General features: G+C 33.7%; 8 protein-coding genes across 8 annotated transcripts; all 8 read left to right on the forward strand.

Moving 5' to 3' along the window:
- The first annotated feature begins 9,051 nt into the window (after positions 1 to 9,051).
- On the forward strand, positions 9,052 to 10,002 carry LOC126497796 (olfactory receptor 10AG1-like). Its single transcript, XM_050135967.1, has one exon. The coding sequence runs from the start codon at positions 9,052 to 9,054 to the stop codon at positions 10,000 to 10,002; it is 951 nt and encodes a 316-aa protein (XP_049991924.1).
- Positions 10,003 to 14,857: 4,855 nt separating this feature from the next.
- LOC126497797 (olfactory receptor 10AG1-like) lies at positions 14,858 to 15,802 on the forward strand. The gene has a single exon (XM_050135968.1). It carries the CDS (start codon positions 14,858 to 14,860, stop codon positions 15,800 to 15,802), a length of 945 nt encoding a protein of 314 aa, XP_049991925.1.
- Positions 15,803 to 26,155: 10,353 nt separating this feature from the next.
- LOC126497688 (olfactory receptor 10AG1-like) lies at positions 26,156 to 27,136 on the forward strand. Its single transcript, XM_050135866.1, has one exon. The coding sequence runs from the start codon at positions 26,156 to 26,158 to the stop codon at positions 27,134 to 27,136; it is 981 nt and encodes a 326-aa protein (XP_049991823.1).
- A 2,835-nt stretch (positions 27,137 to 29,971) lies between these two features.
- LOC126497798 (olfactory receptor 10AG1-like) lies at positions 29,972 to 33,708 on the forward strand. Its single transcript, XM_050135970.1, has 2 exons — positions 29,972 to 30,002; positions 32,666 to 33,708. The coding sequence occupies exons 1-2, from the start codon at positions 29,972 to 29,974 to the stop codon at positions 33,706 to 33,708; spliced, it is 1,074 nt and encodes a 357-aa protein (XP_049991927.1).
- A 7,298-nt stretch (positions 33,709 to 41,006) lies between these two features.
- LOC126497622 (olfactory receptor 10AG1-like) lies at positions 41,007 to 41,963 on the forward strand. The gene has a single exon (XM_050135759.1). It carries the CDS (start codon positions 41,007 to 41,009, stop codon positions 41,961 to 41,963), a length of 957 nt encoding a protein of 318 aa, XP_049991716.1.
- Positions 41,964 to 48,419: 6,456 nt separating this feature from the next.
- Positions 48,420 to 49,364, forward strand: LOC126497623 (olfactory receptor 10AG1-like). Its single transcript, XM_050135760.1, has one exon. The coding sequence runs from the start codon at positions 48,420 to 48,422 to the stop codon at positions 49,362 to 49,364; it is 945 nt and encodes a 314-aa protein (XP_049991717.1).
- Positions 49,365 to 54,829: 5,465 nt separating this feature from the next.
- LOC126497685 (olfactory receptor 10AG1-like) lies at positions 54,830 to 55,774 on the forward strand. The gene has a single exon (XM_050135863.1). The coding sequence runs from the start codon at positions 54,830 to 54,832 to the stop codon at positions 55,772 to 55,774; it is 945 nt and encodes a 314-aa protein (XP_049991820.1).
- Positions 55,775 to 64,585: 8,811 nt separating this feature from the next.
- Positions 64,586 to 65,566, forward strand: LOC126497799 (olfactory receptor 10AG1-like). The gene has a single exon (XM_050135971.1). It carries the CDS (start codon positions 64,586 to 64,588, stop codon positions 65,564 to 65,566), a length of 981 nt encoding a protein of 326 aa, XP_049991928.1.
- Positions 65,567 to 72,089: the final 6,523 nt, after the last annotated feature.

Raw genomic sequence — 72,089 nt, forward strand, 5'->3', positions numbered from 1 at the left:
GAAGCTTTGTATATAGAAGGAATAACACCAAAGAGCATTTCTCTTTATCTTTAAGAAACAAATAGGTGGATTGAATCTTAGAGGGGTTAGAAAGAGGGTAAAATGATCCAAATTGATTGTAAGGAAAATATTTTAAAAGTATTATTAAATATACAGATAAATACAACCTTTTTCAAAACCTATGGGATATGATAAACACAGTTCTAAGAAAACATATAATTAAGTGCCTAAAATAAATTAATAAAGTCAAAATGGGAGATCTGATAATAATGGCACAATTAAATGATATAGAAGCAAAAAAAATAATAACCACTTGAAGAAGTAGTTTGCTATACATTTTCAACACAGTACTGAAAATGATAATATAGAAAAACACATACATACATTATATATATGTGTGTGTGTGTACATATTCATACATATTTTTCAATGAAAACAAGTTGGTTCTTTAAAAAAATCAATAAGAGACAAATTAACTAAATTATGGTAAATATGCAAATTAATTAAAATAGAGATAAAAAAGGAAACAGAAATTTGGGAAACAAATTTTGGGAACAAAAACTGGGAAAACCAGAGAAATATATGGGTATACTTTAAAAATCAGTTCTTTGGACGGGTGGTGGTGGCACATGCCTTTAATCCCAGCACTTGGGAGGCAGAGGCAGGCGGATCTCTGTGAGTTCAAGAGCAGCCTGGTCTACAAGAGGTAGTTCCAGGACAGGCTTCAAAACCACAGAGAAACCCTGTCTCAAAAAAAAATCAGTTCTCTGTCCTACATAAAGAATAAAAAAAAATACACATTTTTTGATACATATGGCCAAACAAAGCTAAATCCATATATGAGGTGAACGATTTCAGCACACTCAAAACTATTAGTGTAGAAACACTAACTGCCCCCTGACCCTCATATTCACCACCCAGAAAACATGATAAAATTATTTAAGTTTAAAATGCTTTTTTTCCAGTGTGCATTTGTGGGTTCTTTATCAAAAATCATGTATGCATTTTTGTGAGGGTTTATACCTAGGTCTTCATAAGGAAGAAAAATATCAACAATTCTCAAAATATGCTGCAGTCAGAAACAGAGGGAGAATTGCCTAATTCTTTTAGCAAGGCCACAATTATTCTGATATCTTACCACACAAAGGTCTAATAAAGAAAGAATTGAAGGCCAATTTCCCTTCTGAAAACAGATGTGAAAATTAACCAGTAAAGTATTTACTAACTGAATCTAACAGCCTATCAAATAGATTATCCAACATTATTGTGAAAGCTTCATCCCAGAGATGAAGTGATAACTTAAGACACATACTCAGTATATGTAATCCACCATATAAGCAGCCTGAAAAACACAATACATGATCATCTCATTAGATGTAGAAAAGGGCATTTCTACAGCACCCATCAAGATAAAAGTTCTGGAGACATAAAGATGCAAGGGATGTACCTTAGCATAATAAGTGCAGTTGACAGAAAACCCATAGCCAACATCAACTTAAATGGAGAGAAACTCAAAGTAATTCCAATGAAATCAGGAGAAAGGCAAGATTTAGCTAATGGGCTTTGAAGAAATGAAATGTTTATTACCTATCTTCAATTATATTCATACACTTTATAAATAGAGACTGTTTTCCAGCCACCCAGACAGGAATAATCATACAGGAACTATATTAATTGCAACACTGCTTATCCATTGGTCTATGTACATTTCTAGCTAGCTCTTATATCTTAAATTTACCCATTTTAATTAATCTGTGTATCACCAGGAGGCTTTGGACTACAGGTAAAATTCCAGCAGTATCTTTTTCTTTCCGCAGCTACATGGTGTCTCCCTGACTCTGCCTACTTTCTATATGTATGAATTCAAGCCTGGATATGTGTTTCACTGCCATAGACTAAAGGAGCTTTATTCATTAACCAAGAAAAGTTGCACACATAGAGAGGAACATCCCGCATCATCTCCCATTTTCTGCCTAAATTAAATGGAGGTTTTAACATAGTAAAATTATATATACAAAGTAGTTATCAAGCAAGAATTACCATTTCAATATTTCTTTATGAGTCTAAAGTTTCATATATAATTTATCTTTTATCCTAAATAAGGAAAACTATAACTATTATTCAACTCCATCAAAAACCCCAGAAGGATATAATATTACCTAAGTAAATAAGAAGTACAGTGTAAGAAAGTTCCTAAACTCTAGAATTGACAGAGACATCTCCCTGCCAGGACAGTCACCCAAAGTTCTTCTGACACATGGGGATATCCATCTTCAGCCTAGTGGCCCACAGTATCATGAAGAAGAAAAGTTGAAAAATTGTTTCATGTATATTGGCAGTTTGTCAGTCACTTTCTTTTTTGTCCTGGGGAATGTCTGGCAGACTCTTTCATGGAGCAGGAACCCTGAAGGACTGTCTCACCTTCTTTAGACAAGTGCGGCAGTCATTGTTTGTGGGTCTTGCATGTCCAATTCATAAAACATACCATTAAGTAGTTGAGGCAAGAGCAGTTTATTACACAAATGGCTAACCAACTCCTTAAGGAGCCTTTTCAGTGCCCATCATCTCTTGAAGTAGGTAGGTGCTGCCAGAAGTAGACATGTGTCACTGTTGAGACAAGTCTACGTTAAGACATTTTAAATGCCATATTCTGTAGTCTTTGAAGTATTGAAGACTATCTAACTAAAATACATTTTTGTATATCTAGAAAATGTAACTAACATTGTTGGGAGCTGTGAACCCCCAGATCCTGAATTTCTTGTAAACAACTTCTTTCCCCCTGATCTGAGTTCCTACAGCTACTCTGAGCATGAGACACTCAGGAGTTTCTGATGGCAGGGGAATGGTTTATCCTTGCGGGAGGTTCTATAGTTGCTGAGATACCAGCACATTGGGGCGTGGTCTCTCTCCCTTTAAAAAAGCTGCCACTTCCCTTCTTGCTCTCTCTTACTTCCTGCTCTGCTTCCAGCAACTAGCTCCTCCTTCCTGGTTACATAGAGGGCTGTTGTCTGGGACGGTGATCTGTAAGTTTTTTTCCCCTTTAAATAAATAACCATTCTATTAATCATAATTCTAAACTGGTGTGGGATTGTTTTTGATTGTTTTGAAGGCCTTTGCCTTCAGTTTATGGTACTTTTGGCATGGCTATCCCTGTATAAGCTTCCCCTGAACACAATAAAGGGGGTATTCTTGGGGCATTCCTGTTTCAAGGATGACCCATGTCTCTATCTCTGTGTTTTTGTGTGTTTCAATATACAGTCCCTTGCCTGGTTCACGAACTGCATGGTTGTTGTGAGGAGCTGCAGGCCGCTTCCCTGCCGCCCCAGCTCCCGGCCGCCAGCTAGCTCTAGCTTATTCCCCGAAATAATTACACAGAAACTGTATTCTTTTAAACACTATCTGGCCCATTAGTTCCATTTTCTTATCGGCTAGCTCTTACATATCGATCTAACCCATTTCTAATAATCTGTGTAGCTCCACAAGCTGGCTTACCAGGAAAGATCTTAACCTGCGTCTGTCTGGAGTGGGAGAATCATGGCGACTCCCTGACTCAGCTTCTTTCTCCCAGAATTCTGTTCTGTTTATTCCACCCACCTAAGGGTTGGCCTATCAAATGGGCCTAGGCAGTTTCTTTATTAATAAGAAATCACTCCCACATCATATGGTGGCACATAGAACACAAAGTAAAAGGAGTACAGAAAGAATAAAAGAAAAAGAGTAAGTTTAAAAGAGAAAAGAGCATGTATTTTCATCCTCAGAGATGCTCTGAGGGACACCCTCCAGATAAAGGGAGGCAGGAGGGTGAACTGAAGGCCTCCAAAAGACAGAATTATACCGCTCAAAAAGATAAAATGTGTTTGTTGATTGTGTTGTCTTTTGTGTTCTGGACTGAAAAAGACATTTGACTCTGAGAACTTCAAAGCATTTGATGTGAAATGTTGGCGTAATATAAGGATTTGACACCCCCTGAAATGTTGATGCAAAAATATGGATGTAAGGATTTAAAATATCCCCCAGAATGCAGTGTGCCCACTTAGCACAAAGAAGCCAGACAGGTTGGTGAAGTCCAAATTCCCTAAATGTGGAGCCCATTAAGTGGTTCCCTCGAGAAGTAGCTGCTGCGGAAGTCCTCCTAGCCTACCTGCTGCCTGGGCCTGTTGTGGTGGGCTGATATGATTTGCTGAAGGAGACAGAGGCAGGAGGATCTCTCAAGCCATCCTAGAGACTTTGGGATCACCACAGGTACGCTATGGTCACTGCTGCAGCCTCCTTCATGGCAGGTGAAATTGTCATCAGTCAGATAGCCGGCTGCTTTGACTCTCTTGTAGCTGGCTCCAGCATTTAATATCATTCATGTTGACTGTTGAATGAGCATGTTCGCTAGGGCATTTTCCAGCTTATAAGAGCAGTTGGATTTCTTGAGGGATTTGCCTGTGGTTAGCTGCTCTACTTTTTTCTAACCCCCAGATCCTGAATTTCTTGTAAACAACTTCTTTTCCCCAGATCTGAGTGCCTACAGCTGCTCTGAGCACGAGACCCTCAGGAGTTCCTGATGGCAGGGGAATGGTGGTGCGTTTGGCTGGGGCATGGCTATCCCTATATAAGCTGCCCCTGGACACAATAGAGGGGGCATTATTGAGGCTTTCCTGTTTCAAGGTTGACCTGTGTCCCTATCTCTGTGTGTTTCTGTGTTTCAATCACCAGCCCCTTGCCTGGTTCATAAACTGTATGGTGGCGCATAGAGCTCAGACGGGTTCAATGCACGGCAAACATGATAAAGTTTGACAATTATAAATTACTATCTACTAGTCCATAATTTTTAATTATACATGACATTTTAAAATGAGTTTTATAAACATAATACCTTAAACAAGAGTAGAAATGTGTATATAACAAAATTGACCTTAAGTTTGTATCAATAAACCAAAACCCATACGAAAATAAAGTATTCATCTCTATATATTATATTCCCGTTATATTTTTTTAGAAACTATGACCATTAATTACTTATAAAAACTTTTGGGATCTGCAGGGTTTGTGTTAACTGAGCCCTAAAAGATTACAAAATTCACCATAAGTAAATCTGAAATTTAAATTAAAATGTTGAAACTTAAAATTCCCAAACATCTGGGAACCCATTCAATATATTGAACGTATTGTTGACACCGCTAGCTGACCAAAGCTAGTTTGGGTGATTTACTCTAGCAGGTCAGAATGAATACAAGGCTTCTCTGTGATTGATGTTACTAGAAGACAAAAGCAATTGAACTAGTTTATATCCACAAAAACTAGTGTGAAGGCTATGTGCAGGCCCCATAAGGTAGAGCTGAATGTTCAGGAAAGATAGGAGTTAGTATGGTCATTATTACAAGATCAAATTATTTTAACCCACCTTGGTTCCAGAGAAAAGAAAGCAGAATTCTGGTAAAGTTATTAGTGCTAAGAGAAAACTCACTTCTATGAAGTAGTTGACTTCCAATTTTGTCTTAAGGTGAATATATGTCTGAGCACAAGATTTTTACCCTTGAAACTTATTTGAAAGTTCAAAGAAACATTTTAATAACATTAAAGATGATAATAAGGTATTGTAATAAAATATGATTTGTTCAGAATTATGAGACAGAAAATATTGAATAAAAAAGACATTTTCATGAATAAAAAATCATTTACAAGACTTTTCAGGAGTACATATGAAATATTAACTCATTAATATTAATTTCAGAAGATAACAAAATGTTAGAAAATAATAGAAAATACCAATGGTAATAACGAGTAATTGAAAGAAAATTAAGAATTTATTACTTGGAAATTTTAGATACAAATTTAAGGGGGAAAAGTTAAGATTATGATCTGGAACACATATTAAAGCTTTGTGAAGACTGAAAAATATAAAATTTGCTTAAACATATATATTAGGTTTGCTAATGTTTACTAAAATAATAAATAGAAAAAGACATGTCAAAGATGCTTAATACCAATTAGGTAGTGGCATAAATGTAAGGAAAAACAAAGTGAATTACACTTATACCAGTATGCTATTAATGTCTAAGATTTAACAACATTAAAGCAAATTGCATTCTTTAAAATCGGCAAATTAATACATTGGGAAGGATGTCAGCATGTGACTGGATGATAATGCATAGTTTTTAATCATAGTTTCTCCAATCACAATCCTAACCTTTTTGTAAACTAATGATTGAGTCTCAGTTATTTAATATTACTTCCATTTATTTTGTGAATATGAGTTCATGTGTGTTTAAATGGGGTCTTTTGTGTTTTGATCCAAACTTTCCTTATGAATGTGGAATCAAAAAGGGCAATCATTGATGGGGAGCTCAATCAATGACTAGGTGAACCTCTGGGTGTGACATCTAAATGCAATTGCTGTCAAGACTTGAGAATACTAGCCCACCAATGGTAGTCCAGCTAGACAATTCATTTGGAAGTTGTAGATTTGTAGCTAGTTTTGATGTGATATTGTTACTTGGAATTCTACATATGTCCTCGTTTCAAATAGTTCATGACAGAACATTGGTAACTGTATTTATTGATTTATTATTGGTTGGCTTGTTTCTTTATTTTTGTCAGATGAGATCAAATGTGTATATTCTCAGCAGTATGCTTTTGAATGAAAGACATATTGAAGATGTCAAAGTATCATTAAATTTGCTGTGTCAAAAATACATTTTAATCTATTCTAAGATAGTACAGACTTTCAGTCATGGTAAAATGTCTTGCTTATATAAAATGCAGATACACTTATGGATGTATCAGATCCCACTGATTTCTTCAGTACTACAAAACTATAGTTACCAACTTCTTTCCTTTTGCAACTCTAGTATTTTTTAATAATAACAAAAACAAATACTGACTATATATGTATTTAGGGTAACCCTAACAGAAATAAATACTGAATAAATATGTATATATAGTCAATGTATTTATAATCAGTAAATATATATATATATATATTTATTTAGTCAGTATTTTTTTCAGATACTGTTAAGAAATATATGTGTGTGTATGTGTTAATTTAATTTGTGGTTCTTCTAATGCTAAATTCATGACAGGTAGGGCAAAAGGGTCCTTTACGTTTAGAAACTAACACGGAAAAGTTTTCCCTTGGTAGCAAACAATCCTTGTTAACTAGAATAGTTCGTTATGACAGGGGAATATATTTTGGGAGGTGTTGTAACTCTGTTTCAAATAAAAGAAAACTCTTGATCTTAGAAAAAGAAACTTCCTCAACATTTTATTATTGTATGTCAATAAATCAAGGTAAGACTTATAACTTATCTAATTCCTAAGAGCATAGACTGGATTTGACTAACAAGTTTGACTTCTTTTATTTTTTACATTTTTATATCAGCATTTGGATAAAATTACACAAAGTAATTTAAAAAATTAATTATTTATTTGGTTTAAGTTTCAAACACTATTTGTGTTTGGCTTTACACTGTTTCCGACAAATGATGATATATGATGACTATGATCCTTAATTCATCACGATTTGATTTGATATGAAGGAATGATGAATTAAGGATCATAGTCACCAAAATCAACATGGAATTGGTAAGATGTATTCAATTATTATTCTCTGTCAGGCATGTATTTAAATGTTTCAGTGATATGACATCTCGGGAACATATATCATAAAACTCCACCTATCTACGATAAAGGATGAAATGTCTAGTGAAGATTGCTGATGTGGCCTTGACACCTACAAATAATCGTAACTGGTTCTAGTGGCAGAGTGTCAATATCTATCACAAGTGAATCTGAAAATGTTATAATTATTGCATATTTTCATTTGGCTCCACAGAATCTTTTATAAAAATACTCTTCAAAAAACAAGGCAATTATATATGTAAAAGACCATAAATGAGACCATAAAGACAAAACTCACAAGCTCATCTCAATAATATTTTTTAAAAGTCTATATCTTCTTTTGTTTGCATATTAATTTCATTTTCTAAAGTTCATTAGTAAAATACAATACAGCGTATATTAATGGTTTTAATTAATGACACACTATCTAAATGAATGAAAATCACTGCTTCAAATGTGAGAACAGCTAATATTTATAAAGATTTTAAATTAAACAAAATGCCAGTAGTTACTTGAAATTTCTGCTGAATTTATTTCATAGCATGAAAATGAGAATCTAAAGATTTATAGATGACACACCTCACACCTGCAGATATGAGATAGAGAGGTAGAGACAGAGCGGGAAGGTGAATGATTTGAGAAAGTTTGTTTTAGTAATGTGTGTTTATAACTTGCCTACAGGAGCTGAGAAAATATCTTGGAGGTAGACAGGGCTTCTAGGATTCATAAGGCTGTGGTTTGGACTGCTGCGCCAGAAACAAATGAAACTAGAGAGTAAGTACCATTTGTCAAAAATGCGGTAATTACTATATCTTTTGATTTGTCTATGGTGTCAAAGAATTCCACAGATGTAAAAATGTAAATTCTGAATGCATAGATATTACAACTAACTTACAAAATTTAATTGTAAAATAGAATCTTATCAAATATGGTCTTCAGTTTATCATGAATTTTTCAATGAAAGAGCATTTATAGAGGAATATCAGAATAAATTGAGCTTTAAAAAACCGTACTAGAACACTGAATACATTTTTCATTAGATAATAAATATGTGAATAGAGAATTTTTATCATAATAAAAGAAAACAATTTTGGTATTAAAAAGCCAACTGAAAATTAAATAATTCTGAAATTGTCACATTGGTTACTTAGATAAACATTTAAAATATTATGTGTCATCATGCCATTAACAAGAATATTTATTAATCACTCAGTAGAAAGATGTTAAAACAATAGCATTTATTTCAAATATATAATTAGTGCCAAAGAGTATATGTTAGGACAATTTATAATTTCATCAGTATATGTGTATATTTTTATGAATATATATACAAATATTTGTAAGCAGAAATTAAAAATCTGTGAATATGACAATATCAATTTCTGTATGATAAAATAATACTGAGTAAAAGGAAGTGCAATTCTGGTTGAATCATCCCCACAGATGAAACACGCAGACATCAAGGCAGAGGAAAATACTTCCACAGTGACACAGTTTCTCCTCCTGGGATTCTCTGACCTTCCAAACCTCCAGGACTTTCTATTTGGTATGTTCTCCATAATGTATGTGACTATCATAATTGGAAACAGCTTCATTATTGTGATAACCAGAATTGATCCTACACTACACAAACCCATGTATTTTTTCTTGACTAATTTCTCTTTTCTGGAAATCTGTTATGTATCAGTCACTCTGCCTAGGATTCTGTACAGCATTTGGACCCAGGACAGAAGCATTTCTCTTCTGGCCTGTGCCACACAAATGTGTTTCTTTCTAATTCTGGCAACTACAGACAGTATACTCCTGGCTGTGATGTCCTATGATCGTTATGTAGCTATCTGCCACCCTCTGCACTATCCTCTGGTCATGAACCAGACAAAATGCACACAGCTGGCAGTGGGCTCCTGGCTCAGTGGATTGCCTTTCCAGCTAGGGCAAACTTGTCAGATATTCTCTCTACATTTCTGCAACGCTAACCGGATAGATCACTTCTTCTGTGACATACCCCCTGTAATTAAGCTGGCCTGTGGAGATACTTCTCTTAATGAGCTGTTTGTCTTTTTAGTGACTGTCTTGCTTGCTGCAGTCCCTTTTTTATTAATATTGACCTCATATAGCAAAATCATTGCCACCATTCTGAGACTGCCCACTGCTCAAGGACGGGCAAAAGCCTTCTCCACATGTTCTTCCCATCTGGTGGTGGTGCTTTTGTTTTATGTCTCTGCATCTATTACCTACTTAATGCCAAAGTCAACACATTCTGCAGTAAGTGACAAACTCCTTTCTCTTTTTTATACCATTGTGACTCCCATGTTCAATCCCATGATATACAGCCTTAGGAACAAGGATGTAATTGCAGCTCTGAGAAGATTATTAATTAGAACAGTACAATAGACTTATGTTAAGTGATTAAATTGCAACCATAGTTCTCACATAGACCGTTACATATGCATTTCCCCTTTGAAATGTTACTGACTGTTATGACCCTCTTTGCTACTTTTGAAAGTTAGTGTAGCATGACTTTTCATAGAAATCACTAACCAAATTGCTTTATTGTCAATGTTGTATGTCTAATAAAACATTTTAATTAAAACTTTCTTTGACATTTTTCTACATGTGTGTAATACATTCTCTATTCTTATTAAAACTCAATTCCTCTATCAAAATTCTTCCCCACATATAGGTGTTTTTGCTTTGTTTCATGACCCATTGAACATAACTTTGGCCCTCTGTGTGATCACAGGTTTGAATGTATTACGCATAATCAACCTTAGGCATGGATCCCTATTCATTCTCATTGAATCTGTTAGTAGATAAGATTTATTTAGGCAGAATAAGCTTTCTCATCATTTTCTTAACTTATTTTTGATACTGTTATTTGTAGACATATGTATTTCCCAAATACATATTGCTCAGTCTGTTTAATGTTACTTGTTTGCATACTTTTAGGGATGATCATTTGGTTTTGAATAACCAATTTGCCTGCTCTTATCCTGGAAAGACAAAAGAATATTTGTTCTTCTGTTAGTTCTATTGTTATTCTATTGTTGCCTTTAGTTGTTTGGTACAGGTCAAGCTTTCTTGACTTTCCTCACTCCAGCTTAGCCTGTCTATTGCTGTTATCCTTGTTTAGTCAAATTTTAGTTAGTCACATTGGTGAGATTTTGTGTGTTCACACACATAGAAATGATACAAAACTTTGCAAAGTACTTTCAGTAATTGAATATAGCATTTATGTTCACTTAAAATAACGAAAGTGAATTTCTAGCCAGACAGGGTTGGCACACTCCTTTAATCCCATCACTCAGAAGCCAAGGTGGCTCTCTTTGAGTTTGAGGACAGCCTGACCTACAAGAGCTAGTTCCAGGACAGGCTCCAAAACTACAGAGAATCCCTCTATTGAAAAATTAAAAAAAAAAAGAAAGGAAAAGAAAATGAATTTCTAAAGTCAATGTCTGATTTGTGTTTATCTTTGTACAAAATGTTCAATAGAATAGAATCAAAGTTTTACTAAGCGACTAAATGGGAAAAAAGCATGTAAAAGATGCTTAATACCAATTATGTAGTTGTCAGAGACCAACTTGACAAAAGGTTAGGGCCATGGAGATTTAAAAATATAGTAAAGAAAATGAAGACATGAAAATAATAAGACAGAAAGTCATAGAATAGTATTGGGAGGGGGTTTCAGTGAATACTGAAATACCCTGCGTTTAATTTCCAATTGCTTACAATACCCCAAAAGGTAGGAGAAAGACAACAAAAAGGGCATTAACATGATACAGGGAAATGAACAGACCAGTTGAAGTTTGTGAGCTTTATCCATAGTTAAACATTTTGCGACTAGATCAAAACAAGGCAAGTGCACACTGTAGACCAAAATATTCTGTAAACAAACAACTCCCTGGATGGAATTCAAAGTTATCTCCTTAAAAGAATTGGAAGAGTCAGTTGGATCCTTAGACTTTTGTTTGAGGTAGAAACATATCTACTTCTCTATTCCTGAAATACAAGGTCTCATTATTAGCCACACCTGCTGACAATAACCTTGATAGAGCAGAATGCACTGATTTAAATCTAGGTGGGAGTTTTGTTTGAGGTAGAAGCATAATACCTTCGAAGGAATAGAGGTTAGTCCCAGCTCTCTGACCTTTGGTCAGCATGGCAATAGGATCATCATATTTTTGGCTTCCACTTGTAGTGACATAAAAGTAAGTGAAAACAAAGTGATTTATGGTTACAGCAGTGAGCTATTAATATATAGGATTTAACCACATTAAAGTCAATTACATCATCCAAAATTGACACATTAATACATAGTCTTCCATCATTGGGAAGGATGTCAACATATAGACTGGATGATAGTGTGTAATTATTAATCGTAGTTTTTTAAATCACAATCTTAACATTTCTGTAAATTAATGAAAGAGTCTCAGTCATTTAATATTATCTTCCATTTATTTTGGGAATGTGAGTTCATGTATGTTTATATGGGGTTTCGGGGGTTTTATCAAAATTCTCCTATTGAATTTGAAATCAAGAAGGACAACTATTCATTGGTAACTCATTCAATGATTTGATGGACCTCTGAATGGTACTTCTAAGTGCAAATGGTGTCAATAGTTGAGAATACTAGCCCATCAGTGGTAGTCCATCTAGGTAATACATTTAGAAATCTCTCCTCCCAGGTACTGTAGATTTGTAACTAGATTTGATGAGCAATTTTTATTGGAAATTCTACGTAACTTTCCTGGTTCAAATTGTTCAGATGGAACATGGACAGGTTTTATTTATTTATTTATTATTTGTTTGTTACTTTATTTTTTTTTTGTCAGTTGAAATAAAATGTGTCCCTTCTTGGCAATATATTTGTGAATGAAAGACATATTGAAGTTGTTAAAATGTTATTAGATTTGTGGTGTCAAAAAGTACATTTTAAACCACTCTAAGACATTACACACTTTTAGTCATAGTAAAATGTCTTACATATATAAAATGCAGATACACTTTAGGAATGTGTCACAAACCACTGACATCTGCACTATGAATACATAGACAGGTGGATCACAGCAAGTTTTGACATCTAGTGGTCCCATAGCTCAATAAATAACAGTGCTGAAAAAGTGTTTCAGTTACTGTTTCTTTTTCACTGGGAAGCCTTAGTTTCAACCTTCAGTGCTATAAAATGTGTAGTCACCAATTACTCATATTTTCTGTTCCAGTACTTCTTAAAAGTAACATAAACAAATACTGACTACACATATGCATATATTGTATGTATCATTAATTTGTGTTTCTTGTTTTGCTAATTCATGACTGACACAAGGAAGAGTTCTTAACAATTAGACACTAACACGGAAAAGGCGTTGTCCCCAGGGTAGAGAATGCTCCTTGTTAAGTACAATAGTGCGTTATGACAGGAGAATATATTTTGGAAGGTGTTTGACTTCTGTTTCAAATAAGAGAAGCTCTTGATCTTATAAAAAAAATTCCTCATCATTTTACTCCTGAATGTCATTAAGTCAAGGTAAAGATTATAATTTACCTAATTCCAAAGAGCACAGACTACATTTGATTGATCACAGATTTGTGTTCTTTTATTTTTAATATCAGCATTTGGATAAAACTACAAAAAGAAATTTTAACAATATTACATTATTTACCTTTGGCTAAGTTTCAAACACTTTTTCTGATAGGCTTTGCACTATTTTTCTGTTAATTATTTATATATGATACAGAGAAAACAGGTTATGTAATAAGTTTTCATGTGAAGGAATAATACATTAAGGATCACTGTCATCAACATCAACATAGAATTGCTAAGGTGCATTGTATCATAACAATTCACCTATCTACAATAGGGAATGAAAATGTTGAGTGAAGATCACTGACTTGGGTTTGACACCTACAATGATTGAAACTGCTCCTAGTGGCAGAGTATTAAGGTCTTTCACAAGAGAATCTGAAAATGTTACAGAATTATTTATTATTTCATTTTCAACTGGTTTGACACAATCTTTTCCAGGAAAACTCTTTAAAAATGATGCAATTATATATGTCTTTAACATAAGTATATAAATAAACTTAAAGACAAAAATCACAAGCTCATCTCTATAATTTCAGAAGATTCTACACCTATTTTATTTTCATATTAATTTAAATTTCCAAGTATATTACATATTTTAATTAATACCATTATGTCGACTTCAAATAAATCATTGTTTCAAAAGTACTAACAGTTAACTTTTATGAAGTATTTAAATAAAAAGTGACAGTGGTTACTTGAAATTTGTACTGAATTTCTTTCTTAGCATAAAAAGTGAGAATCTGGAGAGTTACAGCTGACACACCTGCACACACAGACATGGTATAGGGAGAAAGAGGGACAGAGAGAGGAATGTTAAATGATTTGAGTTTGTTTTTGCAATTTGTGTACATAACTTGCTTACAGGAGCTGAGCAAATACCTTGAGTTTAGACTGCTTGACAAGCCTTCAGAAGGCTGTGGCTTAGACCATTGCACCAGAAACAAATGACTCTGCACAGTAAGTACTATTTGTAAAAAAAGAAAGAATAAAGAAATCAGTAATTATTATACATTTTGGTGTTAATGAATTCCAAATATGTAAAAAATATATCTTGTGATTGCATAGCTTATACACCAAACTCCCCAAATTTTAAATGTAAAACAGAATCTCATCAAATCTGATTTTAAGTTTATTTATCATGAATTTTGCAATGAAATTGCATATGTATAGGACTACTGGGTTAAAAGGGTTTTAAAAAGCCACATTAAATCATTGAATAAAGTTTTCTCTAGATATTTTTTAAGCAAATAGAGGTATTTTATCAACATAAAAGGAAACAATTTGGAATATAATTAAAGAGCCAACTGAAAATGAAGTCATTAACCAGATTTTGTCGCTTTGGATATATACATAATCATTTAAAATATTATGTTTCATTGTGCCATTAAGAAGAAAATATATTATACACCCTATATAAAGGTGAAAAAACAGTATCATTTGCCTCAAAGGTATATTTATGAACAAAGAGTATATGTCATGCCAAATATTGCTTTCACCCAGATATAAATGTATCTGTATATCTTGGTCAGTATATATAGTGTGTGTGTGGGTTGTGTGGCGTGTGTGTGGTGGGTGTGTATTTATAAGCAAAATCAAAACTATGCAAATAGTTTTCTGAATGATATAACAAATCTAAGAATAAGGAAATGTGAATCATCCCCACAGATGAAACACACAAACATCAAGGCAGAGGAGAATACTTCCACAGTGACACATTTTCTCCTCCTGGGATTCTCTGACCTTCCAAACCTCCAGGGCTTTCTATTTGGTATGTTCTTTATAATGTACATGATTATCCTAATTGGAAATAGCTTCATAATTTTGATAACCAGAATTGATACTGCACTACACAAACCCATGTATTTTTTCTTGACTAATTTTTCTTTTCTGGAAATCTGTTATGTATCAGTCACTCTCCCTCGGATTCTGTACAGCATTTGGACCCAGGACAAAAGCATTTCTCTTCTGGCCTGTGCCACACAAATGTGTTTCTTTCTAATTTTGGCAACTACAGACAGTATACTCCTGGCTGTGATGTCCTATGACCGTTATGTAGCTATCTGCAACCCTCTGCAGTATCCTCTCATCATGAAACAGACAAAATGCACACAGCTGGCAGTGGTCTCCTGGTTTAGTGGCATACCTTTCCACGTAGGGCAAACTTGTCAGATATTCTCTCTACATTTCTGCAACTCTAACCTGATAGATCACTTCTTCTGTGACATATCCCCTGTACTTAAGCTGGCCTGTGGAGATACTTCTGGTAATGAGCTGTATGTCTACGTAGTGACTATTTTGCTTGCTGCAATCCCTTTTTCATTAATAATAACATCATACAGCAAAATAATTGCCACCATTTTGAGGTTGCCAACTGCTCATGGACGGTCAAAAGCCTTCTCCACATGTTCCTCACATCTGGTGGTGGTGATTTTGTTTTATGTTTCTGCATCTATTACCTATTTAATGCCAAAGTCTATACATTCTTCAGTAAGTGACAAACTCCTCTCTCTTTTTTACACCGTTGTGACTCCCATGTTCAACCCCATGATATACAGCCTTAGGAACAAAGAAGTGATTGCAGCTCTGAGAAGATTATTGCATAGAGCATAGTGCAATGGACATATGTACAGTGATTGAATGCAACCACAGTTCTCACATAGAGTATAACATCTGATTTGTCTTTTGAAATACTAATTACTGCTGTGACCTTTCTTTATTTTAAAAGTTAGTATAACATTACTTTACATGGAAATACACTAACCGGATTGTTATAATGTCAATCTTGTATGTCTAATGAAACATTTTAATTAAATTTTTTCTTTGACATTTTTCTACATGTATGTAATGCATTCCCTATTCCTCTTAAAACTCATTTCCTCCCTCCAAATCCTCCCCACATATATGTCTTTTTGCTTTGTTTCATGACCCATCAATCTTAACTGAGGTCCTTGTATGACCACAGGTTTGAAAGTACTATGCATAATCAAACGTGGGCATGGACTCCTACTCTCAATGAACTTGTTAGTAGGTAGGTAGGTAGTAAGTTTCCTCCTCATTTTTTTAATTTATTCCTGACAGTGCCAATTACATTCAGGTCCAGTAAAAGCAAGAACTGCAATTGTGACTTCAAAATCTCTTTGACCTTTGTTAAACTCAATTGCTGATATTTTGTAACCATTCTCCTCATCCTGTTTTTCTCTGTTCCTTCAGTGATTCATTTTTAATATTGTTAGAAGTTTTAATGGTATACAGATCTCTTCTACAGGACTGAGAATTCAATTCTTATTTGTTGTCAATGGTTTAAGCAGTCACATCCATGTGCATTCACCAGGAATGAAATGCATTGTGTATCACAATCTCCATATAAAAACAATAAGCTTAATCCGTCTGTTTCCACGTGACATATTTATAAATCTAAATTACATTGTCCCTAATCTTGACATCTATATTTCCTGCTATATTTTCTTTAGTACCATAATATACTTAATAATTATATTGGCATATCAAATATTTTTAAAGAATAGATTAACACAATTGATAGAGTAATGAAACTTAAAGTATTCTGTCAGAATTTTGGTGAGCTTAGATTTATAAAACAATCATTGAAAACAACATTGGACCTACGAATTATCTGAACAAGATTACTGCACTCATATAAACATGTAAGCTTCTTTGAACTTAATTTCAAAACCTATAGTAACTTGTAATATATTCATTTAGTACTACATTCATAACATAAGTCATTGGAAATATTATAAAATTTGGTTTATAATTGTACTGACCATCTGCATTTCTTTCCTTCCATGCACACACACATAATGGTATATATTACTTGCACATACTACAAATTTATAGAAGATACTCTCATGCAAACCCACCAATACTTTCAGTAGACTTCTGACTAATGTTGTACCTCTCCTATCTTCTTATTATTTCTCTCTATATCTCTCTTTCTCACATATTATCTCTCTCTATCTCTTTCTCACACACACTAATACATGCTCTAAATATTCATATATGAGTTCAATATATTGATATATATAAAATATAGAATCTACAAATGATAGGAAACAAAAAAAATCAGACTTTCGTAAAGTAAAGAAATAAAATCATATTACCAAGAAAGAATTACTTATTATGAGTCTTTTCAATTTGTATACATTTTCCTCTAAAGAACATATTTTTTTTCTTCATGGTTGCCATAACAGCTACCGTGTGTTCATATGCCACATTTTCTTTAGCGATTCCTTTTTCAAATAATGTTAGGATTGCTATCTAAACACACCTATTATTAACAGTGCTGCAATTAAAATGGATGTGACAGTACTTTTGTCATCTGTTGATTTAGAAACAATTGATGCTTCTTGCCATAAAGTTTAGACTGGTTTGTAGTCTACAAAAGTATAAAATTATTCTTATTTTTTTGTTCTCATTTGTTTTGAGTATTTCTTTTCATTATTGTGATCTTCTATTTCAGTGAATTTGTGTATACATGTGTGAATTTAAGTCTATCACAGGAGGACATGGACCATGGAAAATCAGAAAGGGGTGTTAGATCTTTTGAACTTAACTTTTTCTTAATTGCTAAGCTACCATTCCTGTTCTATTATTTTCTTCTTAATGTCTAAAATTCGCAATGGATCAAGATACAATTTAGTGTAGTTTTGATCCGTTTTTCCTTGAAGGTCAAAGGGGCAGGACATCTTACTATGTGTAGTGGATATCTATTTATCATCTTTTGTCAACTGTTTGTTTCAATAGCCATTTATATTATGGATAATCTAAAATGTTTTCTCTTTAATTTTTTATGTTTTTATATTTTAGATGTTAATACTAATCCTGATGTATCCTAAAAAGTGATATCTTGTATTCTGCATATATCTTTTTAGTTGATTGTTCCTATGGATACTTGTATTTAGTGAAATCGTTATTTTTGTTCATTTTTAATAGGGTGCTGGCGAAGAATTTATATCACCTTCTTGGTCTGGTATATCTTATAAGTTATTGGGTATCATTCTTAGGCATGGTTTTCTGAGAATTTTAGTACCCCTTGTGTCAAATTATCTCAGTTTACCCCAATAAATTCATAAGGTGGCTGTCATTTATATAAACACTCAGATTCACAATCAACCTGTATCCTAAGTGGAGACAAACATGACGATAAAATGGAATCCCTAAGGGCAAAGAAAATTCTGACAAATCCACTCTTTACACAAAATGAAGTAATAGTCTAAGGAACAGAATTATATCAACACATATATTTCTGTCATATATTAATGATAATGTTGAAAAACAAGTAAAATTAAAGAGATAAATAGTAAATTTATATAAAGAAAACTGTTGACAATAAATAAAAATTGAAGTCTCATCTTATAGAAGACATCTGTATAACATCTGAACTTCTAGGAATATTAAAAATGAGTCACCAAAGGAATAGAGAACAACAGGATGAAGAGAATGGTTATAAAATGTCAGAAACACATAAACATTGTGACTTACAAAGTTGGGTAAGTAAAGAAAAATCTTATATATGAAGTCACAACATTACAGAGGTTAGCTTTAGAGAGAAGAAGGAATAAATCTGGTAAAATGCTTTTTAAACATTTAAAATTATATTTCATTTTAAGTTTTCTCACAATGTAATAGGATGTTTTCCTTCTACAGTACTTGACTGTGTGTACTTTAATGTTGACTTGCCAAATAATATATGCCCAGAGTGAAATATTTGCTTGACTCCTATGAGGAGAACAACTGACTAATAATTAGATGTCAGGCCTGCTTCACAGGAGGAAAATCATGTCTGTTACTATAAACCTAGTCAAAATCCCAAAGATAGGGAAATCATAGGCTCTAGTTAGGGACCTTCTTGATGTTGCTAAGTGGTCATAATGTTACCTGCCTTCTAAATGCTATATCTGTGTTGCTCACAGGCGTACTCAAAGTAACTTATCTTTTACAGATTGTGATGATTATGCAGAGATTTATCAATGGTTAAATGCTAAAAATCAGTGACTAAATGTTCAATTATAGATGGTAGAACTCATCCTCCATTACCTCAGTGTTCAGGGAACATCTTGAAAGACTGGGTATAAGTATGTAAAAGCCGTAAAATGGGGAAGAGAAGTGTCATAGATTGAATTTACTTGTCCCCCATAATCTCATAGGGAGTGGCACTATTTTGGGGGAAGGCTCTGTTGAAGTGGGAATGGCCCTTTTGGAAGAATTGTATCACTTGTGTGGAAAGCCTTTGAGGTTTTCTTTGCTCAAGATATACCCCAACGTCTCAGTCAAATTTCTGTTGCCTGCATGATGTAGGACTCTCAGCTGTTCCTACAGCACCCCATCTGCCTGCATACTACCATGTTACTCACCGTGATAGCAATGGATTGAACCACCGAATCAGTAAACTGCTACCTCAATTAAATGTTTTCCTTTTTAAGTGTTGTCCTAGTTATGGTGTCATTTTACAACAATAAAAACTCAAAATAAGACAGAAGCTGGTACTCAGGGACTTGGGTACTCGTGTTTTAGGTCTGACTGTATTATGTTTGGGATAGAATGTCCGGGCAATTGAGCGAGGAAATCAGTGGGTGCCTTAAGCACTGTTTCACAAACAACCCTACCAAAACATGGAAGACAGTGAGGCTGAATTTGAATTTATGAATTATGGGGTTTAAGAGTTTTCAGAGGAGAAGAATGAAAGTATGTTGTCTAGAGACTGGTATTGCAATATTTTGGTGAAGAAAGTGGTCGTTTTTGCCCTGGTCTCAAGAATGTATCTATAGCTAAAGTGAAGAGTGTTGAATTAGCATTGATGGAAGAGGAAATCTCAAAACAGCATAGAATACACTCTTCAGTGTGGTTATTAGTGGTAAAAGTAATAAAGGTTAATAATAAAAGGTACCAAGCTTACTAGAAGAAATTATAAAATATAAATTTTAAGGAGATAAAAAGCACCAGAAAGTAGAAAGTTGCTAAGATCTGTGTTCAAGAAGATAAACAGTTTAAGAAATAGAATATAGGAAGTAGTAACAAAAGAAAGACCCAGCCAGCTAATTTTCCAACTTTTGTAAAGGAACTAAAGAAAATCTTCCTGATAGATATGGTGGGGAATACCTTTTATCCCAGTTCTAGGAAGAGTATCTCTGAATTCAAGGGCAGCCTGGTCCACAGAGCACGTTTCAAGGTAGTCAATCATAGGCAGTGAAGGACAGAAGACACATGAAAATGTAATGGAATGAGGGGACCATGTTCCAGCCCCAGTATGCATCAGAACTTACCAGGTTTGGCTATCTGGTTCTGGTTTTAGAAGTAAAGATAGAAGAAATAGGCTATGGGATTTTTCTTCATGCCTAAAAAAGGCACTGAGGCAAACATGTGTCAGGGGTGTCCCTGAATGCAGTCCTAGTAGAGAGGCCTTCGTGTGAAACTTTGAAGTTGATGCCCCGAGTGATATTTCATTTGTATTTTAATAAATAAAGCTTGCTTGAAGATCAGAGAATAAAAAAGCCCCAATAGTCAGTCTTACAGACCAAGCAGTGGTGAGACACCTTTAAACCCAGAAGCCAAACTAGTTTGTCATAGAAAGCAGGTGGTAGTGGTACACAGTTTTAATACCAGCCCAATAGAGGAATATAAGATGTAAGAGGACAGCTCTCAGACACAGTCTCATTTTGAGTTTCCTGAAGGTGGGATTGCTGTTTCAGAGTGAAGTAGAAGTAAGAGCCAATGGCTGGCTGTTTTGCTTTCCTGGTCTTCAGACTAAACTTCAATATCTGTGTCTATATTTTTATTAATTATGCTACCAATGGCACCCAACATTCAGCAACTACATCCACATAAAACCATAGAGAGCTTGGAAAGGAATTCTAAACACCAAAGAAGTGAGTTATCCACATTTTTCATCAGAACAGCCATATATGGGCTGCATGTGAATGCTCCAGCATTGCCAGTGCACACATTTCATTTCATTCATTTTTCTTGGTAGCATCACCTTCTATAGTAGGTTCTGTTTGCTGGTGGCAAGCAGAGGCACGGATCCTTTAAGAGAGACTACTTGACTCAGTATTAGTGGTAAAAGCCTTGCAACTCTTTTAAAGGTCCTGGCATGAAACATTAAATGGTGTTTTGTTTTTGTTTTTTAAATGGTGTTTGTGAGCAACTGGCAGGATGCTTCTTTGTGTTGGCATGGGCCTAGAAACTCCACAGAGTTGTATCAGTAAATTTTACTGACCATTTATCTGCAGAGTCTAGCTTCTACATGTTAAAACAATAAAATGATGAATAATTGAAAATGAATAATTCTAACTAATGATGGGATTAGTAAGATATAGATAAAATAGAACTGAAATGAAAGTACTGGTTTCAAAAAGATAATGAAAAAAATCACTGTTCTGTATAGAAAGTTGTTTTCCTCTAACAATACCATGATCATCACATGAAGTCTTTGAATACAGAAAATATAGCTTGTTCACCATTGCAACTAATGGAACAGAAAAACTGATACATTGTTAGGAGTTTAGGGAGTAATAAAGGAACTATTAACCTTTCTAGAAGGATGGATCAGAAGGTCATAAGAATCTCAAGAGGGATTTAAGTATTTCTTCCTACTGCCTTCTTACAGATTGCTAGAATGTATAGGAAATAGAAGTTGAGTGAAGGGGACTATTTGATTAAACGCCCTTGATGTCATCCTCCAAGATGTGGTGGGATTTCAAAGTAGTGCAGCTATTTTGAAATATAAATCCCATGTTATTCTTATGTCCTGTGAGCAAAGCCTACAACAGGGTCATTGGTTTGCAAATCAGTTTCTAATGTAAATTTTTAAAGTAGTCTGTCTTTCTTCCCTTATCTGAATATAATCCAATTTCAACCAATAAAGCTGAAATAGAATTACACATTTGACCATATCACATTTTTTACTGTTTTACAATGTTTGAGACTGAACTCATCAAATCATCTGTAAGTGAAAAATAACAACATCATCAACTCATTAACAGATACATCCAGAAGCAATTTGGTATAGGAATGAATAATAGTTAAGTATTTGGGTGGGTTTTGCGGGGGTTGCTGTATTTTCTTTTGTTTTTCTTTGCTTTATTAGAGGATTTCTTTGTGTCAAAGCCCTCATTTCCCTAGAAATTATGTGTAGATCACATTGGCCTCAAGCACACAGATCCACTAGCCTCTGCCTAATGAGTACCTGGATTAAAGTCAAGTGCAACCACTCTTGACTATATAAGTACGTATCAGAACATGAACAGAAGATGAGAAAGTTTGGAAAATTATTAAAAGTTGATGTGTGCATGAGCATATATAAAATACATAGTCAAAAATACTTAAGAAGAAAGTGTTGGGTAGTGCATGAAGACTATTTGTAATTTGTAGATCCAAATAGCGATTGATACCTCAAAAACCTATAGAAAATAACATAAAAGTGTCTAGATGATTTGATAATAGAGGAACACAAATTTGATTAATTTGAGTTTCTCAGAAGCTCATTATAAATAATCCCCTGAAATTAAGTTGATGCACAAGAGAAATATTCCTCAGAGGTTTGACAGTCTTTATTTAATAACAATCCCTATCTGAAACTGAAATAATTAATGTGGGTCAGTGTAGCTCTTTGAGGAAAGCAAGACCATATAAAAAACAAAAGATAAATTTCCATTTGCTTTCATTGATGATTTCAAGTGGAATTTTAGAGGTAAGCTTGAGTTCTTTTCTTACACCATTTACCAAAGACAGCTCTGACCTGCAGGCTCAAGGTGCTCTAAAAATACCACAGATGTGTCCATGATTTTACTCTGTACGTGATCTCCCCATTAAGCAGATCTCATTTACTTCCATTCCCTTATTAAGACAAGTTAGATATTTGTCAAATTGTAGTAACAATGCTGTTGGTAAAAAGAATTGATTGCATATGTACTGAAAGTGAGCAGAGAGAATTTAAAAAGCACAGGTGCATGTGATCATATTTATACGTCAATCAATACCTTATTTTAACTTTTATTATGTTTGGAAAGGATATTTTGCAGATAGTTCTCTGTAGCACATGCATGTCTGGTGTCCTTCAAGTACAAATGAGGATACAAGATCTCCTGTAATTAGCATCACAGTGTTAGTGATCTGCCTTCTGAGTGCTGAGAATGGAACCCAGGTCATCTGGAAGAGCAGGCCCTGCTCTTAATGCTGACTCAGAAAACCAGGCACCCAATGTGGTAATTTAGATGCATCACTGAATGAATCTAGAAGACAAATGGTATACAAGGATAGGAAATAACTAAAGACTTATCATGTGCTATTAGAGAACAATTATTGAGGAAGTATCATGAGATTTCTTGATTTCTTTCAATTATGCAGCAGAACAGATAATTAATGTGAGAATTTTGCTTTATTTTGTCGTTACTCTTCTTACATCCATGTATGTTGCATAGTAGCCAAGAGAGTTGATGAACTGGGTATGGTGAGAGATCTGGTTTTACCACAAATAGTAATAAAAAGAAACTAGACCAAACATACATGTGTTACAAATAAATAAACTAACAGAAAAATCTGGCATTAAAAAGGTACTATGAAAGTAGTTCTTTTTTTTCTTTTTTTTTTTTTTTTTTTTTTTTTTTTTTTTTTTTTGTTTTTCGAGACAGGGTTTCTCTGTGGTTTTGGAGCCTGTTCTGGAACTAGCTCTTGTAGACCAGGCTGTCCTCGAACTCACAGAGATCCGCCTGCCTCTGCCTCCTGAGTGCAGGGATTAAAGGCGTGCGCCACCACCGCCCGGCTGAAAGTAGTCTTAAGTTGAAATATTAGAGAAGAACTATCTTGTGTTCATGTTTATCATAATTATATCAGTGATAGATTATGCAGACAATATAATAACACATCTCTTATTTCTTATTAGAAATGTTTTGCTTTAAGAAAATTGACTGTTGGATTTTATTTTTCATTTCTCATCTTTAATGTATTTGGCTTTTTTTTTTTGGCTTTTTTGTTTTTGTTTTAGTTGCTTGTTTTTCCCCATATCTCTGGTAGTGCAGACTTGTAGAGGTCAGGTTTTGATGTAAGAAATACTTCCCAGTTTTTCTTCTACTTAAAGAGCTGAATTATGTTCTCAGGAACAATCCTAGCACTCAGTGAGATGTCTAGGCTAGATATCAGCTTGCTGTAGATTCCATCTTTGTCTTTAATATTTTTGTAATTTTTAAATTTTATATTTTTTAAAAAGTATCTTTTCTCATTTTAATGCTAATCCCTGTTCCCACAGCCCCCACTCTTCCTTTTCCCTCCACTTTCCCCCTTTGCACACCCATCCACTCCTCAGAGAGGGCAAAGCTTCCCATGTGGAGTAAACAAGGTCTAGCATATTATTTTGAGGATGGACCAAGTTCCTCCCTACTGTATCTAGGCTGATTAAGGTATCCCTCCAAAGAGAATGGGTTCCAAGATCTAGTACTGATGTGGAAAGTCCTTTTATACATGTGTTGCTTTTATTGGTTAATGAGTAAAGAAGATGCTTAGGCCAATGACAGGGCTGAATAGAGCTAGGTGGGAAAACTAAACTGAATGCTGGGTGAAAGAAGGCAGAATTGGGAAGAAACCATGTAGCCGCTGGAGGAGACAGATATTGGAACCTTGCTGGTAGGCCACAGCTTGTGGTGATACACGGATTAATAGAGATGGGTTAATTTAAGATATAAGAGTTAGCCAGGAATATTCCTAAACTATTGGTCAAGCAGTATTTTAATTTACAGAGTACCTGTATAATTATTTTGGGTCTGGGTGGTTGGGAACGAAAGAGTGGTCTCAGCCATCTCAGTCCAAGCAGTAAGAATAAATCCTGGTCCCACAGCCAGTGGCCCCACAGTCTGCCCCAGTCATACAACTGTCACCCACATTCAGAGGGCCTAGGTTTGTCGTATGCTGGTTTGCTTGCTGAGTTGGTGGGCTCTCATTAGCTCAGGTAAGCTATTTCAGTGGGTATTCCCATCATGGTCTGGCTGCGACTGAACGTAGCCGACCAAGACGTGAGTGATCAGGTACCCATTGATTTCCTGTACTGTACGACTCTGCTTTGTCATTTTGCCTGGAGGCAAGGAGAACATCCTAATGAGAGGGAAGGCCCCCAGCTGAACACCCCAGTCTCTAGGCCCTTGAAACCAGGGCAAATCCCTGCACCCCTCCCCCACCTGCCAAAGCTTTTCTAGCCAGCCAACAGGAAAGCTTCTTGCAGGTAGGCTACTCCAAAACACCCACCTTATAGATCAGACCATGCAAGCTACAAATCTCAATCAGCCTTTAAGCCCTCTTATTTAAAAGGACCTCAGGGGAACTCTCAAGCCCAGGCCGGGACTGCACATAGCAGACCCACCCAGCGGGACACCCCACTCTCTGGTAGAATCACACTCTGGCTTGCACAAACACGAAGAATTACCTTGGGTTTCTGGAGATGTGAACAAGCAGAAAGTTGAAAGCTGAAAGCATATATCCATGACTCCATCTCTCTTCCCACACAGCATGACAACATAATTTCACAATAAAAGGCTTAATACTTCTTTAGAATAAGAATTCAGGAAAAAACTTCAAATAAAATCTATGGATTTAAAGACTTTGTACTGAAAAAAAATGAAGGAAAGGCAATATGCAAACACAAAAACAGAAAAAGGTTTGCAGTAATATCTCATTTTTAAGAATAAAGTACAAAGATATAATTTCTGTACAGTGTGACAATATTTGTAATGTTTGCATCTCAAAACATGCTGAAAAAGCTGAATATAATAAAATAAATTGATGCCATGGGTTTATTTTAACCATTTACCAGTTCTTTTATGATATTAAAAATCGCATGCTGTAGTTAATAAACAAAATGGTGGTAAATGTCTGTGTAAAAGAACATATAAGAATATTTATTTATCTCATTCAGCCAACATAAGAAACTTGTGGACTTGAAAAAGCAAATGCTTGGAACATATGGAAATTGTTTTATCTGCAGACGAAGAGCAAAGTAAAACAGAAATTTCAAATATTACAATTACTGAGTTTATTCTCTTAGGATTTTCAGATGTTCCCCATCTCCAGAGGATGCTCTTTGGGATATTTTTGCTCATGTATCTGACTATTCTGATGTGCAATTGCACTATAATGCTAATAACAAGAACTGACCCTGCTCTGCAGACCCCTATGTACTTTTTTCTTAGCAACTTTTCTTTTGTGGAAATCTGCTACGTAACAGTAACCATCCAGAGGATGCTCATGGATCTTTGTACACAGAAAGGCACTATTCCATTGTTTTCCTGTGCTTTACAACTCTGTCTTGTCATCATGTTTGGAGGGATGGAGTTCCTCCTGCTGACCGTCATGGCCTATGACCGTTATGTGGCCATTTGCAATCCTCTGCACTACCCCTTGGTCATGAACAATAAAGTCTGTGTGCAGCTTGTAGCCACTTGCTGGATCAGTATCATTCCAGTTGTGACTGGGCAAACTTATCAAATTTTCTCTTTGCCTTATTGTGGATCTAACAAAATTAATCACTATTTTTGTGACATCCCCCCTATACTTAAGCTTGCTTGTGGAGACACATTTGTGAATAATTTAGCAATCTATGTTGCTTCAGTGGTGTTTATCATGGTTCCATTTCTCTTGATCCTTGTCTCCTATGGCAAGATTATCTGCAATGTTCTAAAGCTTTCTTCAGCTGGAGGAAGGTCTAAAGCCTTCTCCACCTGCTCATCTCATCTTGTAGTTGTGGTTTTATTCTATGGAACAGCTACGATAACATATGCGCAACCAAAATCAAGTCAATCAGAAAGCATGGGGAAGCTGCTGTCTCTGTTTTATACCATTTTGATTCCACTGTTGAATCCCATCATATATACATTGAGAAATAAGGATATCATGGTAGCACTGAAAAAACTACAAACTAAGTTATCAACATATGGGAACTCTTAAAATTACAGAAATGGTTTCTTTATATGGTTTGCACCACAGTAGACATATTTACTTTATTTCTGCCATATGTAATTATAATAGTTAAGGCTGCATCTCATGTGTAGTGAACTTTTTTGGTGAACTTTAATTAAGGGGGCCCACAGAAATCCACAAATTAAAACAATCAAAATACATTGTAGAAAATTCTCAAATATTTATGTAAAATGATTTTCATGTATACATTTGTGCTGTGCATTTTACTCAGTTGTAATTTACTTCTCAAATTATTATGTAATAAAAATAGCCAATAAAAGAGAATGCTGTCATGAAAGAAATTAAAATTGGTAAATTTATTGTGGTGAGAATCACCATGTTATATAAAATACAAAGTTTTAAACCAAGGAGTAGAGTTATAATACAACCGTGACATATATCAAGTGCCCAATGTGGAAACACCTAGTTCTTTGCACACTTAAAAAAATAATAATTCCAAAATAGTATAAAAGCGTTTTTCTTCTAATAAAACCTCCCTTTTGGTAGACTATTCTTTTTAATTTGGATAAACTTGTCAAAAAAAGGTGTAACATGATGATACATATATAGTATATCTATAGAATAGTATGGGCAATGTTACCACTTCATCTCCAAGAAAATTAAGACAGAAGGATCAAAAAGTCAAGAACAGGCTTGAAACTACATTGTGAGTTGGTGGCCAGTCTGATATAAAGGAAATATTGTCTCAAAAGTTAAATAAATAAAAGATAGATATATAAGTCCACTATAATTTAGCAGCTCTCCTTGAACCCAAATATTCTTGCTTTATACATATTATTGAAACAGAATTTCTAAAGATCATGTGCTAACACAGAAGAAATGTTGACTCAAAGCTTATTATAGTATGTCCGGATGTTTTATTTGATTCTATTGTGTATAATCATATATTATGGAAGTGCATATAAGAGTATTAGAAAGGATTCAGAAATATCTAAATGTATACAGTGCATTGCTTCAACATACCATAAGGAATATCTTCAACATACCATAAGGAAACACTACTTGCATAATTAGATCAGAGGGACGTAAAATAAATTACACTTTCTAATATAGTGACAATACATTATGGAAGTGGAACAAAAATTAGTTAATGCATATTTGAATCAGAAAGTGTTTAGTATAGAAATATTTTGAACTATAGCCTTAGAAAACCAAAAGAAGGTTATTTTGCTTCTCTTCTGTGTAGCCCTAGCCATATCCTTTCTTCTCTGGACTCTTCCAGATGCCTCAGAATTTTCTAGCTCAGCTATAATACCCCCTCCTCCCATGAAAAATGCCTAAAACAAAACCTGAGTCCTAACAATTTAGTAATTGAAATTCTGTTTCAAACTGAAAAACATGTAAACAAATGTGGTTATATAAACAGAGTTTGTGAGGTTAGTATGAATACATTGAAATGAGTGTGGAAGAGTGGCAGGCAGAGAGGCAGACACAGTGGTTGTGATAACACACCCAGAACCTGGCAAGACCAAACCAGACAAAATACAAACAAGGAAAACACAGAAAATGTAAGTTACGTTAGCTTCTGGGAAAGGAAGAGTCATTTTTCTCCTATAGTGTAGGCCCTGGTAAGTCAACAAAGTTTTGGTGGAAGATCAGACTCCCAGACTTTTTACTCTAACACAAAAGAATATACATTCTTACCTGCATGCCACTGAACTTTCTCTGAAATTAAGCCCATACTTGAACACAGAATAAGTCTGAACAATTATATCCAAATTGAAATAGCATTCTAACAGACAACCATGAACAAGAGAAAACTTATAGACTCATTGAAACTGAACTCTGTAACAAATGAAAAATCTGGTCTGTAAACTTTCCAGAATTTAATGAAAATGAATACAGTACACACCCAAAAATATAGGTCATATGATAATCGTTCTAGGAGGAAAGTTCATAAAATGAACCATCATTATTAAATAGTTGAAGAGAAGTCATACTAGCAATTTAATAGCACTTCTGGAAGCTTTAGAAGAAAAAGAAGAAACCACACTCAAAATGAGTAGAGGGCAAGAGATAACAAAATTCAGAACTATGATCAATTAATAAGAAACAAAGTGAACATTAAGAAACAATGAAATAAAGAGTTTGTTATTTGATAAAATCAACAGTATAGACAAGCCCTTATCCAAATTATCATAAGACAAAAAACAATATTCAAATTAATAAAATCAGAAATGAAAAGATAGATATAATAACAGACACCAAATAATTCCAGAGAATCATAAGGTTATATTTTAAATATTTGTATTTCTTCAAATTAGAATATCTAAAATAAATGGATAATTGTCTCAATACTTAACACTTATTTAACTTAAATCAAGATCAGGTATGCAATTTAAACAACAGATAATAAGATAGTATACATCAGTGTCCCTAAAATTTCCACTGGGGAAGACATCCAGAAGATGAACACTTTTATTTAGCAAAGGAGCTGAATAAAAAATTAACTCACAAAAATTTGTAGCCCTCCTATATATAATGACAAATGGACACAGAGAGAAACCAGGGAAACAATAATTTTCACAATCGCCTTAAGTAAAATAAAAAAATTATCTTGTGGTAACTCTAACCAAGCAAGTGTAAGAATTGTATGATAAATTTTACTATGTTAAAGTTAAAAACTGTTTTATTTAAACAGAAAAGAGGAAGCAATGTGGGAGTCCCCTCTGTATGTTGTGATTACCATTAATGAATAAAGAAACCACTTTGGACTTATACCAGGGCAGAACTTAGGTAGGCAGGGGAAGAAACTGAATGTTGTTGGAAAGAAGGACAGGGTCAGAAAGAAGCCATGTAGCCATGCTGGAGATGGATGCCGAAACTTTATCCGGTAAATCCCAGCCATGTGGTGATGCACAGATTAATAGAAATGGGTTAAATTAATATGTAAGAGTCGGCCAATAAAAAGCTAGAGCTAATGGGCCAAGAAGTGATTTAATTAATACAGTTTCTGAGTGATTATTTTGGGGGTCTGGGCAACTGGGAAACGAACAAGCAGCCAAGCGGCCTCCTTTAACAGTCAAAGTTATTTTCTCCTGGGTAGTGGAAGTGGTAAAAGAAGTTCGTAACTTTGTTTTTGAATTTGTGATATGGTCTTTCCTGTTGGCTTTAACTGAAACATATCAATATGTTTGTTTTCAGGAATTTTTCTTAAACGGAGTATTGTATGGTAGTAACATAAAACAGAAAGCTCACATAAACTTGAATATGGAAGTAAGATAACACACAGGTGCGCAATATGATTGTTATATTTGTTATTTTATATATTTATTTGGACTTTTAGTATATGTTACTCATTACTACACATGTGCAAATAAATCTGACATATAATGTGACTGTTCAAAATATTAGTAAATAAATAATATCAAGGGAGAATGTAAGGATTCACTTTTCCAAATACACTGTAACTGAGAGTAAGAAGCAAACAACATATTTAAGCATGAACCCTATAGGAGGACATAGAACTGTGTGGGAGGCTTCTCTTGTATGAACGGGACAGGAAAGAGTTAGAAGGGAGAGTATATGAGTAGATATCATAAAAAATAATTGTATTTAGGAGTATATTTTCAAATAAATAAATAAACATAATTGTTATACAACAAAAACAAAAAAAGAAGATATAGTTTCTCTAGATTCATTATGGGTTTCCCTAAATAGTCTAAACAGTGACTTTTCAAGCATAGATGGGAATATATACGTTTTTCTGCTTTCTCTCTCTCACACACACAAGCAAACATGTTTATATGTGGGCACGGATTGGTGTACACTTATACCCGCAAACATCACACACAAACACATATACACATACACACACACACACAAACATTCTATCACACATAAATCGACACAGGCTGCATAGTATTCTTTCTCTCCTCTGTCTCTGTCTGTCTGTCAATCCCCCGTCTGTCTCTCTCTAAAACGCACAAATACACACACACACACACACACACACACACACAACCCTATGAATGGGCTAAATTAATGATGACCAGTGTGGACGATAGGGACTTGTCTATGCATAGAAAAAAAGCTGTGAAAAGCAAACAGAGTTTTTGCCTAATGAAAGGTTTATTGATGGTAAACTGGTACTCAGGGAAAGCTTATCCCCAGGGCAAATGTCAGTATTCCTATTTAAGAAGCATTGGTGTTCAAAGTAAGCAAACTACACCTTGAAAAATTGGTGTGACTTCCTGAAATAAAACTGTTTAAGGGGTTATAAATCACCTAAAGGTACTTGGGCACTTCATGCAAATATCCAAAGGTAAGTTGCAATATTGTTGTTTGTTGATAACTTTCGGATAGCTATAAATTAATAAAAGAGAAAAATAAATAGTTGTGTGCACTTTAGTTAAAATACATGACTTATTTTTACTAATCACCGACTTTTCAGCTGTATTACTTATAATATCGATATGTAATAGATGTTTAAAGTAATGAATACTTACATCATAAATGGAAATGAGACAAATTTGAAAACTTGTACTAATGGATTACAAAATGGGAGAGACAGTATGAAGCCAAATACACTAATCTCATAATCAAAAACTTCACTATATTGATCTGGGAGCTATGAACTCTAGATAGTTATGAAAAGATAAAGAACAGCCTTGTTGATGAAACAGGAAATAAACAAAAAGAAAGTATAAATGGATCATAAAACTGTTGACTTCTTTGCATTAGACGATGGTAATATGACTTAACATAAGAATTTCTGTTTACTTTTGCTTTTAAGGCTTCTTTTCAGGTTTGGTCACTTGAAGACTCTTAGCACATACTACATTTGCTCTTTTACAAAGCTCTTATAATGTGAGAATAGAGAGTAAAAACTGTACTTGAAAATAAGTAATCATTATTAAATGAAACCCTTACAAAGAACCTGAAAAGAATAGGAAAATGCTATAAATGAAGTGTTTTTATTAATGAGAATAGTTCTAATTATTTAAAATAAAATACAAAAAAGGAGTTCAAAGGAAAGTATAATTTAAAAAATAATAAAACTGACTAAAATAACACCAAGGAAAACACACCATTTCCCATCTTGATAACAAAAAAATAAAATTTTGACAGAGCAACGAGAGACAAATAAAACCAAGGATGCTTTATGAATCCTCAAAAATTACATTATTTTATATTTACCTAAAATTACATGCAAAGTCTATATAGAGTTATACACACATATGTTAGTCTTCATTAATTATTTTGTCAAACCTTTCATTTCAAGCTTCTATCTCTATTTTTTCTTGACCAGCACAGATTTAGGTAGGCTCTCTATGTTATATCACTTGAGCAGACAATGTCCCCCACAAAAGTCTAATAAAATGTCTTTGAAATGATAATGGCCACTACTCAATATCTTTGTGTTAGTACAGTCAAATTTAATAAAGTAGAAAAGAACTTATTATTTCAATTAAATTAGTTTTAACTATTTTATTTATTGGTTTTATAATTTTCAACTCTCATTTGAAGCACTGTAAACTAATGATACACTTTAAGTTGTGTATATTATTGTTAGTAATTCAAACAAAGTAACAGGTCAATGTAATGTCAGGTATGAATTAATTGCCACCTTTGATTTATTGTCTGTAGATGAACAGAAGTTTACAACAGAAAAGTCGAATGCCTCTTCTCTGATCGAATTTGTCCTACTTGGGTTTTCTGATGTCCCCCATCTCCAGTGGATTCTGTTTGGGATATTTTTGCTCATGTATCTGACTATTCTGATGTGCAACAGCACTATAATGCTAATAACAAGAATTGACTCTGCTTTGCAGACCCCTATGTATTTTTTCCTAAGCAATTTTTCTTTCGTAGAAATCTGTTATGTAACAGTCACCATCCCCAGGATGCTCATGGACCTTTGTACTCTAAAAGGAAATATCACTATATTTGCCTGTGCCACACAAATGTGTTTCATTCTAATGCTGGGAGGCACAGAGTGCCTCCTCCTGACAGCCATGGCCTATGACCGCTATGTGGCCATTTGCAACCCTCTGCACTATTCCCTGGTCATGAGCCGCAGGATCTGTACGCAGCTGGTTGCTGCCTGCTGGATCAGCGTCATTCCAGTTGTGATTGGACAAACTTACCAGATATTCTCACTACCCTTTTGCGGATCTAACAGAATCAATCATTTCATCTGTGACATCCCGCCTGTCCTCAAGCTAGCTTGTGGAGACACATTTGTGAATGAGATAGCAGTGTACATAGTTGCAATGGTGTTTGTCATGGTTCCCTTTGTGCTGATCCTTGTTTCCTATTGCAAAATTATCGTCAGCATTCTGAAACTGTCCTCAGCTAAAGGAAGGGCCAAAGCTTTCTCCACCTGCTCCTCTCACCTGACAGTTGTAGTCCTGTTCTATGGAACTGCTGGCATCACGTACCTACAACCCAAGCCAACACAATCAGAAAGAATTGGAAAACTGTTGTCTCTTTTCTACACCATTTTGATCCCAACTCTGAATCCCATTATATATACTCTGAGGAACAAAGACATTATGATGGCTTTGAGAAAATTACTCAGTAAGTTACTAGCGTGAGACAAAGGCTTGTAAGTACATATGTATTCATTATACTAACAGAAAAAATGTATTTTTATTCTGTTGTTTTTTAATACTATTAAATTTTTGTTAAACACCCTGATATTGTCATGCATTCTTAATTTCAGACTTGATTACAGGACTTCCATCTTTTCAGATTACAGATGGTCAGTAGCACATATCTGTTATCAACACCTTCTTTTATAATGTTATCAAAATACTCTGCTCAGATTGCCTGAGCAGCTCTTTTGATGATTGTCATCTATGAGTAGAGGCATTTGTCTTATTCTGAGATGAATTTAGTTTGACTTTCATATGATTTCTTCTTTGATTCTCTGTTTAGTTTTTTTCTTTCCTTATTTGTACACTGACCGATTGAAAGTAGCTAATGTAGTAGGAATGTAATAGGTCGAGCATGGGTGCAGGCGTAGCTCAACAGAAACTAATTCTCACTAATGACTTGTCTGTTTTTTATAGATTTCAGGTGAGTGGGCCATTTTCTTTAGTCATTTATTCACCAATCACATGGCCACTTTCCAATAGATAATCCTGATATATGGCAACAGAGAGCCTTGGTTGTAACTGAGATACAAAATTAAACTGAAAGTCATTATCCTGAGAAAAGAAGAGACAGGAGGCAGAATTAATAGGACTCAGAGAGAGAGAGGAGGAGACAGAGAGAAAGACAGAGACAGACAGACAGACGGGGGGGAGTTAAAAGGGAGCATACAGAACTCATTATACACATGATCTCTATCTAAAATCATTATACACAAAGTATAACCTGAACTAATCATATGCATGTATAAAATTGACGAAGAATTACCTTGACAGAAAACAGGTGAAAATGTGTTAAATCTTAATTACATCTTGTATATAAATTGAAGCAATGTCTCTCTTCCTCCCTGGTTGTAACATTAGTAGAAGGTGTGGCTACTGAAGGGACATAAATTTTGAGGCAATCTTGGCATTCTTTTTACTATAGTCATACCAAACATTTGCAAATGTAAGAATAAAAGTATGGAAATATGTTTAGAAAATCATTAGGAGGAGAATTATACAAATTTCTTAGAAAAAGAGCTATTTAAGTTGAGGTAACTCTTATTAAAAATTATAGATCAATATTCCTGTTTCTGAAAGGTAAAACTTTATCCTTTTTGAAAGTATAATTATTTTCTAGAAATGTGAGGTTTTATATATATGTACAAATATCTTTAGGGGTGAAGAGATGGTTCAGTGTAAGGGCATTTGTTGCTCTTGCAGAGGACACAGAAAACACAAGAAGCCCTCAAACATCTTTTATTCTAGAAAGAGTGGATCTGATGCCCTATTCTTGTCTCTGGAGCCATCAGGTATGCACATGGTATACAGACATAAAATTGGAAAGCACTCTATAAACATTTGTCCTTATACCCACGGACAATTGTAGACTTCAATGTTCAAGGAAATACCTCTTTGAAACAGTGAAAGAGTGCTACAAGAAAACACAACTAATCAAAATGCAGATTTGTGGAGCCCAGTCCCAATGGATACATCTACAAAACAACTAAATATTTAATGCTCATGGAATACTGAGTAAGGGGTGGTAAAAAGATTGTAAAAGCCAGAGGATTAGAGAGTTTGCTATAAGATTGTTTATCCTAGTCACATCAGAAACCATATTCATAGAGTCTCACAAACATCACTAGACCAAAATGAGCTGAGGATAATATCAAGGAACATGATGAAGTGAACAGGGTATAGCTCATGAGGTGTCATTATGACGCTAGTAGCTGAGAAAAGCTTGGAGAGGAGAGGTCGTAATTTCCAGGAAAGAGCATACCACTTGTGTGTCAAGAGCCAGACAACCCTAAAAACATGTACCAGTAACATTATACATACTGAGCAACACATATTTAGGAACATATATACATATATGTGTGCATGTGTGTGCACAAAGATAAACGTACATACATATATAAATGCAATAAAAATTAGTGGTAAAGAGGCCATGAATTTGGAGCATCAAGAGTTTTATGGGAGGCTTTGGAGGGAAAGTGAATAGTGTTGAAATTTTAATCTCAAAATTTAAATTAAAACTACAAAACAAAGGAATAAAAAGTTCAAAATGTTATGACACAGACATAGGCTATGACTCAGTCAGCAAAGTGTTTACTGTATAAGCATGGAAATTTCATTTTGTATCCAGGAGACCAGCTTCTTTAATTCTCATACATTGTCACAAGCTTGATTTTTAAAGCTGAGGAGCTGGAGTCTTGAAAGTTGCTAGACTTGCTAGCCCAGTAGTATTTCTTAATTACTGAATACAAGTATCAGTAGAAGACCATGTCTCAAAAAGCAAGGGACCTCTGCTCCCACCCAGGTGTAAACATTCATCTTCACAGACACCAGAATCTCTGCATTTCAAATAAAAAAATAACACATGGAAACATTTAAAACATGTGATATAGACATATGATCAGAAAATAAAAATACATGGAAGCAGTTTTGTATGAAGGTTATGTTTATAAAAATATAAAATGAAAGACTTTTACAGAAGCCAAAATTAAAGTGCCTATTTATTATCCATTTGATTGTATACAAATTCAAGCTGAATGTATATTGCTTTAGTAGTCTTAGATTTTTATCAGATATTAACTCATAAACATTCCTGAGTTTTATAAGCGTAATTCACAATGTTGGTAATTGGGTGAAGATAAAAATATTATACATTAATTAAACAGGTATAGTTAGTACAATTTAGAAATACAAGGGGGAAAATAAGTAATATAGGATAAATGGTTGTGTTTAATAATAACAAAGATAAAAAAAACAAAGAAAAACAAAGAGATATAAATAGCATTTCAAAACTATACTTAATCTTTTCTAATTCTGTTGCATTTTCAAACTCTTTTATTCCATAAGAATTGTCTGTGAGATCATACTAATAATGATTAGAAATAACATCATCATTATAAATATAGCTAATGTAAACTAATTTCTCAGACTCTTAAGTTTTACTTTTTTCTTTTTTACTTGTTTTGCTGTTGTTGTTTTATTATTATCATTTTTATTCAAATGGTAGTAGACTCTAGAATTGAAAAAATATGTCTCATTCTTTTCTCTGACTATGACACAAATAGGTTTTTCTTTTTCATCAATGTTGGGCACAGAGCATGTCTTTTGACAGTGACAGCTAAATTCTATATAGGAATTGTAACGTTATTTAGCTGAAGACGTGTTCCCTCAAATAAGTCTCAGAATATCACAGACCCTAAATATAATAGAAAAGGAAATGTGTATAGAGGCTTGAAATAACTGGTAGAGGAAAAATTTTCTGAACAAGACACCAATAGCATAGGTACTAGAACAACTAAAAACTGGCACAACTTGAAACTGCAAATTTTCAGTATTGCAAAGAACACTATCTTTCAGAAGTGGTAGGTTAGAGAATAGGAGGAAATTTGACCAAATACACATCCAGAAAGGGTAAGTATAGAAAATTTTTATTAATAATTAAAAAATACTACATTCAGAAAAACAATAGTCCAATTAAAAATGAGGTTCAGAACTATGCCGAAAGTTCTCAAAAGATGAAATACAAATGCCTAAGAAATACTTAAAGAAATCTTCAACTAATGATATTTATTGCTGATTACACACACTGATTGTAAGGTCTTATTGCTAACGACAACATTTATATTAAGGAACACCAAATAGTTGAGCTGGTGCCTAAATGGAAGCTTCTCCATTCTGACTAACATTCATAGTATGGGAAGACACACTATTAGAGGAGAAAGATAACCATCATTGTATCTACAAAACCTCTGATCTATAATGGTGATGAGCAAGCTATTCTGATGCAATAGTGACTCAAATGTCAGTACAAACCACTCTAGGTTGGGTTTAAAACTCACCCAATCAGTTGACACAGCTAAGGTTAACAAAAGCCTGAGAGTTGATAAACCATGGGCCTAGGAGAAAACTGAATACATTTTGACTCTGGTAATGGAACAGAGAAATAAAATTACCCCCTATGACATTCTGCTGTACAAATCAACTGCTCCCTTGCTCACTGATCTTCTGTGAAGCTTCCTTTCACAGTAGATGGTAACTAGCACAGATACCCACAAGTGGACAATGCACGGACAATAAGAGACTTTGTAACACTCAGTCCTAAATTGATGTCTTCAGGAAATCCTTCCTTCCTGGGCTCAGAGAACTACACAGAAGAGGAAGGGAAAATGTTTCAAGAGCACACTACGCAGAACATGTCTGATGAAATATGAATTCACACATAGTATTGCCTCATGTTCAGAATCTCCAAAATTGTTAAAAGTCACTATTTAATGAACAATATGAAAACGTCATATGTTAGAGATGTAAAACTACACTGAAGATGCTTTTCAAAATTATTTTTATTTATTTTCCTTACACCATATTTTAATAATATTATTTTCCTCATCCATGAAAATTAATTAGAAGCAATTGTCACTCTAAGGCTTGAAGTTTGGAATACACAGATTTTTTTTTTCTTCACAGATTTTTCATTATTGCAGCTTAGCTTACTCCAGGTTCTCATTTCATCCTAAATAAAGATTATTTTGTTTGTTAAAACCATAACACAGGTGAATACAAGAGACAGAACCCATTATCGTAGACAGACTACAGAAAACTTTATGGTCCCAGGCTCAGTCTACTATGAACCAAGGTTATAAACAGTGTCTTCATAATAGAGAACATCACAGCTAAAAGTGTTTCCAAATTAGGTAATTATTGTCAGTGTGTTGCTGTCTATCACAGTGTTGCTCAGCAACTGTCCATGTCTAGGAAATAAACCACACTGTGCCTTAAATTCTACTGGGGACCAAATTCACATGTTAAAGTAGAGTAAACATTATCTAGCAGAAATAAAATAGCCAAAGAAGGAAGCACTGAAGAGATTAACTAACAAAAATTTAGGTATATGCACATAGATTTACTGACAGAAATTTAGGTATGTGCACCTATTTCTGGTGGAAGACAGAACTGCATTTGTTTGAAGAGAACTTTATTATATTCAGAAACAAAATATCATAGCAGAAGATGACAAAGCTTTGATGATACGAGTGGTTCCATTTAAAATAAATTAGACATCTAAATCATGGTGATTAAAAAATGAAAATTAATCTGCATTAAAAAGGTAAATATGACTTATATTATACATCCATTATGGTTTAATATTAATGTATTCAAAACGTTCACTTAACTTATTTTAGAAAACAAATTTATTTAATTGTTAATGTATGTTTTAGTAAATAAATACAATCTGTACAGTAATTGTTAACAGTAAACACAGATGTTGAACCACTTCAAATTAGAGAAATATTCAGCTATGATAATTTTGTGAAGCATAGATAATTTTATAGAAAATGTCACATTGAAGGAGCACATTTTAACAATTTAAGAAGGAAGTGCAAAATCCCTTTAATCAGTCTTAATCATATTTTAACTAGAGTCTTGGAGTTAAAAAAACATGTGTAATATATTTGTTATACTAGTGAAATACAAAGATAAATTATTTTGAAAGAATCATGATAATTCTTGGAAATAAGTATTGTGTAATATAAAAGTAATGAGTGTATTTCAAGATCAATGTCATTACTGAAAGTCATTACAGATAGTATAGTGTTTATGCATAGCAAAATGCACTCCAAAAACTATGGAAATTCTGAACTTTGAATGGCCTAGAAAGCTCTTAAAAACTCATTTTTAAGTCTTTGAATTTATTCAGACAAGAGAAATTTAAAATAGAAATTCCCTGGCATTATTCTTATTACTCAAATATATTACACATTAAGCATTTACTAAAAAAGAATATTATTTGAGAATACCACAGTGAATAAATCTCTCCTCTTTATATCTTCATCCGTTCAAGAGCAGAAGATACGTATGGCCAGAATGTCATTTGAGTAACTATATTTAATACAACACAATGTTAAATTGAAGAGTGAGTAAATCTAGAAGTATTGTGTAGGAATGAATTACATTATTTGTTGCCACTTGAAAACATCATATAGGACAATTTTACTGCTCTTTTCCACCGATTCATTATCTTTTTCTTCTTGACAGTGAAACTTTCCTTAAAATAGAGTATTTTTTATTTCAAAGCTGAAAGGCACAATAAGTATCAGATAATGCAGAGTGTACCCTTTAATAAGGAAAAAAAATGAGTGAAATAGTAAAGTAGTCACAGCCTTTTCTTTGAGTGTCCTTTAGGACTTGTGTGGTAACTTTCACTATAACCATAGAGAAATCTTTTTTAAAAAGAGGATTTTGGGTAAAGTCCTGATATTGTAGTTACATGAAGGAGAGGTTAAGAAAAGAAGATAAATGTGAAAACAGATTCATGGCTGCATCGGAAGGATTTCAAACGTTTCTTTATAACTTTGTCAGTGCAGGGAGATGAAACTCATTCCCAGAATGAATGTCAAGCAGAGGTGAGATTCAAAAAAATATCACTGACTAAATTTTAATTAATCTATTTGGAGTAAATCCATCAGAACACATAGAAGTAAGCATGGTATTTGAAAACAAATATTGATAGGATTTGTAGAAACCTGTGTGCTTTCACTACCCCAAGATTTTGACCTATATTTAGAGGTGTAATTCAGAAAATTACCCTAAGTAGTTTTAGAATTGCTAGGTCAGTGGATGACTTAGTTTTCCCAAATATCTAACAAAATTTACATGAAGGAGAAAATAGCTGTGTTCTCTTAAATCTGTTTTATATTTTATTTCTATTTTAAGGACTTGAGTGTGTTGCTGGAATACAATCATTTCAGATTAGCCTCTAACTGGAGTTACAGTTGCAAGTTGGAGTTACAGTTATGAACTGCCATTTGTGTGCTTGTAATCAAACCAGGGTCTTTTGTAAAAACAGCCAGTGTTTTTAACTGCTGAGCTAATTCTCAAAACTAATAGAAGCACTGTCAGATATATAACTGATGGTAGTAGAGACAATACAAAAATGTTGAGGTATTTAGCAGAAGTAGTTTCAAGTGATGCCAAGGTCTCTGCTGTGTTGGGCATAGTTTATGTAGTCTGAGCTGTAGACCTACGGAGGCTAATATTAATTTTGAAGGTATATTGGGGAATCTTTACCATAATAATGCACAAGTTCTTAAATAACTAAAAGTAAAATTTGTAAGCAGCCATACTTTTACAATGCACAGTGATTACAGATAATGAAAATTAATCAGGGTGACTGGATACTAGGATAGAAACCTCTAATCCCCATTGAGAAGTAAACAACCATGTTGCCTGAATCTTCTCCACAGATGAAAAACCAACAGCAACTGCAGGGAGGAAATCTGACCAACCTGAAGGAATTTGTTCTTCTGGGATTCTCAGATGTTCCTCATCTCCAGTGGTTTCTGTTTGGACTGCTGGTTGTCATGTATTTCTTTATCCTACTGGGCAACGGCACCATTGTGCTAATCACAAGGCTGGACTCTGCCCTTCAGAAACCCATGTATTTTTTCCTTGGCAACTTTTCCTTTTTAGAGATATGTTATGTAACCATTACTCTCCCCAGAATGGTCTACAACCTTGGGACCCAGCAAAGAACCATCTCTTTCATTGCCTGTGCTGCACAAATGTGCTGCACTCTTATCCTGGGGGCTGCAGAGTGCTTCTTCCTGGCTGTGATGTCCTATGACCGTTATGTGGCCATCTGCAAACCTCTGCACTATCCTCTGGTCATGAACCAGAGACTGTGTTCTCAGCTGGTGATTGGCTCCTGGATCAGTGGAATTCCAGTACAGATAGGGCAGACATCACAGATTTTTTCTCTTTCATTCTGTGGTTCCAACCAAATCAACCACTTCTTCTGTGACATACCCCCCATACTTCACCTGGCCTGTGGGGACATCTTTGTGAATGAGATGATGGTTTTCCTAGGTGCTGGGATATTTGTGTTGGTTCCATTCCTGCTAATAATTTTTTCCTATGGTAAAATCATCTCCACAGTGCTGAAGTTGCCGTCAGCCACCAGTCAGGCCAAAGCCTTCTCCACCTGTTCATCTCATCTTGCAGTTGTGATATTATTTTATGGATCAGCTATGGTTACATATTTTAGATCCAATACTAGTCATTCGGGTGGAACTGACAAAGTGCTTTCTCTTTTCTATACTGTTGTGACTCCCATGTTTAATCCCATTATATACAGTCTAAGAAACAAGGATGTCAAAACAGCATTGAGAAAATTCTTATGCAAACAATTTACTAAAATATAATATGATTTATATTGTAGATATGACTTTGTATTTGTCTATAATTAAGTGCATAGATATATCTATCTTTAACTATCTATCTTTTCTGTTTTTATACCAATGATTATTTCAAAATAAAATTTTTTGTTATATTGAGAGAAATATATCTCTGAAAATGTATGTAGTGTTGTATGTATTACCAAATTAAATACATATCATTTTCATATTTATACTTATTCTGAAATATCTTTACAAATAAACATTAGATACAATTAATATAACTCTATTTATTGTACCACAAATTCTGATATACTAGTTTAGATCCTTTATACAACTTTAAACATTCAGATGCAATGATTTTTAAAACTACTATGTAAAGTTAGTTTCAATTAGTTTAGTAAGATGACCTAGTGTGTAAAGACTCTTACTTCCACAAATAATGACACATATATTATCCCTAAAAGTCACATATGCAGAAGAGTACTCCCACTTTCAGCTTGACCTTGGTCTTCCAATCAGGTGCTGGGGTAATATATTCCCACAAATCCCCCCCCCACACACACCACACACCACACACACACACACACACACACACACACACACACACCTTTTAGAAATAGTTCCCTGAGAATAGTACACTAAGTTTATTACGTAATTTAGTTCCAGCAGTTTCCAGTTTATGTTTTGTCTGAATGATCTGTCTTTTTGGAAAGAGTGGAGAACTGAAGACATCCACTGTGACTATATTGACAGCAGTATGTAATTACAGTGATAATAGTGTTACTTTTATGAAATGGAATGACCTGGTGTTTGCTGTCTACTTATTTAGAGTTGTAATAACTTTTTCCACGATTTTTCCTTTGATTGCATATGATATATATTATATCTGTTCTGGTTAGTGCAATTTGAAGTGTATTTCATCAGATATTAAAATGACTACAGTAACATATTTCTTGTGACATTAGTACTTAAGGTTTAAATAAAAGCAAATAAAAATATAAAAATGTATACATTGTGAATGTAGCAATGTCTTTCAAAATATTCTTTATAACTGAAATTAAAATTTATTCACATTATCTTCCCCCTTGCTTTCCTCTCTGATATCATTGCTATTTGTGTCTTTTATTCAAATCATGACCACTATTTCTTTACTGTTGTCACAAACCATATACATATAAATCATATATATATATGTATATATATATATATACTTTTTCAGTGATTATAAATTTACTAGTATGATTTCAGAGTTGATTACTTGGTACCGGATAACAATGAGATTATTTCACTCAGTATTCCTTAGTTACCTCTAGTTCTTTGTCTCTGAGCTCCATGAATTTTTATCCATGATGCCTTATCTTTCATTGTTGTACTTGGAGAGGCAACCATATTTCTAAAACTCCATGGATGTAGCTTCTCTGATAGTTTTAGAAGATTTTATTTTAATATTTACAACTCCATATTATACTAAAATCTAATTGTTTAGTGTTTATTCTTACTTTAAAATGGCTTTACATAGGAACGAAATAAATTCAGACACATGATAACCGAACAATCAGATTTAGGCATCCAACACATTGTAAAATTTGTATGTGTTCTCCAAGGTCTTTGTAAATCAGTGAAATAAGCTACTACTAAACACATTTATTTGTCGATTCCAAAGTTACGCTAAAAAAACACAATGTGCTAATGATTTTTGCTTACAAAAAGACAATATAAATGTGTGTCAATCACCCAAATGATCAATAATGAAAAGTCTACGCCATATGATGTAAAAAAAGAATAACATATAAATCACCAATTATCTTATGTAAAGAGTTCACAAGACACTAGTAATATGTAGTAGAAATATTAACATCAACAGGCAAATAAAAATAAGAAAAATATAATAAAAAACCATAAAGGAAAGAACCTCTCCAGGTACCGCAGGATGAATGAAAGAAAATTGAAACTGAGAAATCCCTATGTTCTCATTGTACCTGATAAACAGAAAAAATAAGGATTTGAGGCAGAAAAAGATCTGTTTTTTAACAAGAATAATGTTTAAATCCTTATTTGATTGAAAAGTTCAATGATGTGCATTACAAATAGAGAGCCATGACAGCTGTATTCAGAGACAAAAAGTAAAGGATTTGAAATTTGATTTTGTTTGTGAAAAACTGGAAAATCATGAGTGGTCCTATTCAGGGTGAGGACTGTGAGGAAATGTTGCTTTATAAAATACTTGCCTAACCTCATTCTAACTTGCTGCAGATGGGATCTATCTATCATTAAGATTATATCATTTATATATTACTTTTAAAATAAGTGTTTATGGGTTTTAAGAATCAATGTCATCTACTTAGCTTAGAAAATGCTACAAAATGTGAGAAATATTATTTATTATTACCTAAATACCACGGCTATAAGAAGTGCTTATTTGTTTAATATCCGATATTTGCTAATTGTGATTTATCTTTTCTTCTTGTCATTTCAATGTTCTGTACATTACATATTATATTGAACATTGTAGAGGATTGCCTTGCATATGAAATTCTATTTCATCTATTACATGTAACTCATAAAACAACGTTACTAAACACATCAGTTCCTTAAAGTTTTTATGGAGGCAAACTTTCCTTAAAGTTTTTATGGAGGCAAACTTAACTGTCTTAAAGATTTTCCACTTTTCTTTATGTCTTTGATCTCTTTAGAAATTTGGGAATGTTCCAATTGAATGTCCCATTTCATGTTTCTTCTTCTTCTAGATATTATTACTACTGCTGCTATTGTTGTTGTTATAAGTATTATCACTAACATAGACACATTATTATCAGCTAACAGCTTTTGCTGCTTCTCCTCCACATGATGGGTATGTTATTAACACACCCACATGACTTGACTTAACACCACCTTTACTCCAGCTTCAGATGCTCAAGTGTCCTCTTCTGCCCTCCATGGCACCACATGCATGCACGTGTACACATAAATAATAACTAAAAATTTTGTAAAATATGCATCCTCATCATCATCATGTAGTGTTTGAATATAAAGTGTAATAGTAGTAATTATTTCATATGCCATGAACATATTAATGATTTCAAGCTCACAATGATCCTGCCTCAACCTCCCAAGTGCTGGGTTTGTAGCCATGAACCACTACTTCTGGAACTCATAATTAGAAAATAGAAACAATAATAGTAAGACTACAAGAGGAATTGTTTACTAAAATATATTTTTGTAGTTTTTGCTTCTTTGTTTGTTTTGCTTTGCATTGTTGAGCATCTTGATTCATAAGAAAAAATATTCCAACCAATTAGAATAAAGTCCTTAGGAAAGAATTTATTCCCAGAGCAGAGACAGTATGCTACTTAAACCCCACAGTGTGAAAAGTATGCTAGAAGGTGATTAATCTCTTTTTAAATAAACTCATACTTAAGCTTAGAAATAAAAAAAACGTATTTATTATTATTTCTCTTCTGAAATAAAGGTAAGGGTCATGTTTCACATAATTCTATTTTGGATAGTTATCAAATTTATATTTTTATGTGCTTCTTTGCATTGACTTTAAGATGATATTGCTAAGTCAGTTGAGAGCAAAATATGAACTCTTTTTAAATATGACAAGTTATGTAGCAGAAAGTATTGTCAAAGTCACTAAAGACATTATTGTCTTATGAATTATCATGAATCTAATAGTAACTAATTTTTCATTTTAGTTTTAGAGTAATGATTTTCTGTTACACATTATTTAAGCTATTTTACAAATATAAAAACTACACTTCAAGGCTGGAGAGACTGCTCTGTGGTTAAGAGCACTGGCTGCTCTTCCAGAGGACCTGGGCACAATTTTGAGTACCCACATGGCAGTTTACAACTCTCTGTAACTCAGTTCCAAGGAATCTGAGACACTTACACTTGAAATAAAATTAAATAAATTATTTAAAAAGCAAACAAAAGAACTAGAGATCATATTTCATAAAAATCTACCTGCATAAATAAGTAATCAAAATGTTTATTGAACATAAATGTACCTGTATCTTACATTTATCAAAAGAATTCATGGTTGTCAATAATTAAGAACTGAAATAAAAGAATCTACAATTGTGAGGGGACATTGGTGTATTTTCCGTTTCAGTTTTAAAATTGTTGCTATAGAGTCATTTCTGAACCCATGTATTCAATTATACTTTTAGTTCCTATATTTGATTTTAATTCATATATTATCTCAGTCAGCATTTTATGGATTATACTTATTGGTATATGATTTGATACCACAATATTGACAACCAAGAAATTCATTGTTTCACAAGATATGTGAATTAAATATCTTTATTCAAAGCAAAATGGCTATACTTTTCTGTAATGCCTAATCATTTTACAATTTTATTTCTTGATTATTTCTTATATGAATATAATATCATTTCCACATATACCTCTTCAAGCTCTGTTTCTTAGCTAAAATTAGGTATTTAAATGTTTTCAAACAGAAAAGTAGGAAAGCTACTGCATCATTGGGCACACTTTGTGGGCAGAAGTGCAAGGACTGATGGGCTAGTACAGTGCCAGACCAATTGTCTGGCATATAGCAGGTCAGGGATTCATCTGGAAAATATCAAAGAAAAGAACAAATAAATGGTAAGAATTTTTGATAAATATATGGATTTCCAATCTAATTTAAAAAGGAAAATTCAATAAAGGTGAATGAAAAGGATGTCTTTTCAATTTAAAAAGTTATTTATTTATGACATTTATATTTTGTTTGAAAATTTAATGTATTTATACAACATGCGGTGATGATTTTTCTCTCCCAAATGAAATATTGATTCTTCCTAATCAAACAGAAAAAGGTAAGCAAAGAATCTGCCTCAGAACTTATTTTAATGTAGAAAGCCCCTTTGTATCACCCCAACCTTCAACAATCAAACTCACTAAAACCAAAGGAGAAGACACACTTTAAACTTCTCCATTTCTAAGACTGTGATAAGGGCACTTTTCATGGCAACATCTGTCAAGCCCATCTGGCTCACATGATACATCCTGGTCTTCAAGAAAATGATCTAGCTGTATGAGTTTGTCAATGTCTATGTATGTAGTACTAGATTGTGATAATCATTAGGAAAAATTGTTAAATGCCTTCTGTAGTGATTGTGTATTATAATGAATTAGAAAAGAATTTCTGGACAAATTTTATGATTTTGAAATTACAGTTTAATTTTGCTACATTTTACTAAAAGTATTTACTACTGAACAGAGTTAAACAGATTCACAGTTTGGTTGAAGTATATTTACAAGAAGGATAAGGGGTAGAATCAGAGTATGTGATAATTTTTAGATGAAGAAACACTTTGGGTTATTATTTATGAAATACTTCCAGAATTTTCTAAATACTTTGAAATTTTATAAAGAACTTTTGAAAAGAGAAAAATGTAAGGTAAAAGAGAATTAAAGGGAAACTATATTTCTAAAGGTAGATATAGCCTAGGATAATGAATACATGAATGCTAGCACATTAAAGCTTAAAACCTCCAGAAAAGCATACGGTAGAAGAATGGACGAATTGAGGTAGCTGAATAAGTACACTGAGGGTGAAGATGAACGGCTTAGAACAGCTTGACATGAGATCTGATGGACAAAGTTTTGATACAATAGACATTTATTCAGAATAGAGAGATACACCCCTTAGGTACACTTTCCTGAACATGTGGGCAGATGGGAAAGCGTAGGAGAACTTCTGACCCTTCAGCATCCTGAGATTGAATGACATTAACATTTTTTTATTTATTACTAAGTTCCTAGTTTAAGGACACAAACTTTAAAATCTGTATAAAATTTAAGACATTGGTTTTCATAGTCTGAAAGGAAACACCACATTTAATTGTTTTAAATTCCATATAATATTTGGCAGACAGTTAGACTATTTGTACTAAATTATTCTGTTTCAAAATAGCAAACCTAAAAGAGGAATAAAGTTGAAAGAGTAATATATTTTATCACTGGACCTTTTTAGAACCTTTTGAATATTTACTTATGTATTATTTATAATTTCTGAAATTAAAAAAAACATAAAACAAAATATTTGGCAGAGATGTCAATAGTAAGAAAGAATCATACCCATGGGAGATAGAACTTTTCTGAACAGAAATGGAGGAGTAGATTGAAATAAATTAAAACAATAATTTAAAGAAAACTAATCATTACTTAACAATATTAACCCAAATATTCACTTAAAGTATTGAGAAAACAATTAAAGCTGTGTGCATAATAATCCAAGAAAGCACAAAATGATAACACTACAAATATACAAACAAAAGTACTGAACATTTCTCTATATATGGTAATTGTTTAGAAGTATACTTCCTCAGCATTTGAGAAAACATATAAGATACATGTGTATATCTTTTTATTCTTTAGAAAATTAGGAAGTTTGGAGTGTGATATATGTAGCGTATGTGCTAGGCAGTGACATTATCTGCACTTCCGAATGAGTCATCTCCAAACATGGAATATGCAGAGATCAGTGCAGAGGACAATGCCTCCACAGTCAGACAATTCGTCCTTCTGGGATTCTCTGACCTCCCCAACCTCCAAGGGTTTCTCTTTGGAATGTTCTCCATAGTTTACTTAATTATCCTAATTGGAAACAGCTTCATAATTGTAATCACTAGAATTGATCCAGCACTACAGAAGCCCATGTATTTTTTCCTGGCAAACTTTTCTTCTCTGGAAATCTGTTATGTGTCAGTCACTCTTCCTAGAATTCTGTACAACATCGGTACTCAGAATAGAAACATCTCCAAGCTGGCCTGTGCCACACAAACATGCTTCTTCCTAATACTGGGGGCCACTGAATGTTTCCTGCTGGCTGTGATGTCTTATGACCGCTATGTGGCCATCTGCAATCCCCTGCACTATCCCTTGGTCATGAACCCAACAAAATGCACTCAGCTGGCTGCAGGCTCCTGGCTCGGCGGCATCCCAGTCCAAATAGGACAAACCTGTCAGATATTCTCTCTTCATTTTTGCAGTTCTAATCAAATCAACCACTTCTTCTGTGACTTACCTCCCATTCTCAAGCTGGCCTGTGGAGACACTTCTATTAATGAGCTGTCTGTCTACTTAGTGGCTATCCTCTTTGCTGCTGTCCCTTTTATGCTGATCCTTGCCTCTTATACCAAAATCATTGCCACCATTCTGAGATTGCCAACAGCCACTGGAAGGGCAAAAGCCTTCTCCACTTGTTCTTCTCATTTGCTTGTGGTGTTTTTATTTTTTGGATCCGCTACTGTTACCTACTTGAGACCGAAGTCTATTCACTCTCCAGGAACTGACAAACTGCTGTCTCTGCTCTACACCATTGTGACTCCCATGTTCAACCCCCTGATATACAGCCTCAGGAACAAGGATGTGATTGCTGCATTGAGAAAACTGTTACTTAGAAAATAACAGAATGGGTGTCTGCACTAATTTGTCTAAAGTACTTTGTTTAACTACCTGTGTTCTTGGGACACTCTCTCATCGCTATGGCTACATGGCCTTCTGTAGTGCTCTTTGCTGAGTTTAAACTATGGATCCAGTTGTGGTGGGTTCTTAGGTTAGTATAATTCTTATTTACACAGGGCAGATTTGCAGATGTTTTGTGGGTCTGTTTGTGATTTCTACTAATTCATTTTTTTTTCCATTGACATTGCCTCTCCCGCTGTTTCACTTGTTTTATATGGACATCATTGTGAATGAAATGATGGGCTGCCATGGTGCTTTATTTTTTCAATGGCAAATGTTTCCAAAATAAAAGTTTATTTGTTTATGTTGAAGGACAGTTCTATATCTACTACCAAATAACCATTATTAACTTCTAAACATACAGTGCTTTATAACAGAACAGCAATTAATCAGGCTTACTAGGCCAGCAGTTTAGAGACTATAATGCCAAAGCAATGGCTACAGAATGACCTGAAAATTCTAATCTCCAACTACAAGCACCAAGAAGAATGCAGACAGGGAATGGCTTGAATCATCTAGCAGAGACGCTGTTATATCATCACAAATTATGTAATTCTCTTTTACAATTTAGTGTTAAGTTAGAATGTGCTCTTTTAAAGATATAGCTTTGGAGCTCAATTTTCTTGTCAACTTCTCACAACTACTTTCAGTCATGTGATATGTGGGGACATTGTGAGAAATGCCCTCCAATGTGGGGGTCCCTGGATATTTCTGTGGCGCATTTTCAAGTCTGCTGTTAGCAGTGCTACCTTAGGCGGTTGGACATGGGCTTTATATTAGTAGGTTAACAAATCACAGGAAGTAAATTATTAGTGGAAATTTCTGGCTCAAAGTCCCTGCTTAACTCCCTATCTTAATTTGTTTCTGGATGATTTGTTAGATGAGCTGTCAGTCAAATATAACTTTTCCTTCTACATGTTCATTTGAATCATGGTCATTATTACATCTACAAGAAGCAAGCACACACAGTAGACAGTGGCACTGGATAAAAGATATGCACAAAACCTTCATGCACTTGTCTACCTAATTTGACTTTAAATAATGTTCCTAAGTGCTCATTTTCAACATAAGAGTCCAAGGTTTCCTTTATAGTTTGTTTCTGTAGTGATGGTATTCTGAGTAAAAACCTCACACATACGAAGAAATTTATTTTGCTTATCTTCATGTCATAAAGGTCTCATTAGGCAGACTGTATAAGTACAGTGTTCGCTCGTTTAGAGTTGATTTCTTCTGTATGGTAAATGATCATATGCATAGAATAAATGTCATTAAAATATAACTATAAATAAAAACTAAAAATGAATGCTGAGATTATTGGCAAGTTTTACAGTATGTATTGACAAATTATTTACTTTAAAAAATTTGCTGTGTAGATATAAAATATAGGAAACTAGCAAAGAAGACTGAACCTTATATAAAAGCATTCATAACTGTGGAGGTATGAATGAAAATAAAAACCATTAGCATGCATTGTGCCTATATCACCATCAATTATCTTCTGACTCTTCCTTGGTGTCACTGACACAGTGGTCCATATATGGAGCTCTACAGGCACAAGTATAAAGCACTACCCCACATTAGAACACATTCACAGATACCATGGCAATTTCTGATTCTCTCAATATTCAGTTATTGTTGATGTTGTTGATTTTAAGACAGGTTTTCTCTGTTTAGAAGCCTTTCTGCCCTGAAACTTAGTCTGCAGATCAGGCTGGCTTGGAACTCTGAGACCAACCTGCTTCTGCCTCCCAAGTGCTACAATTAAAAAGATGTAAATCCACTGTTTGGCAATATTCATTTTTCTTAATAATCACAAAACTGAAAAACAAAGCAGAATGTGCTAAAAGGAATAATCTTAATTTTACTTTTCTCATTTCATTTATATATTTTTATGTGTCACTTTTTTTTTGTTTTTTTTTTTTTTGGTTTTTCGAGACAGGGTTTCTTTGTAGCTTTGGAGCCTGTCCTGGAACTCCCTTTGTAGACTAGGCTCGTCTCGAACTCACATAGATCTGCCTGCCTCTGCCTGCGAGTGCTGGGATTACAGGCATGCGCCACCACCGCCCGGTTTATGCTTCACTTATAATGGAAAGACAAAAGTTTTCCTCTGTTAGAAGGTAGCATGGGGAACGTATGTATCCCCAGAGACAGAGATTATTTCTTATTTAAGCAGCACTGTGTACGTCACGATACAAAACAGGCTTGAAGGTGTTATGCCATTAAACACAAAGAAGTTTTTAAGCTTTAAATCCCAGGTTTACCTATAATTTTCTTTTACTAACCAATAAAGGTAAGATTCATATTTAACTTAGTTCTACAAACATAAGCACAACTACATTTGGCTCATATCAAATATACATGGAATTTGTCTCCCTTTTTAAATATTACAATGGCAGGGAAATGAGCAATGTAATTTAAAAGAATTTTGTATCTTAATGCTTTTTATTTCAAATGTTGTTTTGCATTTTTAGCTTTTCTAACATTTTATGATACTAATCAAAGAACAAAATATAAAATATGCTTTAGTATAAAAGGCAATATGTCAAAATTATCACTACAGACAGCATCTTATGTGCTCATTTATATCAGTATGTTAGTCTATTTTATCCAATTAAAGTTATTATTTATCTTTTATGAAACTTTTATTTAGGCAGTTTATATATTTATTTATTTAATATGAATTAGTAAGAGATCATAGTTCATAAAATAATTGTACATTCTAAAATGATCAATAATAAGCACCATTAAAATATATCTACAAACAACTACAAAGTTTTCTAGGACTTAATAATTAAATCCTGTAAGTTAACATGAAAATATTATATTATTATTAAATTTTCATGTGTCTTTAGTGATTTCTGCTAAGAAAATCCTTTCTGAATTTGTATTATTGTACCTGCCTTTCCAACCTTTATCTCCTTTTTTATAAATTTGATCAGAGATGTTTATAGCCTGTGTAACAGTAGAGTAACCGTAGGGAAGGCAATCAGTCTTTCGAAGAAGATGACGGATAAATATGCATAAAATAATTGGATAAAACAAAAGTGTTTACATTTACAAAATGCGAGGGGTTTTCTTTTCTCGAGTATTAACTGTGTTTCCTGAAAGTGTTCAAGAGTAAAACAATCGTAATAATTGCAAAGATTCTAGATAACAAGTCTTACAGACACTGGGAACTCAGGGAATATTACGATTGCCAAGTGCTTGCCCAAAATAAGTCCAGGGCTTCAACTGCACTATGAGTGGAAACCAGCTAAGTGCTATTTGGGTGGATTAGTGTAGTTCCAACATCTTTTTCATATGTGGTTCTAAATAGTCATTACCGTAATGAGAATAAAACTATAGAAAGTTTAAAAATGAAAATATGTTCCCTCACCAAATCAGAAAACAGAACAAAATTAATGAAAAGATTTTCTGCAGCTATGGAAGAAGTAAAACCCTTTCTAACTCTTTTTTAATACTTTGAAAACACTAGTAGATCCTAATTTCAAAATCTATTACATCGGGACTTTTGTATTGGTACATTTTTATTCTTTCGTGATAAAGTTTTTTGAGATACATCTAAGATGTATCTATTATCCAAGCAAATATAGCATACATAATGCTTATAAATCTATGATAAAATAATTTAAACAAACTTTTTTATTTTCTTTTTTAGTTGTCTCTATAACTACTAATACAGTGAATTTAATACAAGAAAAGAAGTTTAAATAATTCATAATTTATATTTAAAATATAGCCTCAGACTGTAGTTTTATCCTTGGAATCATAGTTTATTAATGCTAGGCTTTACTGGCAGTTCCCATTCATTGCATACATTCACTTACAGTATTTTCGGAATATAATATTAAATTATTATTGAAGTCTCTATATTTTGTTGAAAGTTTTTAGAATTTTATTTTATTAAGGAATACTTATTTTGTGGTATTTTATATTCCATATGAAAATTAAAAGTGCAAAAAATATTTTTAACATTTGATCATCTTAAAAGCTACTGAGGTGCCTCATTTTCATTTGGCATCAATATTTTGAGTGTGAATTCTTGAATATCAGTCATTCATATTCCTTAAATCATGGGTTGAGGTCAGTCACTTTTCTGTTGCCAGAAAAGTGTTGTCCCTTTGTTTTTAGATAAATAAAAATATGTCAATCAGGTCAATGAATATTGAAAAGAATGACATAATTGAGAGATCCTGTAAGAGTAAAAACCACTAATTCATATACTTGCATCTGGTAACTACAGAGTCAAGGAAACTATGGAGAAAACCATATCTTCAAGCTAATGAAGACAAATACACTAATCAGAGTAGAGTCTTGAAAATTAGAGGAATGTGAAGGAAAGGGAAATGTTTGGCACAGGAGTATATTAACCTCAAATAAGGCAGTGGTTTTATTGATATCATTTAGAAGAAAATTTAAAGGTTATCAAATTTCAAATAATTCATAGATATTTTAAGAATAAAATAAAATTTAATAATTAGTGGTCTAGAGATAGAGAATAACAAAAGAACATGATGGAGAAGAACATGCCAAGGTGATCATGTCTGTTTCCACACAAGTCTATTCAATAAAGCAGTTGAGTAGAACAGAGTTTCTAGACAAGGCCAGCATCTTTGGGAGGATGGGATTAACTAGAAAATGCTCAGGACGAGTTGCTGTAATGCTGCTTTCCTGCTGTAGAGTTATACACAGTAGAGGAGTGTACGATCTACTTAGACCTACTTCTGTACCAAAGACACTAGTGAGACTACTCAAACTCTCACATTTTCTGGATAAGAAAATGATCTGACAGTCTTCACTACATCTTGAGTTTCTATTTGAATGTCATGTAAATATGAAAATGTGACTAACATTTATGACTTCCAATTTCAAATATCTTATACTAAACCAAAAACTCAAAATAGTAACAAGGGCCACATCATCTAATATTGCTGTTGCAATTAACTAATTTCAGATTAAAATGATCCAGAAATGGAACTATTGCTGAAAATTACTTTAAGTATATTTAATCATATATTAAAATGGCTCTTGAAATACTGATCATACAACAGTAATATCAGTAGAAATTTATAATCAGAAAACATATTGATTATTAAAATAAATATAAGCAGAAACTGCATTTTCAGCTAAGAGAACAAAATTAACATATCATGGCTTACCATCCAAACCCAACAAAATAACAGAACAAAAATACATGACTATTTTATATGACTTCAAGCAAAAAAAAAAAAAACAAAAACAAAAACAAAAAAACTAATCTTCTTTAAAACTTTGGAGCATATACAAATCATACTTATTCTTCATGGAAAGTGGTAAGTTTAGAATTGTGTTACCATAGCTTTAAAAGTGACAAAAAGAATCCATGGGCAAGGAAATATTTTGTGTTTTTCCTTAAATCATCTCCATAGATGAAATACACAGAAATCAGGGAAGAGCACAATGCTTCTACTGTGACACAGTTTCTCCTCCTGGGATTCTCTGACCTTCCAAACCTTCAAGGGTTTCTCTTTGGCATGTTCTCCATAATGTACTTGATTATCTTGATTGGAAACAGCTTCATAATTGTGATTACTAGAATTGATCCTGCACTACAGAAGCCCATGTATTTTTTTCTGGCAAATTTTTCTTCCCTGGAAATCTGTTATGTATCAGTAACTCTGCCGAGGATTTTGTTTAACATTGGTACTCAAGAGAGAAGCATTTCTGTGCTGAGCTGTGCCACACAAATGTGTTTCTTCCTTATGCTTGGAGCCACAGAATGCTTTCTCCTGGCTGTGATGTCCTATGACCGCTATGTGGCTATCTGCAATCCTCTGAGCTATCAACTCATCATGAACCCAACAAAATGCACTCAGCTGGCTGCAGGCTCTTGGCTCGGTGGCATCCCAGTCCAAATAGGACAAACCTGTCAGATATTTTCCCTGCATTTTTGCAATTCTAATCAAATCAACCACTTCTTCTGTGACTTACCTCCCATTCTCAAGCTGGCCTGTGGAGACACTTCAGTGAATGAGCTTTCTGTCTACTTAGTGGCTATGCTCTTTGTTGCTGTCCCTTTTATATTGATCCTTGCCTCTTATACCAAAATCATTGCCACTATTCTGAGGTTGCCAACAGCCACTGGAAGGGCAAAAGCCTTCTCCACTTGTTCTTCTCATTTGCTTGTGGTGTTTTTATTTTTTGGATCCGCTACTGTTACCTACTTGAGACCGAAGTCCACTCATTCTCCAGGAATTGACAAACTACTCTCTCTATTCTACACCATTGTGACTCCCATGTTCAACCCCCTGATATACAGCCTCAGGAACAAGGATGTGATTGCTGCAATGAGAAAACTGTTACTTATAAAATAGAACCAAGAGCTTTGGAATAAATGTTTAATTGCTTCTTACATAATTACTTAAGAAATTGGTTAAATTTTATTCATTTCTTCAAAATACTTTATTTCTCAGAAGTGCCTTTGTCATTTTGAATAATAGTTTGATTTATATTCTATTTTGAACTATCTTCTACATATTAATCTGTCAACATTTAACAAAATATAAAAAGAACATGGTATTTTAATGTGAATGTACAATGTAAATTACATATTCTATTGTAAAATTTTGAACACAATACATGTTTTAGAAATATGTTATAACTGAACAGAAAGATTATATACCTAATTTAATATATCATTATCCAATGTTTTGATATTTTCTCATTCAGCTTTCAACAGACTTACCAATAGTCTTTAATAACAATATGTGTTAAATAAATTGTTGTATGAATTAAATAGATATTTACTATTAGTATTCTGTGTCTAAGAGCTCTGACAACCTCTGGATATGCCACATCTTACACATGAAATAACTTTTCAGTCTATTAAGAATATATAGAGAATTCATTAATCTCTATTATAAAAGCTATTTTTTGTTCCCATGTGCTTTTGGACAGTGCACGAAGATCTTGATGATATATTTTTCATATTTAACTTCTAAAAGTTCTATCCAACTTTCTGACATTTTAATAACCATGGTTTTCAATGAAGTTCACAGTAAGAAACCCTGAAATCTAGTATGTGAAGAATAAAGGAGAGTAGTAAAAGGCATGTGCTAACATGGCTTACTGGGTAAAAGAGCTTTCTTTGCAATATATATCCTGAGTTTCAATACCCGTCACCTAGTTAAATATATGGGAGGGTCATAGATATTCCTGTACTGTGGGGAACAGATAAGAGCACGTCTGAACCTTGTTTGTGGTCAGTCTATTTCCAGTTATATAAAAGGAGAAAAGAGTATGGAGAGCTATACAGAAGGACACTAAACATTCTCCTCTAGCCTCAGTGAGAAGACAGTCATGCACTAAGATAAGCATGATTCAACAGCTCACATATGCAAGCACATATAAGCACATTCACGTATGGTCGTAAGTCACAATTTTGGGGTGACTTCTGCCAGTCTTCTAGCTACCGCGGGCCCATACATTCCAGGGTAGGAGCATGAGGATTAAAATTATTAGGCAAAAGGAACAAAGATAGAGGAGAAATAAGAGACAGACACAGAGGATAACATTGGGAGGGACATCCAGTATATATTGAAAGATGCCCACATTTAATATCCATTTGGTTAAATATCACAACCCCAAAGGATAGGAATAGTAAAAAAAAATGCATTAACATGATACAAGGAAATGAACAGACTGGCTGAAGAATTACAGGCTACATTCTCAGTTAAACATTCTGTTGCCAGAATAAGACAAGTAACACTCACAGCCTAGACCAAAACATTCTGTAGGCAAACCAGTCCCTGCTTGGAATCCATAATTATCTCCCTAAGAGAGTAGGAACCTAGTTGGGCCCTTAGCTTTTTACTTAAGGTAGAAACCTGTCTACTTTTTCAGTCACAGTCCAGCTGGCCTTGGTGAGCTCCCAATAGATCAGCCCCACAAAACCGGACTCTCTGAACATGGCGAACAATGAGGGCTGATGAGAAGCCAAGGAAAATGGCACAGGGTTTTGATCCTACTTCATGTTCTGGCTTGGTGGGAGCCTAGCCAGTTTGGACGTTCACCTTCCTAGACATGGACGGAGGGGGGAAGACCTTGGACTTTCCACAGGGCAGGGAACCATGACTGCTCTTTGGACTGGAGAGGGAGGGGGAGAGGAGTGGGGGGAGGGGGAGAAGGGAGGAGGGGAGGGAAATGGGAGGCTGGGAGGAGGCGGAAACTTTTTTTTTCCTTTTCTCAATAAAAGAAAGAAAGAAAGAAAGAAAGAAAGAAAGAAAGAAAGAAAGAAAGAAAGAAAGAAAGAAAGAAAGAAAGAAACCTGTCTACTTCCTAATGCCTGAAATACCAGGGCTGGATATTAGCCACTCCTGTTGACAACAACCTTGAAGTAACAGAAGTTCCAACTCTCTGACCTTTAGTCAAGATAGAATGAATCCATACCTATGGGCCCTGTCAATGAATTTACATAGAGGCATGCACACATACACACACACACACACACACACACACACACACACACACACACTAGAACACACATACATACCTCAAAGTCATAATGTTTTAGGCTTTGATGTTCTGTTGCTCAACATTTATAGATATCCTGAGGTACTTCAGGGTCATTGGAAACAGGTGGGAACTTCTTAAACCCATTTATTAATATAAAAACATTAGAATTTGATAAATAAATGTCTAATTTCATCTGAAATATATTGCCTTTATGCGACATCAGTGGATAGTTCATTAAAGTTCAAAATAGATCAAATGATGAACAATGAACTAAAACTGTTTTCCTAGAACATATTGTAAACTTTTTGAAGTCTTTTTCATGAAATATGTGAGGAAAACTGTTACTTGTCAAATGGCAAACATGTGCTTGTTTATAAATCATAACACAAGCATCCTAATTAATTATCCTACTATTTAAACTAGAAAAAAAAGAAGTGCAACTCACAAACAGGCAAATAAAAATAAGCAGGTAAACTGATTTAAGTTACCATTTTTGATTAGACAAACTTATTAAGAAATAGATTATTAGGATAGACACCATTGTTATTGAACTAACCAACAGTCTTTGGAAAAACTGTGACCTCACTCCTTCCTCCAATAGGATGAGACTATTGAGGATCACTGAGGGTTCACATGATTATGTGTGACAGCTTCCCACAGGCAGCTCTAATGACATCCATAATTTCCCTCAGAGAGACAAGTGCTTCCAGCATGGTTCTCACCGAGTACAGATAAAACAATACACAAAGCTGACCAACAGCTTTGACTTTAAAGGGTCAAATGTGTGAAAACCATCATAAACATAAATGATATCCAGAAACTCTGTATTAAAAACACAAATAACCTAATAAAATATATATGAGTAGATGTTTCTAGGACATTAAGATGCCTGATAGACAGATGAAAAATTCTTCAATACTTATTCACTAAGGAAACCCAAATAAAAATATCATACACGTTAATATTTTCTAATTTAAAATAACTAAAATGAAAGATAATTGATAGAATCTGAGGGAAATTATTTTTTGAGTATTTGTGACAGAAATATCAATTACAAAGTCTATTATATAAAGATATATGTGAGTTTCTCAAATCATGAACATTAGAATATCATGTTTTATCACATATATCATTTTGCAACAAGTTGTGTCTCCTACAGAAATCCAAGAAGTGCTCTGAGCAAATGCCTGAGCAGCTGTTTCCATGTCAGCAAAATCCATAATAGCCAAAGTGTTTCAGGAATCTAATGACCAATAGCAACTACACAGATAGCGTAACGCTGTGGCAGGGAGAATGAAGCTATTACCTGGAAGAAAGTCTTCTCATTTGTGACCACATAGAAAATGTGAGGGATGTTGACTTGTGTGATATAAGCAAGACACAAAATACGGAAAACCTAAGTAGAATGATGCGGGAAGTCAAGCATAGGCATTCATAGTAGGATGAGGGGCATAAGCGGTGGGAATAGAGATTAGCCAAAGGGTTGGCAAGAAACATTGAAGCAGAAGACTTTATTGGCCTTCAGGATGAATTACAGACACTATACATGATATCACTTTATTTCCATATAAGTAGGAAAACATCTTTTATTAATATTTATCTTTAATTGAAAAATTTAGATATGAATAAATTAGCAATTGTTCAGAAATAAATGTTAGATGAGTTCACGATTTTACATCCTAAGACCATAAATAAATTAACATCAATTTTTTATAGTTTGAATAATTAATAACAATTTCTTTCCTCAAAGGTTATTCAGTTGTCTAAATCATTTTGTTTTAATATCCACAGTTTGAGAATTTGTCTTAGCATTTTTTTTAATTTTTTATTAATTTATTTATTTATTAATTAATTAAAGATTTCTGTCTCTTCCCCACCGCCGCCTCCCCTTTCCCTCCCCCTCCCCCAATTAAGTCCCCCTCCCTCGTCAACCCAATTTTGCAAGATATTATATTCTCTCTCTCTCTTTTTTTTTTTTTTTTGTTTTTTCAAGACAGGGTTTCTCTGTGGTTTTGGAGCCTGTCCTGGCACTAGCTCTTGTAGACCAGGCTGGCCTCGAACTCCCAGAGATCCGCCTGCCTCTGCCTCCCGAGTGCAGGGATTAAAGGCGTCCGCCACCACCGCCCGGCTAAAATATTATATTCTCTACCTCAAAAATGTCTCTCTGTTCATTCATCTGAGGGCTTAGGAATCCCTTCACATTCACTAACTTTTGAATGTGTACCTAAAACATTTATTCCTGGTTGGTAATACAATTTCATCCTGAGCTCTGCCACAGTAGGTCCTGCATGAAGTACCATTACTAGCTCCTCCTACCTTTCTATGACTGTTTTAGTGTCTTCTCAACGAGTAATGAATTTTACCAAATATCGTTTGCTCTCATAGTACAATAAGAGACAATCTGATCAAGAATGATTTTCCAAGGACCATCAAAATTATTAAAAGTCACTATTTGGTGAATAGCATGTATATGTGTTGTAGAGACCTAACAAATTCATCTCCAGTGAATATATTCTTTAAAATAACTTTTATTCAGTTTTTCGCAATATATTTACACCATATTCTTGTCTCATTCATTGAAGATTCCTAAAGTTTCTAAATATTAGGAGCAATTGTCACTTTAAGGCCTGAAGTTTAGTATATATGGACTCCTTTCACAAGGATTTTCTATTAATGCAACTTGACTTCATATAGATTCTCATTAGTCCTATTAAAGTACATTTTCTTTGTTAAAACTATCACACAGGCAACCCTGTGCATACCAGGGCACAGAACCTATTATAGTATACTGGCTGGAGACAAAATACATGCTTACAAGCAGTTTACTGTCAATTACGGCTGTACATAGTATCCTCATACTAGACAATATCACAGCCATACATTTTACAAAATTAGGTAATTATTATCTAGATGACAATTTTGTATCATTTTTCACAGTGTTGCTCAATAACTGTCCATATCTAGGAAACAAACCACACCATACTTTTAATTCCAGTGGGTGCCCAATTTACATGTCAAATTGGATTAAGCATTATCTAGGAAGAAAATAAAACTAGCAAATAATCAAACACCAAAGAGGTCCTCTGGTGTGTAAATTTAGATCCATAAAGAGAATTCTCATGGGGATAGAGCTGCTTTTATTCAAGGAGAACTTTATGGTTGTCAGAAACAGACTTTCTTTACAGGAAACTCTAAAGCTTTAATGACACAAGTGTTTCCACTTGATATAAATGAGATAACGAAATCATGGTGATAAAAAGTCAAAATTAATGTCCATAAGAAGGTAAGCATTACTTATCTTACTCTGATATTCATTGTAGTTCAATATGATTTATTTCAAAATTTGTGTATATTTTAAAAAATAATTTAAACTTAATGCATTTTATCAAATAAATACAATTCATATTGTAATTGTTATACTAAGCACAGGTGTTGAACCATATCAGAAAAAGAGAACTTTGCACCATTGATAACTTTGATAAACATATAAAGCTTATATAGGAAACTTTATTTTGAAGCAATGCATTTTAAAAAATTAACAACAAAAATGCATGTTTCTTTTTTAGGTCTTAATCATATTTTTATAGGAAGTTTATTAACTTATAAAGTAGATTTATAAATTTGAGAAATCCAAAGACTAATTGATTTTATTTGATAATCATAATGAAATCATGAAAATCAGTATTTTATAAAATAATAAAAGTATTTTAGCTTCAATGTAGTTAAAGTCTTTAAAGTAATTATAATATGTATACTTAGCAAATGCACTCTGAAATGTTTATGAATCTTCTGACCTGTGAATGACTGAGATTACTGTTACAAATTCTTTTAAGTCTTTGCATTTATTCAGACAAAAGAGACTTATAAAAGAAATACCCTGGATTCAATTTTATTACTGCAATCTTATTATAAATTAAACATTTGCTAAAACAATAAATATTATTTTAGTAGAGGTCACTGAGTAAATTCCACCTATTTATAGCTTAATCTCCTTGAGAGCAGAAGACACAAGACACAGCAATATCCAAAATGTAATTTAGTAACTAGATTTAGTATTATATAACTTTAAATTGTAGTGTAAGTAGGTCAGGAAATATTTGTTAGGAGTAGCCATATTAAACATTGCCACTTGAAACCATGGTATGGGAATAGTTTATTGTTCTTTTTCTCTGTATTATCAGCTTCTTATACTTGAGAATGAGAATTTCCTTTAAACAGAATCTGTTTAATTCAAAGCTGAACTGCATAATGAGCATCAGATGGAGCTGAGAACAATCAAATAAAAAATATAGATGACTGAAGAAGTGAATTATTTTCCTCTTACCTTATTTAGGATCAGTCAAAGTTCATACCAAAGCATAAAGAAAACCACAAAAGGCCCTCATGTGGAATCCTGATAATGGAAACCTATTAAACAGAAGTGAAAGAAAGGCAAAAGGTATAAACAGACCCATGACTGTATCACCGTCAGACACACTTTAAAGGTTTCATTAAAATCTTATTATTGTAGGGAAATGACACTCATTTCAAAAAAAAATATTCAAACAAAAGCAGAGAGTCAAAGACTGTCTTTTTTGATGGGATTGTTATTAAAATATTTGGAATAAAACAATTAAAAATGTAGAAGAATTAAATGTGGTATTTGAAAAGTAGTATAAATAATATTTGTAGAATAAAGAATGACATGTCTATGTCAAGTGGTTTTTATTTTTTGTCTATAATAACTTATGTGAGTCACACAATAATCCTAAGAGTTTTATAACTCTTATGTCATTGGATAGCTCAATGTATTGTGGCCAAATGTTGTTATATATTGTGTAATATATGTTACACAATAGAGAAAAGTGGAATAAAATTTCAGCTACAACACATATTATATACTGATGATTCTGCTACTACAGCTTTAGTCTAGACAATGTCCAAATCATAGTTTTGCAGTCAGAGATCATCTCAGATGGAATTTCCTAGGAAATGTCTTCTTTGCCATTGTAAAAGTAGAAAATTAGCACCTACAATAAATGATGACCCCTTTGTAGCTGCATGAAAATATTCTCTTTGACCGTACAAAAGACCTAACTCTCAAACAAGAATATTTGAATAAAAATTATTTTCAGCAAGCTAAATAAATAAGATCATCAATGAAGTTTAAGTAAGTAGTGTGATGAATTCCTGGAATATAATAGTTCACTAATATAAAATATCTAGATGTTTATATAAGTAGAGAAAAATAGAAAATAGTCTCTTTGAGTTAATAAGCAATATTTTCTACTCTTACAAATAAAACTGATCAAGGAGGGTTTTATTATCTCACCTACAAGAAACAGAAAAGCTAAAAATGAAATTAAAGTCTGGTGAAGGAAGTTTACTATGAGGAGAAATCATAAAATATTATTAAAGTTTACCAGATTTTAGGATCACTATAAATCCTTCTATAAAGTGAATTTTAAAATGTGTATCTGAATATTTTGCTTGGAGATCTTTAAAATTGTGATGGTATACAGAGAGTTTAACCAGACAGTCCATGACTTTGCTCCGTGTACTCCAGACTCACTTAGCGCCGACTTTCCTCTGCTGCAGTCCTACCGTCATCCTGCTAAGATACGTGTTATAAGCAGAATTAAGTGAATGAAATCTTCTAAAATCACTACTTACAAACCAGAATCCAAAATACATTTAAAGATTTGTAAGGTTTCCACAAAAAAGAAAAAGAAAAAAGAAAAGGACAGACAAACCATTAAAAAGCAAATAACCTCCCAAAATATCACTGGATTTGTTTTGTGTTGCCCATGCACTGTTGGGCATGAGGTTTGGTATTAAGAGTTGCTTGTATGCCCTGAGTTCTGCATTGGAGAAAACTAATTTTTCTTTTCCCAGTGGCTGTCTATTGAAGATACAATGTGGTTTGAGAGGAAACAGAAAGACAATTATCACATGTACTCACTTATAAATGGTTTTATAACATAAAGCAAAAAAGCCAGTCCACAAATCACAATCTCAGAGAACCTAGACAACAATTCAAACCCTAAGAGAGACATACATAAAACAATTTTATTTTATATTTATAGTAAATATTTTAAAAGTTATATTATGAAAATATCAATGATATTTTGTTTTAGAAATAAAAAAATTCATAAGAATAAAAAACCGTTTTCTTTCTAATGTTTTTTAGTTCCACATTTTATGTATAAATTCTTTGCTAGGTTATATACATCTCAAATCATTCAGCCTAAACTGGAGTTACAGAGAGTTTTGAGGTGCTAACTTGGTTCAGGTAATCAAACCAGAGTAGTTATAAGGAAAAACCAGTGTTTTTAACTGCTCAGCTTATACTCCAGCCCACTTCTCAGGATATATAACTATCGCTATCAATAACAACGCAAATGAATCTGTTAGTGTATTTATCAGAAGTATCTCCCAATGATGTTGAGGTCTCTGCTATGTTTAGATCATAGTTTAGTATACCCTGAACTATGAACCTAGGCAGTCTAACATTAAGTTTTAAAGAAATTTTAATATACAGCAATAATGAAAAGGTTATAATATGCTAAAACTATAATTATGAGTAAAAGTTCCTTTACGGTAGACAGTATTGATCAGATAATAAAGATCAATCTGGGTGAATTTATATTTAGATAAAAGCCTTTTTTTCCCTAATGGGAAAGTAAACAGCCATGCTGACTGAATCTACTTCACAGATGAACCGCCATCAAAAACCACAAGGAGAAAATCTAACCAACCTGAAGGAATTTGTTCTTCTGGGATTCTCAGATGTTCCTCATCTCCAGTGGTTTCTGTTTGGACTGCTGGTTGTCATGTATTTCTTTATCCTACTGGGCAACGGCACCATTGTGCTCATCACAAGACTGGACTCTGCCCTTCAGACACCCATGTATTTTTTCCTTGGCAACTTTTCCTTTTTAGAGATATGTTATGTAACCATTACTCTCCCCAGAATGGTCTACAACCTTGGGACCCAGCAAAGAACCATCTCTTTCATTGCCTGTGCTGCGCAAATGTGCTGCACTCTTATCCTGGGGGCTGCAGAGTGCTTCTTCCTGGCTGTGATGGCCTATGACCGTTATGTGGCCATCTGCAAACCTCTGCACTATCCTCTGGTCATGAACCAGAGACTGTGTTCTCATCTGGTGATTGGCTCCTGGGTCAGTGGAATTCCAGCACAGATAGGGCAGACATCACAGATTTTTTCTCTTTCATTCTGTGGTTCCAACCAAATCAACCACTTCTTCTGTGACATACCCCCCATACTTCACCTGGCCTGTGGGGACATCTTTGTGAATGAGATGATGGTTTTCCTAGGTGCTGGGATATTTGTGTTGGTTCCATTCCTGCTAATAATTTTTTCCTATGGTAAAATCATCTCCACAGTGCTGAAGTTGCCGTCAGCCACCAGTCAGGCCAAAGCCTTCTCCACCTGTTCATCTCATCTTGCAGTTGTGATGTTATTTTTTGGATCAGGTATGATTACATATTTTAGATCCAATACTAGTCATTCGGGTGGAACTGACAAAGTGCTTTCTCTTTTCTATACTCTTGTGACTCCCATGTTTAATCCCATTATATACAGTCTAAGAAACAAGGATGTCAAAACAGCATTGAGAAAATTCCTTTACAGACAATTTGCTAAAATATAATATGTGCTAATATGTATTGCAGATTTGGCTTTTATGTGTTTGTTATTAAGTTTGCTGAGATAACTATCTTTATGTATCTTGTCTGTTTCTGCACTAGTGATTAATACAAACTGAAATTTCTTTGTGATATTGAGAGACATTTATCTGTTTAAGCATATGCTAACTTATGTGTATATTTGCAAACTTAAAGTACTTCATATTAAATCAAGCAATGGTGTTGCATGCTTTTAATCTCAGAATTTCTGAGGGAAAGGCAGGCAGATACCTGTGAGGGAAGGACCAGCAGGTTCTACAATCTGAGTTCTAGACATACTCCAAAGCTACACAGAGAAACCCTGTCTTATAAAAACAAATTACTTACTTATCTAATCAAATTTTTAAAAAACTTCATTTTAAAATTATATTTATTGTGGACTATCTTTCTCAAAAGAATATCTAATATAAATAGCTTTATTGTTAATCATACTCTGAAATACTAACTACTCAAATTTATATATGCATTTAGTTACAATGATTTTTAAAATAACATAGTAAAATTAGTATCATTTTGGTTTCTAAGTTTCTAGTATGAAAGACTCTTCAGGCCAGTCTGGAATCTACAATTTCAAGCTGTCTTATGATCTATTATGAAGTGATAGGTTATATATGTTCCTGTACACACACACACACACACACACACACACAGAGAGAGAGAGAGACACACTCATACATATGCATACATGCCTACATGCACACACACACACATACAAACACACACACATCATTTTAGAAAATGTTCTATAAAGTGCTATGAAGAAGATATTTTCTTCTATGTTTGGAGAGATGTTGGCCTTCTTATCCTTAGTTCTCCTTAGTTTATGATTTCATTTAACTCCAGAACTTCCCAGTATAGGTTTTATCTAAGAGATCTGTATCTTGTCAAGAATAGAAAACTGAAGTCACCAATCTTGTTGTGTGAAGGCCATTATCTGATTGTAGCTATAACAGTGTTCATTTTATGAACTTGGGTGACCTGGTGCTTGTTGCTTAAATATTTAGAGTTGTAATAACCCCTTGATGGATTTTTTGATAATTATGGTTTTAATAAATGGAAATAGCAAATTCAAATTCACTGTAAATGAAGGTATGAGTAATAAATTCTTTTCAAATATATTTTTTTTAAATAATAATATATTTAAATTATTTCTTTGCTTTCTCTCAGCCATTCCTATATATTATTATTATTAAAATTTGTCACCTGTTTCTTTTACTGTTACACATTACACATGCCATATACATATAATATATTATATATATGTGCACAACTTGTTCAGGTAATATAAAGTTATTTGTATGATTTCCACATGGTACTGGATAAAAACATGTTTGCTCTTCTTGGAGGTGACTTCAATGTTCTTGTCATGCTAGAAAACGTTTGGGCAGAAGTAAGGATGGTTTCCACAAGAAAAAAGTTCATTGGTGTTTTTGATTTTAGCCATTCTGACAGGTATAAGATGGTATCTTAAAGTTGTCTTGATTTGCATTTCCCTGATCGCTAAGGAATTTGAGCATGACCTTAGGTGTCTTTTGGCCGTTTGAACTTCTTCTGTTGAGAGATCTCTGTTCAGCTCAGTGCCCCATTTCATAATTGGGTTGATTAGCCTTTTACAGTCTAATTTCTCAAGGTCCAAATCAGGAGCAGAAGGAGAGATAGCACGAGCAAGGAACTCAGGACTGCGAGGGGGGCACCCACACACTGAGACAATGGGGATGTTCTATCGGGAACTCACCAAGGCCAGCTGACCTGGGTCTGAAAAAGCCTGGGTTAAAACAGGTCTCACTGAACATAGCGGACAATGAGGACTACTGAGACATCAAGAACAATGGCAATGGGTTTTTGATCCTATTGCATGTATTGGCTTTGTGGGAGCCTAGGCTGTTTGGATGCTCACCTTACGAGACCTGGACGGAGGTGGGTGGTCCTTGGACTTCCCACAGGGCAGGGAACCCTGATTGCTCTTTGGGCTGACGAGGGAGGGGGACTTGATTAGGGGAGGGGGAGGGGGAGGGGAGGCGGAGGTGGGGAAGAGACAGAAATATTTAATAAATAAATAAATAAATAAATAAATAAATAAATAAATAAAGTTCAAATACTTATATGATGGAAAAAACTCCAGCGATGTCAGTTATCCACAGAGTACTGACTGACAAGCACCAGGGGGTTGCACCAACAGAAGTATCTGGCATTAGTCTCTGCTTCTGAAAGACTGAAAATTTATGAGTGGTTCTCATCAGGCTGATGTTCCCTTCAAAATGATAGATGTTTTAAGCATACACTCATATGTATCTGCAGCTCCAGGTGCTCAAGTGTCCTCCAAGACATCGCATACACGCACTTGTATACACAAATAAAGTAAAACTTTTTAAAAAAAAATAAAGATTCTTGTCATCATTATGTAGTGGATTGAATATACATTTTAACAATAACTATTTGGTATTACATAAACATTTTAATGGTTATAGTTACAGTGGAATTATTCCCCAAAACTGTAACCAGATATCAAATAGTGCAAGGGACATGTTGAATGTTTGTGATTCTAAAGTACTTCTTTTTATTTTTCTATTCTAAAATGTTATGCCTGAATTAATAATAAAAGATCGTATGTGTTGTTTTAGTATTCTCCTCCACTATATGTGTGTTCTGATAGGGCATCTGAAGACTCTACAGAAATCAATAATAGTACTTCACAATCTGCCTTAAGAGACCTTAGTAGGGAAGCATGTAAAATTCTGGGTTGGGACATTTATTAATCAGCCCAATTGCTGATTAATAAATTAAGAAAGAAATGACACTTCCTATGTTCACTTTCACTGCTGCCATTATGAATCTACCTTTTAGACGAGAAATTATCCCTGGAAAAGTCTGTATCACTTCCCCAGTTTACACACTAAAGGGAGAAAAGTGAGGTTTCCTTCCTTCCTATCGTTTTTGGACCAATAAAGTGAAGGTGATGGATGACAGTTCAGAACTGGGAGAAATGTTGAGGATTTCAGTGTGGCAAATGATTAAGGACCTCTTGTGCATTTACTGTTATCTAAAGACTGCATTATAAATCCAGAATTTTGTCACTATTTCTTAATATTATTATACAAAATGTGTGTATAGTAGAGTGTTTTTCTGTTTGCCACTAATCTAAGGAATGGGAGGCAGAAGCAGGCAGATCATCACAATGCTGAGGCCTTATGAATCTACATAGGAGCACCAGTCAGTCCAGACTACAGACAGGACTTAACCTCCCAAAGGATTAATACAATTAAATAAATGAAATAGTTATCAATTTCTGGGATTTCATTATTTATATTTCTCTTCTGAGAAGTGAAAAAAATTCTATCAAGTGATCTATTGATTAATTTACTTACTAAGAAACAAAGCCTTACTATAAAGCCTTAGGTGGCTTCAACTCACAGTTCTCCTGCCTCAACTTTCCAACTGCTCACTTTGTAGTAATTCACCTCTATTCCTGGTATTCATAATCACAAATAGAAAAACATAATATTTAAACTGTAGAAAATAGTAGCTTATTCAAATAGTTCTTTTTCTTATTTTGTTTTGCGATGTTAGGCTCCTTGATTCACAGGGAAACATATTCCCACCAATTAAAAAGTGACTTGGGAAGGAATTTATTCCCAGAGCAGAGACTGTATCATACTTAAACAGCACACTGTGAAATATGTGTTAGAAATTGATTAAACTCTTTTTTAAATAAATTCATACTGAAACTTAGAAAAACAAATTTATTTATCATTGTCTGTCTCATGCCTATGTAAAAGGTGAGATATGTTTTACATGGTTCTACTTTGGATACATGTCAAAGTAAATGTTTCTCTGTTGTTTTTTGTGTTGGCTTTAAGATGATATTACCATGTCTTTTGAAGGCAAAATATACAATCCTTTTAAATATGAAAGTTAATATAGCAGAAAATATTGCTAAAATCAATAAACACATTATCATCTTAAATACAATCTTTAGTGATTCTAGTAGTAGTTGATTATTATTTAGCTACTTATGGAGTAATGATAGTCTGTGCCCCATGTAATTATCTATTTTACAAATATAAAAACCAGAATTCATATATAATAAAATCTAACTAACTATATAGATAAATGATCAAAATATTGGAGAAACAACACTGAATTGTACATGTGACTTGAAGTTATAAAAAGAGCATGATTATTAAGAATTAACATCAGTGAGAAAAGTATCTAAAATTATTTGGGACATATTAGCATATTTTCTATTTCAGTTTATATATTTTGGCAATAAAATGATTTCTGAATTTACTTATTCTATTCTACTTTTGTTTCCTATATTTGAATTGATTTAATTTACCAGCTTAGTATGCTTCTGGATGCATTACTCATATTGAGATATTACATTATTTGATATTACAATATTAACATCTAAGAATTTCATGGTTTCACAGGCTATGCTATTTACTAAGCTTAAATATCATCAGTCAATACAAAGATTACAGTATTTGGTAAGAAGGTCTAACAGTTTTGTAAATTTTTTAATATTTCATGTGTGACTGCTAACATTTTATATTTTCCACTTTGAACTCCATTTGTTAGTAGAAGTTAATTGTTTGAAAATTTTCAAACAGGAAAAAAAGGATGGCTGCTACATCCTTTAATGATGCTTTGTGGGACGTGGTGCTTGTGTGTGCAGAAGCTGGCAATAAAGTACAGTGAAAAACTGATTTTCTAGCATGAATTAAAACAGAGATTCAACAAGCAATAATCAAAATAAGCTACAAAGAAAACTGTAAGTATGTCTGGATAGATATGTGAATTTCCAATCTCCCTCATTTAACCCTTGGATTAAAGTGGGAAATTTAATAAATGTGAAAAAATTGATCTGTTTTTCATTTAAAATATTTATTTATATCAATTATTAGTTAGTTGGAAATTTCATATATGAATACAACATACATTGATGATATTATCTTACAAAAGTAACGTTGATACTTCCCAATTAAAACAGAAATAAGATTTCTGTACAAGTAGAAAAGCAAAACATCTGCCAATGTTGTTTTAACAAGTATTTTTAAATATTTTTAAAGTATTTCTATTCAGAAACAGACATTTTCATTGCAATGGTGTGAAATTCCACAAAACATATTGCAATATGGAAAGACTCTGTATGCCACACCTGCTTCCCACATCACACAATCAAACACAATAAAACCAAAGCAAAGGGCACATTTTATCTTATCCATTTCTTATTTTGTGACAATGGCACCTTTCATGGCGATATTTGTCAAGTAGATCTTGCTTAAACCATAGTGATCTTCAAGAAAATGATCTAGCTGTAGGGTTTTGTCAGTGTCTATGTATATAGTACTAGATTGTGAAAATTAGGTGAGGAAGCATGGCACAATGTATTATGTAGTGTTTATGTGGTGTAATGAAGAAGAAAAGATCTTTGTAAACAAATTTTATGACCATTAAATGACAATTTAGTACTGCCAACTTTTACTAAAAGTTTTTATATGTTTTGAGTTTCAGTTATAACAAGTTTATATTTTATTATTTTTTTTTACTTATTCCTATTCTTGTCAAAAATTCTTTAGGAAGTCCAAGTAAGGCTCAAACCTTCCCAATTTGCAACTATATTTGAGACTGAAATTTGAACACCAGAAATATTTAACGCTGTGAAAACACAACTTGGAAGTCAAATTCCTTTAGCAGTAACTTTGCTGATTTATCTTTTCGTGCATATATTACTGAACCTGAAATTTTTTGACACATGGAGGCAAATAAGACAATCAGATTTTTTTTGACAGAGTGGATGATGGTTGTAAATCCTACATAACACCTGTGGCCACATACAGTAAGAGAAAAGGTGCCTACTACTGAGTACAGTTAAATGTATGCACGAGTCGATAGAGGATTTGTATGTGGAAGACAAGGGTAGAATGAGTACCATATGTAAGCATTTTGGATTTTCAAGGGCTCTAAAATACTTCAAAAAGTTTGGAAATGTTGGGACGGTTTATAATGAAATAATGAAAAGCAAGAGATACAAGGCAAAAGAGTTTAAAAAGAGTTATTGTTCTAAAGGCAAATAAGACATACACAATGAAATGAACGGCAGCATTCTCAAGCACAAAACCCACAGAAGCTTGTAATGAAAGAGTGGAATGAGCAGACTAGTTTTATACATATATGTGAGGTGGGTATGAATGACTTAGAGAATAGGAAGTGAACTCTATGTTGCTACACTAGAATTATTCAGGATAGAGAGTTGTACCCCCTTCAGTACATTTCCCTCACCATGTGTGCTAATGGGGAAAGTGTGGGACAGCTTCTGAACGTTGAGCATACTGAGAGAGAAATGTCTTAATATTTTGTATTTTTTCCACTTCCTAGTTTAAGTAGAGAAACTTTAAAAACAGTATAAAAAATATGAGGTTGATTTTCACATTCTATAAACTAAAAACAAAAACTACATTAAATATTTTAAATTACATATAATATTTG

Source organism: Alexandromys fortis, unplaced genomic scaffold, assembly GCF_014885135.2.
Source record: "Alexandromys fortis isolate MF-2015 unplaced genomic scaffold, M_Fortis_MF-2015_v1.1 scaffold_23, whole genome shotgun sequence".
NCBI lineage: Eukaryota > Metazoa > Chordata > Mammalia > Rodentia > Cricetidae > Alexandromys > Alexandromys fortis.

Coding starts and splice junctions, on each gene's coding strand:
- LOC126497796 (XM_050135967.1), top strand. CDS start 9,052: ATGAAACACGCAGACATCAAGGCAGAGGAAAATACTTCCACAGTGACA.
- LOC126497797 (XM_050135968.1), top strand. CDS start 14,858: ATGAAACACACAAACATCAAGGCAGAGGAGAATACTTCCACAGTGACA.
- LOC126497688 (XM_050135866.1), top strand. CDS start 26,156: ATGGAAATTGTTTTATCTGCAGACGAAGAGCAAAGTAAAACAGAAATT.
- LOC126497798 (XM_050135970.1), top strand. CDS start 29,972: ATGCTGGAGATGGATGCCGAAACTTTATCCG. Junction 30,003..32,665: donor GGATGCCGAAACTTTATCCG/GTAAATCCCAGC, acceptor ATACACTTTAAG/TTGTGTATATTATTGTTAGT.
- LOC126497622 (XM_050135759.1), top strand. CDS start 41,007: ATGAAAAACCAACAGCAACTGCAGGGAGGAAATCTGACCAACCTGAAG.
- LOC126497623 (XM_050135760.1), top strand. CDS start 48,420: ATGGAATATGCAGAGATCAGTGCAGAGGACAATGCCTCCACAGTCAGA.
- LOC126497685 (XM_050135863.1), top strand. CDS start 54,830: ATGAAATACACAGAAATCAGGGAAGAGCACAATGCTTCTACTGTGACA.
- LOC126497799 (XM_050135971.1), top strand. CDS start 64,586: ATGCTGACTGAATCTACTTCACAGATGAACCGCCATCAAAAACCACAA.